Here is a 61,706-nt window from a genome sequence, read left to right as displayed (position 1 = left end):
AGGGGCGCGTCGCAGCCCCGGGGGCTCGGGAGCTGCGGCTTCGGCCGGCCCGGGGGGCGGGGGGGGGACACGGGGAGCCGGCCCCGGGCGGGCGGCCTCGCCCCTCGCCCCCCGGGGTCCCCGCGCCGCGCTCGCGTCCTTCAGGCGGGCGCTGCCCTCCGGCCGGGAGCCCCCCGGCTGGGGGCCCGGCAGGGTTCCGGGCAGCCCCGGGAGGCTGTGGGAGCGCCGCCCTGAGCGCCGGGTGCTGCACCCGCGGGGCCGCCTCCCCAGAGCTCCCTCGGGCTGCTCGGGCCCTGCCGCCCCCCGGTCTCGCCGCGTTTCAGCCCGCGGCTGCCGTGAACGCGCCAGCCCCCAGCCCCCGGGCGCGGGGGCCGTGACGGCGGGGGGAAGGCTCCGTGTGCCCGCCGGCCTCGCCGTTTCCTCAGCAGCTCTCCTCTCTCGTCCTCGCCCCAGGCCGTGGCACGTCCCCGCCAAGCAGCAGGCATTTCGGGACGGCCGTGCGGGGAGACGGAGCGGTGTGCGTGCGGTGCTCCGCGCGGTGCCTTGGGTCCTCCGAGCGCCGCTCTTCGAAGCCTCGGCTGGTGCTCAGCGCGCCCCGGGCCCGCAGGCCGGGGGCTGTTGGCTGGGTGGCTTCTCGTGGCCAGGGGGGAGCTTGCCCGGCCGCCAAGCCGCGTGTGAGCGGGGACAGCTGCACACGGGGACGGTGTCCCGCTGCTGCGGGGTGGCCGGGAGCGGCGGGTGGCCGCGTGCCCAGGGAGCCCAGGCGAGGTGAGTGCCATGGGTTCGGCCACCGACCCATGGGGGTGACCGTGGGTCCCAGACACCACGGCCTGTTGGTCCCAGCACGGGGCTCGGTGTCGCCGTGGGTTCGCAGGGCGGCCTTTCCTTGTGCCTCAGACTCCGAGCCTTCCGTAAGCTCGAGCAGAGCTGCGGTGGGAGGGCAGGGGACGGGTTCCTGCGATGCCCCACGGCTTCTGCGTGGCCTTTTCCCGAGGCCCGCTGCGCAGCCTGCTGGCTGGTGCCCGTGGGTGAAGCAGAGCGGGCCTGAGCTCTGAGAGCTGCGTTGTGGGAGTGTGTTGGGTGAGGCGTCCGGTCCTGCTGCCCTTTGTCTGTGTAAATATTACCCGGGCATGTGCCGGAGAGGCACGATTCAAATTATCACGGCTGTGTGTACTTCGGGACGGTAACCGGTTCAAAGCTGCGTCAGCTCCTGCTTGTGTCCAAGGCTCAAACAGCTCAAGGCAGGAGGCAAGACCCAATGCCGCTCCCTTCCCCAGGTGGGGTTTGAGGGCTGGAGAGGCCTTCGAAGGCCCCGGGTGACGTTCTGCGTTGGCTGAGCCGCGTTGCTTCGTCAGGAAAGAAGGGCAGCCTGCTGGAGCCTGATGGCTTAGCGTGCAAGGGAGCCCGCGGTGCGCGCCAGGCAGAATGTCTTTTGCGTTGGGATAAATATCGAAAACCAAAACTGCTAAAGTTGCACACACACACACACACAAAAAAAAGGTTGGGCGTCCTGCCCAGGCGTGGAGCTGCCTGGTGTTGGCTGGAGGATGGGGTGAGCCCGCGCTGGGTGCTGTGGGAGCCTGCAGGGTTTGCAGCGGTCGCACGGGAGAGCCAGGCAGTGCCTTGGGGTCGCTCGCTGCCCGGCAAGGTGCAGGTGGGAGAGATGTTTTCCTTCTGTCCTCCTGCTTCATCTGCAGCCCCCCTTTTTGTTCGTTTCTGAGTTGATGTCGGGCCTTTCTGTCATCCGTGGCCACCTGGGGAAGCGCACGCCGGAGCCTGGTGTCCTGCAGGAGGGCTTCCCGCGGCGGCTCGCTCCCCGTGAGCAGCTCTGGGAGGAAACCAGCACGGCGAGCGGGACTGCTGGGACCTGGGGCTCTCGGAACCGTCACGTGTCAGTGCAGCCTTGGGAAAGCTGGCTGTATGGGTGAGCTGGGGGCTTCCTGCTGTTTTTCCACTGTAATCCTGCTCTTCAGAGCGAGCTGTGCTGCCCACGTTCGGCTCGGTGCTGCTGGTCGCTGCTGGATCCATGCAGCCCTTCCCAGGCCATCGTTACTGAGCCTGGCGGGGAGGAGCAGGCTCCCCCTGAACTCCTCTTGCACTCTGGTTGCTATTTGGGGTGGTGCTGCTCGCCTGGTGTTTGGCGGTGGCAGCTGAGGAAGCCGAGGAAGGCAGGAGGGCTGTGGTCTGTGCTGGAGATCAGTTTAACTCTTGCCTTCACAGCTCCTGCGAGCCCTCTCTGCACGCCTCAGCTGGAAGCGAGGGTGTTGTTCCCGAAACTCGCTCGCATTCGGTTGCTTAAAAGATAAGGAGGGGTTTTGTGTGCCACTTCCTCTTGCTCTGGAAAAAATGCCGCTGCCCAGGTGCCTGGGCAGAAGAGGAAGTCCTAGAAGGAAATAAGATCCGAAGAAATGTGTCACAAACAGAAAGAACAATTGGTTTTCGGCGTTAACGTTGCGGAGCGAGGTCCTGTTCATCCAGCCGGCGTTTGACAGCCGAGATAACACGTTTACACTGATGCAATTAGCAGGACGTGGGGTTTGCTGAATGGCTCGGGGGCAGCACGCTTTTCAGGCTCAACTCCAGCAAATAGATCAGCGAGGATTGGAAGGCTGCCGTGGGCTGCTAGAATTGGCCCTTCGGGTTTCTGGAGGTTGAGTACGTAACCGCTGATATTTCCCATTGTGCTGTACCCTGCCTAGTTGAAAAGAAAATAACTTGAGGGAACACAGGGCTATTTTTGCCAGCTTGAGATGATCAAGTTTGACTTCTAAAAACTGAAGCCGAGCCTTTGGGCTCGTGCATTAAAAGCGGTATTGGAACCACATTTCTGTTCCCCTACAAACGCGTGCCTGCGCGCTTCGCCAGCAGTGCGGGCGCCAAGAAGTGTCCGGCAGGAGGAAATGGCTTTTCCTTCCCTGCCGCGCAGCCCCTCTGGTAGCAGCTCCGGGCGCCTGCTCAGCGCCCAGGGCCGGCGTTGGGGTCGGTGGTGGCGTTGTCCCCTCCGGTGGCATCTCCCCAGCACGTCTCTGATGTGCTTCCCCTGGGCCACCTTGTACCCGGCGCCAGCCTGGGTGATTCTGGGGCACCGAGGAGATGGCAGGCAGCTCCCCAGCCTCAGGCTGCGTTCCTCTGCCAGCGGATCGCTTTGCTCCCACAGCGTTTTGCAGAGGGGCTGAACCTTGGGCAGCTTTGCCAGGCCAGGCGGCGCCTCCCCAGCGGCTGCACGGGGCGGTGGAAGCGGGCACGGCAGTGCGCCGGGGGGACTTTGCTCTCCGGGGGTGCTGTGGCACCGCTGCGGGCAAGGTCCTGCTCCGCTGCTTGTCCCTGCCGGCGGGGAGCTCGGGCAGCCCGTGGGGTTGCGGCACGGCCAGCGGGTTTTACGGTAAGCCCTGCCGGTTAAGCGCTTTCTCTTCCCAGACGATGCGTATGCAAACACAGTTCCTGCAGGAAAAGTGACGCGGTGGCCCGCAGACCAACGTACGGATTTACAGGGTGCTCCGTCCTCTGCTGCTTATCCCGCTGCCTCCTCGGCTCCGTGAGACGTGAGCCGCCGCCGCAGACAGCTGCAGGGGCTCGCCGGCTCGAGCGCCCAGCGCCGCTGCGGGCCGGGAGATCCCTGTGCAGCCTGTGCCGTGCAGGCCCGCGGGCCGAAAGGCTCGGGGTGGCCTTTCCAACCTCGGCCTGTCCCTTAGGTACTTTTTCTGCTGGTTCTTGAGCGGCACCTCTTGCTCGCGGTGTTCTTTGTGAGCTGCTTTGTTGTTGTTTGCTGCGGGCCCAGGTGCTCGCCGCAGGTTGTCTGCTTCCCACTGCGCACGGAGAGAAAAGCTCCCCGTGAGAGCACCGTGCCCTGCCACGGCAGCGACCGCCCGCACCGGTGGCAGGCTGCGGGGAGGAGGCGAGGCGGTGGGCACAGCTCGGGGGTGCTCATGTTCTGGCCAGAAACCTTCCTTGTTTTTTTGCCTCCTCCCCAGTCTGAAAGGACTTCCCTCCTGTAGAAAGGAAAAGCGTGCCGTTGAGGCAGTCGTGGGCAAGGATTCCCGTTGCTCTGTCTTATAAAAGCCGGTCCTGAAGGAGACAGCACTTACACAGAGCGGGAATTCCGTTAAAACGGGTTGTTTTGAGAGCAGAGAACATGAAGGGACGAGGGGAAATGTCCTGGGTGTTCAAACGTCATCTGAAGGTACGGGGATGGGCACATCTGACAGAATCAGAGGAATTCCTCCTCCTGAATTTCCAGTAGCTGTAAGTGCTAATGATGTCCTGGCCGCGCACGGTAATTAACATCTCTTTTTGTGTTTGAACAGCCAGGCAGCGCGGCCCTCCAGACATCCTTCCGTTCGCATGCAGATCTCCGGGGGGATCCTGCCCCTTGCTAATTGGCGAGAACTGTCCACGATCCTTATCGTTAAGATCCTGCCGCGCTCGTGAGGCGCTCCGTTACCCGATACAGCCGAGCCTGGCACCGCAACGCTCGGCAGCGCCGTGGAGCAAGGCCAGCGGAGGGAGCGGGGCCGTGCAGTCGCAGCCTGAGGGGCTGAAAGCAGAGCGAAGAGCCCGAGCCGACCCAAAAGCACGCGACTCCCGTCTCCAGGTGGGACCGAGCGCCGGCCCGTCGCCAGCCCCATGCTGCAGGAAGCACCGAGCCCGCTGGGAGCTGTAGTTTGAGTGGACGCCGAGCGAGCGACCCAAAATGTGAGGTTGGTTGCGTTGTGCTGGTGCGATGCTGATCGGCCCGGAGTCTCGGCAGCCCTTTATCCTCACGTGCTTTTCCTCTCCGTTCACCAGCTCGGCGCAGCTGCCGCTCCTCCTGGCAGGCGCAGCGGTGCCGGCGGTTCTGTGCAGAGAACATCTAGCATGCTCCTCCGGCCGGGCCGCTCAGCTGGCGCCAGCAGCAGCCGTTCGATCCCAGGGACGCCGGGCTGACCTCGCACCAACCGGGCATCGCATCTGCAGAGCAGAAGCCGGGGCTGGTGAGAGGCTTTTCTGTCTGCAGCTGGCGCTGGGCTGGGCTGGGAGGGGCTGGAAGGGAAAAGAGCTGTGTTTTGTCAGCGTGGGTACCCCTGCTTCCTCTCCGCCGTGCTCTCGTCTCGTCTTTCTCTCGTTTTGGTTCCTTCTGAGTGTTCCCTTCTCCGTCTGTGTGAGGGCCGCACGCTCCTGCGGGTGGGGATGCTGCTGGCCCCTGCTTTTCTCATTGTGAAGAAGAAACTCTAGGAGTGGACAAGAAATCGAGGGCTCGTCCAGGACCTTGCAACCTTAAACTGTGGAGTCTGAGCATGCGTTTGAGGCAATGCATGGGCAGGAAAATAAATTAATCTCAGGATCTGTGCAATGCCCTGCCTGCAGTAACCACAGCGCCAGGCTGGGAACTGCCACGGCAGCGGGGCCGTGTTGTGCCTTACGCAGCCGGGCTGCTTTTAGCCTGCTGGTTCGTTCCCTCCCTGCAGAGACAGGGCAAGGTGGTGAGCAGGGCAGCTGCTCTGAGCTGCCGCCTTCAGGGCACGCTCGTGGTGTCTGCTGCAGGGCAGTGTCTGGTGGGGCTGGCCTTGCGTCCGAATGAGCCGAGCTGACGTGGCCTTAGCCCAGGCCAGGGCTTTGCATTAGTTAGGTGGATGCTGGCGTGCTCGCTGTCGGCCTTTCGGGTCTGCCTGGGTGCCTGTGGGCTAGCTGGGGTCTCTGTGACCTTGGTCTCCAGTCTGCAGGAGTCTTTTTACGGCTCGGGGTCGATGAAGCCCGGCAGACACGCTGTGGTCTCCGGGTGGTGGCTGTCACCAGGCAGGTGCCCGCTGAGAGCTGTGCCGGGGCTACTTCTCAGCAGTGTGAGGGCCGGAGCAGCGTCCCTGCTCTTGCAGCAGTTTAGATGCAGCCTTGGGGTTTCCTGTGAGTGATGCTGCGGGCGTGCAAAGCCCTTGTTCCTGTTCCCTGACCTGGCCGTGCCCGGTGCTTTAGCAAGCAGAGCTTGGCGGAGGGAAGGCTGGGGGTCTGCAGCACCCCAGGAGGCCGAGGTGCATCTCGCGAGGCATTTGGGTGACCCCCGTAACACACAGTCTCCTCTCCATCTGCCCGCTTGGGTTGAGGCAGCTCCAGGCAGCAGCTGGCTGGTGCGGGGGGAGAGGCGGGCTCCGTGGCGGTGCTGGAGGTGCGTTGGCTGGCCCGGCAGGGCCGGCTTTGCGGGAGCGAAGGCAGTTGCTTACTGAAAGCGTCTGCACTGGTTTGCAGCCCTCTCATCGACAGCGCGGTGTTTTCCTCGTGTCATCGTTCTATTTGTTCAAATAATTGCTCTCGTGGGCAAATATTGCTTAAGGCCGTGTGTAATTGAACGCATCCCCCCCACTTTCAACTGTACTGGTGTAGCTGAAGAGGAGCCGCCTGCCGGGCAACCAGTACAGCTGCTCCAGTGGGGAACGGGAGGCGGCGGGCACCGGCGTGCCTCTGTCGCTTCGGTTACCCCAGGGGTTATTCGGCCACATAAGCTCAATGGCAGCATCGTCTCCGAACAGAAATGACGGCGTGGCTCGGATGTCAGCGCGCAGCAGGATCCGTGTGTCTTTCAGGGCGGCCCAGGACAAGTGAAACCTGGATGCGGAGAGAGGGGTGAGCTGTAACGTGATGCTCCCCGTTAGGTCACAGCACCGAGCTGTGCCAGGAGAGAAACTACCTTTGTGGCCTCTGTTTCCCTCTCCCCGTCCCACCTGCCCACGTTCCCCCCGTTCCCTGTGCTGGCGGGGAAGGTGGCAGCCTCTCAGCGAGTCTCGTGCTTTTACCTCCTGGCTGTTTGTGACGGAAATGCCCAACGCCACCGGTGTCTGTCAGGCTGGTCCTACCTCTGCGCTTGCCCGAGGCACAGCCAAGAGACCTGGTGGTTTAAACACAGGCTGCTTGGTCGGTAATTGGGGAGCGATGCCCGGTTAAAGCCAAGGAAGTCCAAGTTATGTAAAAATGGTGGGAGGAGACACGCAGGTACTGCTGTCCTCGTGAAAGGAGGCTTTTTTGGTTCCGGACAGGGCAGCACAGTGAAGACTGGGATTTGTTTCTAGTAAGGAATGCAACTGGATGTGGCTTGGATGAATTGCGTATCTGTCTTCTGTCTAATCTCTGCTGAATTAAAGCTGTGGCTGGAGTATCTCGGGACAGTGTGCTCAGGGGACATCTCCTCCTCCGTCTTCCCCTGAGACTGTTTTTCAAGTCCGTGCCCTGGGTTTTCGCTGGCTGCGAGACTCCCCTTCTTGCTGCGCCTCTCTTCCCCGCTCTTCTTCAGCGGCCAGCTCTTCATCTGCTTATCTGTCAGCTTAGCATGATCTGAAGATACAATCCCTGCTGTCCTTCTGGGTATGACCTTGTGTTTGTGCTGTGCTTGGGCACCTCCGGCCCCCTGAACCCAGCTGGCAGCGGGCTGGGATCTGCCTTTCTCAGTGACCCGGAGGGACCGAGCCTAGTCCAGCACTGCTGACAAGTCATCTTGCGCAGGTCACGAACCCTGTTGGGAGCTACCTGTTGGAACTGTGTGCTTCTTCCCCAGCGCTGCTGGAGCAGCTGGTCCAGAGATCTCCCCTTTGAAAGGTTAGGAACTCTCCACCGACTTCCAGCGTGTGGTTTCCCAGGCTGGTTTCTTGTTCCTGTGCCATTGCAGTGTGTCATCTTGCAGATGAGGGATGACTTGCACATTTTTTTCCTTCCGTGCTTCGCTGTAACCTTTACAGCCTGCGCTAGCCATGGCTCTCCTACAGATCTGTCCTGAGAACTGTGAGCGCCGTTTAGTTGTCCCGTTGTTTCTTTTGGGCAGGTTGGCTTTGTTGGGCTTGTGTGTTTCCACGTTGTGCTTTTGAGCGTTCTGAGTGCCGGCGGAGTTCTGAGCTGCACAGCTCGGGGGTGGTGGTGGGTACGGAGGAGCCTTTTGCGTTCCTGTCGCTTCTGTCTGGGTTTCCTGTTTGTCCTTGCTACTTCTGCAATGTTGCCCCTCCAGAAACAGCCGAATCAAGGTGAAACTGATAAAGCAAATGTGTTGGAGAGCCAGTGCCTGGCGCTTACTCATGGCTCTTACTCATGTTTATCTCGAGCTGTGAATGTGCAATAACAACAGTTCTGTTCTGCACAGGCTGGCACAGCCTCAGACAGGAAGATCTGCTGTTTACCAATCAACACTCTGCTCTGAGTGAGAAGGGGAAAAAATTGTTTTATTGCTGCTGGGTAACCCAGAGACTGGGTAAACCTATCTGGAGAGGGAAAAAAAAGAGGAAACCGAGAGCACATGTGTTGCTCAAGATGCATTTTCCTGGCAAGAGGCCTGTGTGTGCGTTCTTCCTGCAAAGCATCCCTGCTTCTGCGACTTCCTGCGAAATCCCTAGCACGCTGCTGGCAGGCGAGTAAAAGCTTCCTGGGTTTTGTAATGCAGCTAGCCTCAGCGGGCGGCCTGGCGAGGCGATTTTTCAGCCTGACGTGTTTGGTAGCCGGGGCAGTCTGTGGGCTGAGGAGGATGACAGAGCTGTGCTGCAAGGATTAGAAATGCACGGAGGGAGAGATCTGGCAGTTAGGTCCGCTGGTGGAGCTTCCCAAGACTGGGTGCTGTGGCTTGTCTTGGTTCGTTTCTTCCTCTTGTCTTGCTTTCTGTGGTGTTCCTGAGATGCTGCTGATGAGACACCCCGTGCTGCCCCACGTGCTCGTTAGCTCCGCAGTTAGCCCGTAAACTGGAAGGTGCCAGTGGTCCTCTTGCACTTCACTGAAGTCATGTTAATTGACTGATGAGAGCACCAGGTTTTGAGATGCGTGTGTTTGTGGTTTTGTTTTATAGTCTGTGTGTGTTCAGACCATGCTTCAGCAGTGCCTTTGTTGCCATTTTCATGCTTATTCAGGTAAGGACCTTCCAGTTCCTCGGTGGAAAACGGAGATGGGTTTTGAAGTTAACCCTTATTTTGAAGAAACTTTCCTGACCCCCCTCCTCTCCCCATGGCCTGTGATTAAGGCGTTGATTTCCACTTTCAAACCTTCATAATCCCCACTCTCAAAGTGACCGTGATGGATTTCCAGAAACTCACTGGTGGTCTGTCACCGGTTCGCAGTGTGCTGTGCAGGGGAGCAGAATCAACTTTTTTCAGTTAGACGCTAATTGCTTTGTGGCTAAGCTGGCTCTGCAATAAATCTACTTTTCCAATCAATCTTTTGCTTCAGGCTTTGGACACCTCTTCCTCTGCCTGCATACTTAAGAAGAGTCAGTGCTGGGCCCTAAGTGCAGCTCAGCCCAACTCAGCTGATGTGTATGAATTTCTGCTGTGTTAAAGCTGGGCCAGAACCAGTTTCAAGGCAGCTGAACGAAGGTAAAGATCCTCAGGCTTGCCTCTGCATGTTAATGTCTGTGGCCAGAAAGATGTGCTGCTGTTCTGGACTTTGCTGCAGTGTAGCATGAAGTATGAGGTCCTGTCCTGCCCCGCTCTAGGACTCCAGGTTAAATTATCTTGTTACCTCATTAATAGCCCATCTGGAAATCTATTTCCAGGCAGCTAATTTCATCTCATGATATCTCTGCAAGTAGCACACCCGTCTCGTTTCTCGCTGTGATTTGGAAAACAGCTCATTCGCAGCTTCCAGTCCCTCAGATTGCAGAAACCCGGCTGGCCCCTCTTCTCCCAGCCCTGCTCGCCCCAGAATGAAGGTTTGGCTGGGTGTGTTCCACCCTCCTTTCCGCCTCCCTGCCCGTTCGTGCTGCTCGTGTAGTGCCTGGCGTCCTCGTGCCTCGCAATGGGGATGCTTCTCGTCCGTGGGAGGCACGGCAGCGCCCTGAGTCACGGGACTGTGCCCCGAGTCACCCGGGAAGCTCTGTGCCAGAGCTTGGAGGCTGGAACAGCCTGCCACGGCCCAGTCGAGCACGCCAACCGCTGGGCCGTCCTTCCTGTCACACCTCGGTCTGTCCCTGGAGGTGCCTCCCCACCTCTCCCTGCCAGCGACTTCGCAAGGAGCTGGAGCTTGCTGACACCTTAATTTCCTGCCAAGGCTGCAGCAAGGTGAGGGCAGGAAGGAGCAGCAGAACTTCGTTTCTTGTCACCGAGGCACCAGCTTTGTGCAAGGTGCTTCCCTGCTCAGCATGGGGCCTTCTGGTTTGCTCAGCTGCTCTGCCACGTGCGTCCTGCTGGCAGTCACGGGAGCTCTTGCTGCGTTTGAGCTCTGCAGCTCTTGTTGGGTTGGGGTTTAGCATCTTGGATTTCCGTCTGGCTTGCTTCTGGCTGATGGGGATGTCTTGTTGCTTGTCAGCTCTTTCCCTGCCTTGTGGGGGAAAAAAAAAAAGAAAAGCTTGTTCTCCCTTCCTCCCCTGGTGCCTCTTATCAGGGTCCTCTCAGCGCAGCGAATGCAAATGGTGCTCTGCAGATCGTGTACCTGGCTTTGCAAATCCTCGGGTTTTGTCACCCTGCCCTGCGAAGCGAGGAGCCTGGCTGCGCATCGCCCGCTGCGCACACAAACGCTTGAGCTGCTTCTGCGTGCTTGGCCGCCGTGACAGCCCGGCAGGCCTCCGTGCCGAGTCCTCCCTCAGTTACCCGTGCCCAACCTCCTCTGTGACCTTAGCTGGGGAGATCTCTTCCTCACGGGGTTGCAGTTGGCACGGGGCCGAGGGCCCGCCCCGGCTCTGTGGCGTGTGAAGTGGTCTCCTCCAGCTCGCTGCCCCAAGCCAAGCCCGGCTCCTGCAGCTGCATCTCCCACCGAACTCTCTTGTTTTTAGAGAAACGCAAACTGCGTCCTGCAGCGCCCAGAGAGCGGGCTGCTCCCGCCAGGGCTGTGTGTGGGGAATGGAAGCTCAAAGCTTGCGGGAACCCTTGGTTCTGCCCGCGAGGAGCACGTTGCGTGCAAGTGAGCAGAGAGCTCCAGCTTTGCTGTTGAGGGTGATACCAGGTCTGGCCCCTCCGAGGCAGCCCGCAGGCAAGGATGCTGACCCAGCTGAAGGAACAGAAGGGCTGGTACTTGCAGATGCAATCTTAGCCGCAGAGCAGGAGGCTTTCATCTTCCTCTGGGCACAGCTTTGAGGATGCTTTTCCCCCAGGTACACGTAGATCAGAATTAGGCACGATAGATTTCCAGCCTCTGATGGGCTGGCTGCTGGCCCGACCCTGTGGACCGGGGGTGTCAGACGTGCGCGGTGGCTGCGTTTCCATCCCCAGCTCCTACCCAGAGCAAGGCAGCAGCTCCCAGGTGGCTTTATAGGGTGGAGTTATTAACAAGGGGCAAAGTCTTGGCCCTGGGTCCGGGAGGCCGAGAACCTTGGTGTTGGAAGACTCAGGCAGGAGCTGAGCAGCTGGTTTGTGCTACATGAACAAATAAATAACAAAAGGAGTTGGGGGGGGGTATCCCATCACGGCGAGGGGGCTTCTTTGCGTGGGACTAACTGAGATGAGTCCCAGCCCTGGCTTTCTTCCTGGGCTGGGGCAGCCCCGGGCACCTATCTGCTCTTCCTGCTGCGTGCCAGAGGGAAGAGCTGGGGCTTGAGCCTGACAGAAGGACCGGGTCCCAAAGGTTCAGTCCTGCTGGCTGGTGCCGAGGTGTAGCAGGGTTTCCCTGGCGGCCAGGAGGCTGCTCTGCTCGGCCGGGAACGGGAGGAAGCTCCACGGGAAAGCTCTGCTGCCCTGACCTCGCTGTAAGCGCCTGCTGCTCGCGGTGGTGGTGTGGCAGCGTGACGGGGGGGGGGGGGGTCGGCCTCACATCCCTCGGATCAGGGTAAACGGGCACGAGCCACTCGGAGGCGGAAGGACCGAATCTATTTTTGTTTTGGAAGCAATATTTTGGGAGCAGTTAAACAGTGTCAGTTGAAACCTTATAATTATTGCAGCTGCAAGGGGCAAAAAACCGCAAAATCCCAACTCAGCATCTTGCTAAGGTGCTTAACTGCTAATTTCCATGAGTGAGATCCACCCTTCCCAAGACACTTCAATCTGTTTGCTTTGTTGTTTCCTGTTCTAATTAGATAGGTGGAAGCAGTGCTTTATTTATTAGGAGGAAAATCCTGTTCCTTGGTGACAAGGCTGGGGAGCTCTTGGCAGCTTGCTCCCCTTCTGGGCTGAAGCCTCCCGTGTCCAGCACAGGCTGCGCGCCTGCAGGGCACCTCCTGGGGCATCTCCCTGCCCGGTGGGAGAAGGTCCTTAAAAACAAGGCTCGGTGCTTCCAGAGAGGCTTTTTTAATTGTCCCCTTCCCTCGCAAGGGTGTAGTTTTCGTTCTCACCTTTACATCTCGCCAGCTCTTCATTTGCTTACTGTTGGCCAAAGGCGTTTTCTGGCTCAGCAGGTTCATGCTTTGCATCGGGCTACGGCGATGCCACTCCTGTTTTCCCGTGGGCTTGCCTTCTGTCCTCCTGCCAACGCTCCCCTCTGAATATTGTTCACCGGCCGCTCTCACCTGGTGCGAGGGGTGACCCTGCAGAGGAGGATTTACCGCTTTGCCCGCAGAAATCCGATTTCACGCGGCGCTCGCAGCCCGGCAGCCCACTTAGACCAGGCAGTCTTGGAGATCACCGCGACTTAGCTGGGTTATCCTGCACCTATTTATAGATCCCTGCCTCTGCCCAGCTCCTCCCCGCGGGGGGCTTTACCTCGCTGCTTTAAAGCAGGACCCCCGGCCCCTCGGCGGCGCGCTCAGCCCTGGCGGAGGAGGAAGGGCCAGGCCCCGAGCAGCGCGTTGGAAGGCAGCAGTGATGCAGGCAGCAGGCATGTCTCTCGCCTCTTGTGGTGAGCTAAAAGTGGCGTTTCCGCGTGTGGGAGGAGGAAGCAAAGGGCTCTGCTTTTCCAGCTTGGGAGGTGGCCGAGGAAGTGCTCTCGACCCAGCCTGCCGAGCTGCTGCGTTTGGCAGTGGAGCTCCGCACGGGGGGGAGAAAGCTGCGAGCTAGCTGAGCATCCTTCCTTCTGGTTAGCTCTGGGTTTCTACCCAACTTGCTTTTATTTCATATGCATATATTTCTTTTTATCGTGGTAGAACCCAAGTCACAGTTCTCATTGCAGGCCTCCCCGTTGCATCCCCCACGCCTTTGCTGCCGCGGCCCTGGTGGGGGCAGCGAGGGCTGCCGCAGGAGGTGCGGAGCCACCCTGGGTGGGGGGCAACAGGTACCACCAGCTCCAGTCTGACTGGAGGCGCTTGGAAATGCGCTTCCCCTCGTGTTAGGGCTTTCATTTAGCCAAACAATTGGGGTTGTTGAAAACTAACTGCTTACGTAGCAGGGAATGAGAGGGAAAGCACCGGGGGCCGTTCTGGCTGGACGTGCCGAAGTCAGGGAAACCCTGGTGCTGGGCAGGCGGCAGCAAGCCGAGCGGGGAGGTGGGTTGTCTCCAGGCTGAAGCACGGCAATTACGCAGACCAATTAACGGCAAGGTAATCAAGGCTGGGAAAACTCTGTTTGTGGGCTCTTTTTTTTTCCAGCTTCATTTTGTTAGTCCAGGCTTTGCAGGTTACCGAGAAGACACCATGACAAAGTAGTTAATGTTCTCCAGTTAATGGCCTAATGCGGGCACGTTCCAGTATTAAGCTTGTAGCAGAACTGCACCTGCTCCTTGAGCTGCTGCATTTGGGAGCCTGTTATCTATCAAGGCCTTTCTTGATCCCTCAGAACAACCCCGGGATTGAAAAGCTGTATTTTAGGAGTCTTTGTTTCAGCCTTTTCGCTGCACAAAGTAGATTCTCCTCTAAGGTCTTTCTGCAGTTCATTCAGCTCTATAAACCCTGGTGCGTAACTGAATAAGCTCAGCTGTGCTGATTTTTTTTTCTTCTTCCTCATTTCTTTTTTTTTTTTTTTCCTGGTAAATGTTCCCTTGATCTGTTCCTCCTGACACGCATCCAGATTGCCGTGCCTTTTTCCTTCAAGGAGAGCGATGTGTATGTTCAAACTTCTTTGAATACGAGAGGACAAGAAATGTTTCTGGGGTCTAATTGTGAGGATGCTCAAAGAACAAATTCTAAAAAAGTAGGAAAGAGGGTGAGGAGGCAGAACATTGAAAGCCCCAAGCCTGCTTCCGTGGGTAGGGGGACGCTCAGGATCTGCTAAAAATTGTCTTGAGCTGAAATAAAGTATTTCATTGCCCTGTGTGAAGTAGGCACAGGAACATACTGGTGCAGGCAGCCACTCAGACCGCTTTCAGCCTTCCTGTGGTGTTACTGGGGAACAGGAGAAGCAGGAGGTTTTCTTTTACATGCGAGAAAAATACAATCTCCTCACTGCAGACAAATCACGCTCCTGGTCGCTGAGGTAACTAACAACCCGGTGAGCCAGCTGGAGCCTGGAGCCTTCCGAAAACCCTTCTGGGTGCCAGGTTCCCAAGAGCTGCTGGTGGGGGCTCTGCCTGGGGCTCGCTTGTCCCCTCCTCTGCCGCTTTCCTGGCAGGGGCTGTGTGCTGGGCTCTGGCGTGCTTTCCTCCTGGCCGGGCCGCTTCCCCAGGCGCTCCTGGTGCTTAACTGGAGGGATCCTATCCTACAGGCAGCACAAGGCGGCTTCAGTGGCGTGGCCCCGCTCACAGCATGCATTAATAGGCTTCTAAAGCTGTGTTGCTTAAATCACACCTTATCTTTCTCTCTCCTTTCCTTTTTTTCCTCCCTTTCTCTCTGTCTGTTTGTTGTGTTGTGTTTGTTTTTTTCCAACTCCTGATCAGAACCGACCTTCCTTTCTCCAGTGTGTCGGGATCTTTGCAGCAGCCCATGCCGCAGCGCCTCGCCCGTTCCACCCGAGCTGCCCGCGCCGCTGGCTTGGACCTAACCTAGGCTAAACCTCCGCGTGGCCTGGGTAGGGGGCAGCCATGGGGAGCTCTGCCTCATCGCTGGCCGCAGAGACCGAGTCGGACCATGGCTTCACTAGCCCACCCTACCCGGGGCACCCAGCCGTGGGCTGGTATAGGAGTAGTCACAGTGGTCCTGTTTGGGAAAGCGCCCTTATAACGCGGCAGCATCAGCACTTACACCACCGGGTGCGAAGGTAAGGAGGAGGGGAAGGAGCCTGCTTACCCGCTTACCTCTCAGCTTGAGCCCAGGGTGTGTGCCTTGGACCCGATGGAGTGCTGGGCTCTTCCATCCGGAGGCTCAGTTCTAGCCCCGGTGAAACTTGGAGCCGAATTTGCCCTGATTTGGGTGACGCCGATCTGCATCCTGTTACGGGGCTGCCGATGTCTCCTGCAGGACCGCCTGCAGGGCTCATCGCAGCTCTTCCTCGCTCGCCTAATCTGTGGAGGCGGCTGCCTGGGAATGGGATCTCAGGTCCTTTAACAAGCTCGCCGTGTTCTTGTGGCTTCTCTTTTCCCCCCTGCCAACTGTAAGCGTCTCAGGGGGAGGACCATGTCCCCAGGTTGGGTGGGGATAAAGTAGTAAGAGTTTCTGAACCTAAAAGAGCAACAAGAGATGCTGTCTTGGTGAAAAAGAAGTGAAACGCTTTGAATGCCGGATCCTGGGGAACAAAACACACGGAAACAGAATGGCTGAAAAAGAAAGCTCGGGGTTTTGGGCCCTCAGTTTCTGTCCCTGGGTGAAATCAGCATCTCAGGACGTGTCCCCGAGCCCTTGCCTGTGCCCCTTCCCCGGCAGCCGCTTGGCAGGGAGGAGTTTTTTTTCATGCTGGAGGGCGGGTGGCCTCGTTCAGCCTCTGACAGGTTGAGAGGTATGTCGAAAGCAGCTGAAAATCCTCTGCCCGGGGGCTTGGCTGTAGAGGCTGCCGCGTTTTGTGCTCTCAGTGTTCGAGCCTTTGCCTGATGCCTGCTCTGCGTAGATTCCAGCCTGGTTGGGTGTTTGCACTTGCTTGAGTCTGTCTGGAGCCACGCGTTTTTTTAGGAATAGCTGCTTGCTTCTGAGCGTCCCCGAGCTGTTGTGGCTTTCCACTGGGAGCACTTGCTGTGATGGTCACGTCCTCTCCGTGCTGCCGTCCTCGTTTTCTTGCCTCAGTGCTGCTGCCAGTCCCGAGTTTGCTTCGTGGCGCCTGGTGCGCGGCTCGGGGAGACCCCAGGGCGAGCAGCGCCGCGCTTCGCTCCTTTGTAGCCCTGTCTTGGGTTTCCTCGTTGAGCTGTTAGCGGTGTGGAGGCTGTCACTTGTTGTCTTTGCTCTCACCATGGGCCCGAGTCCCTGGCGATGCCCGAGAGGCCTTTAACAGGGCCGTTTGGCGCGGCTCCCCTCCGCCTGGGCCCTGTGTGCCCACAGAAGGGGCGCTGGGTGCCGAGGGGGTGCCGGTCCTGCAGCCTGCCGTGTGCCAGCCGCGGCCGCTGCTCCTGGGTTGAAGCCTGCAGCCTGGGGGAGTTTGAGGAACGTGAAACCCTGACACGGGGACGTGAATTTCCCGCACAACCAACCCTCGTGGTGGAGCGGATGTTGGGGCAAGAGCAGGAACTGCTGGGCCGCGCGCAGATAAAGGCGGTGTCCTGGCAGCCCGGGGGTGATAGTGATGAATTTCCCCCGCTGCAGCAGCGAGCTCATCCCAGCCAAGTGCTGCGCGGCTCCTGGAGCCAGGAAAAGAGCTGGCCGTGCTTCGCCGAGCAGCGACCGCGTGGGAAGAGCGCGCTTCGGGCTCTGGTGGTGGAAGTGGCTCCGAAAGGGGTGCTGAGCTCAGGCCAAAGTGCCCCTGGCTCCCGTGGCGAGCCCGCTGGGACAACAAGGTGAAGCAGCGGCAGCTGGCTGGCTTCCAGGGAGGAGCAGATAAATATATTGCCCTTTAAAAATAAAAAAACAACAGCCCGAGGAGGTGGGTCTGCCTCTGAATGGCCTCGTCCCCGGAGTCCCGTAGCCAGGAAGGAAGTGGAGTACTGGGGAGTCAATCTGAGGCTGGGCTGCAGCCCGGGGATAGACTTTGCTTTTCCTGCTGGTTTCCTGTCTGTGCCTGCGGCCACCTTCGGAGCCGATAATGCTTTGGCTGCTGCGGGCCGGCACGGAGCCAAGCCCGCTCGGCTCTCGTCTCGCGCCTCGGGGACGGATGCAGCCTTTCCTCAGCAGGAAAACGGGGGCGCACGCACTTGGTGAGCGGCTCTGGTGCAGGCTCAGTGGGGAGCGGGGGAGGCTTCCCTCACGGAGGGGTGGCGGGAGGGGAGGAAAGCGGTGCTGCTCGGGGGCTGTGGGAGCTGGGAGGAGGCTGCGGTGTCCTGAGAGGTGGACCCAGGCGCCCGGCTGAGGCTGGTGCTCTGGGGAGCCCTGTGTGCTGCAGGCATGGGAGGAGAAAAAGGGCCTCGGTGGTAGGAGCTGTGGTCTGGCTCGTGACAGCCAGGTTGGAGTGCCTGTTCTCTTCAGGGCCAGGCTGCTCGGCCTCTTCGGGTGCGTTGGCATCGCGGCTTTTGGAGGAGCATCCCCCTTGCTGGTACCTCTCCCAGGGTACCAGCAAGGCTAAAGCTACAAATTCTGTTAGCACCCGGCCCGTGGGGCTGGGAGCGCTCCTGGCTCGCGGAGCCCTGCGGGTGCATCGTGGCAGGGCTCTGAGCACCGAGAATTGCTGGGCTTTGCTCCCCTCAGCAGAGGCTTTCCGAGGAAAGCGTCGCGAGATCTGTGCGGCCGGACCCGAGCGCCTCTGCCCACCGCTTGGTTTGGCCGAAGCTCTCCGAGCGCCTTCCTTCTCCAGAGAACGGGCATTTTCTGGAGGTTCCCGCGGCATTCTGCAAAGACTTGGGGCTTTCCTACAAAAGCCTCTTCAGAATGGAATACCTCTGGGCCTCAACAGCCGTGGCGGGAGGAGCAGATTTATTAATCAATTTATTTAAAACGCTATGGAGAAATAAATCTCCCTGCTGTTCGGGGGGAGCGAGGAGACCCGCTTTTGTTGCTGGCAGCGGGCGGGGGGGGGGGGGGCGCTTGCTGCACCCCTCCCAGCGGCGCCGCGCTGCTCCCCACGAGCACCCTTAATTCTGGGGAGACCCAGCACGAGCCTGCCGGGGCCTCGGCGCTTGGGAACCACACGGCTCAAATGTGTGGAAGGGGAGGAGGTCGGCGCTCCGGGGAACTCCACAGGATGCTGTCTCAGGGGCTCTGAGCCCGCCTGAGGCTGGGGCTGGGACTGTGGGTCGGGGCAGGCAGTTCCCTGCCTTTTATCAGCAGCCTGCTTGGCTTTGGGTGTGCTCGGAGCTGATTTTGCACCCTGCAGGAGCGAAAGCTGCCTGCGGTTTGCTCGGGAAGAGCTTTTTCTCATCCCCGAGATAGCGGTGTTTCAACCCATTAGAGGCTTCAGCTCTTACTTCCTCTCCGCCGCCTGCCCTCCGAGCCCTCTGCTTGGTCTCCGAGTCTTAGGAGCGGCTCAAAACCTCAGGCAAGGTCTCGCATCGAGAAGCTCGGTTGGGGATTTTAGGGATATTCTCCAAGCTCGTGGAATCGCTCCCACACACAGCAAACCAAGTCCCACCTCCACCACACAAGGACCCTGCAGGGACCGGTGAGCTGCTCCCGAGCCCCCGGGCAAGGAACGGAGGCTTGCGTGCTTGGGAGAAAGCTGGGGATAACCAAACTCTGCTCTGACTGTGTCCGCAAAGGGGCAAGGAGAGAAAAAGAGACCCCCTCTTCCGAGCTACGAGGGCGCTGTCATCTGCTGTGATGCCCAGGAGGTGGCTGTGGATCGCAGCGAGCAGGGCTCGCCTTCCCGGGCACCGCGGTGAGGCGGCTGTGTCCCTGCGTGGGTTGTGCTCCCCTGGGAGCCGTGGCGCTGAGTTCAGCTGGGATTTGGCAGGGTATCGATGCCGCGGGTCGTCCTGGATACCTGGATACCCGTGTGGCTGTTTTGCTCGCCGGTTCTCCCCGGACACGCTGCGGCTGGAACAGCGGCCGGCCCAGGGAGGCGTGCGGTGCCACGGGGCTGGCAGCACACCACGCTGCTTCAGCCGCCCGGTGCTGCCCATCCACTTTCCCTGCTGGCTGTTCCAGCTGTCCGCTCCCTCTCAAAGCCCCTTAATTGTTTAAATTGAGGCTGTTTATAGCCACGGAGCTGTAAAGAACTCAGAGCATGGCACTGAAGTGCTTCATATGAACCCCAATGGCCCCGGCAGTAAGAGGGCAATTTTCCCTTCCTCTCCCCTGCTCCCTCGTGCCCCCAGGCTGTGCCCGGATCCGTGGTCCTGGCCCCTTCGCCCCTTTGGGGAAGGGATCGGGGGGCTGCGGTCTCGCTGTGTGGGGGGCCGGCCCCTCGGGCCCTGTGCTGTGGCCACGCGTGCTGGGCAGCCCTGGGGGAGCAGACGTGGGGCAGCTGGGGAGGGGGGTCAGCAGGTGGTGAACTTCGTTGTTGGTGTTTGTCTTAAGAATAAAGGACGAATAGTAAGAGGAGCTAGAGCAGGGATTTTTTTTCCATAACAACCCCTCTGCATGCCCCCCCTGACTTTTTTTTTGCTGCAGAGGCAGAAGCCTGGCCCGGTGCTTCACGGCGAGTGCCTTGGCCCCTGGAGAGGTGTCACGCACGTAGCCCGGAGCCGTGCAGCAGCCCCGGTCCTTAGGAAGAGCTGATGGATGGGTGCGATGACAGCAGGGAGCTCAGGAGCCTGGCTGAGTGGCTGCAAGGAAGGAACCGATGTAGGAAATTGTGCGTGTTTCAAGGGGAGGTACTTGCTTTTCTCCCTGGGTCACATGAAAGACCCGGGGTGAAAGCCCCAGGCCCCTCCACGTGCTGTTGTGCAGCCTCTGTTGTGGAGGGAGATGTCCCCGCGTTAACTCCCCGCGTCTGTCGTGGCCTTGGGAGAGGGGCCGAGGGCCAGAGCAGCCTCCTGCTTCCTTCCCGTGGGGCGGGTGGGCAGCTCCCTTCCTCCTGAGCTGGTCGGTGCCGCCAAGTGCCCTCCATCTCCCGGGTTTGTTCTGGAGCTCGTTCCTTTCTCCCAGAAGTGTCAGGAGCTGGGAGCTGCTGGATCTCCCCCCCTCAGGAGCGTGACCCTGGTGGCTCTGAGCAGCGCGATTCAGGCCGTGCTGATCCCATCTGGGCTGGAGGTCGGTGCTGGTGCGTGGAGGGGACGGGGGAGCTGAGCAAACCCTCTGCAGGCCTTTGTTCCCTCGAGCGGAGCCATCCCGCCGGTGCAGGGCTGCCACAAACAGAGGGGTGTTTGTTCAGGGCACGGAGAGGAAGGAGGAGCTGAGGTCCGACGCTGTTTGAGCTCGGTGAGCTGGGGCTGCATGACGAGTGGCACATCTGGCTGCTCCGGCCCAGGGGTCTGCAGCCTGCCCTCGGAGCTGGGCTTTAGCAGGATCCCTCCTTCTCAACAAACTGCCCCGGGCTTTTATTAGACTTGGGATCCCTCCCGTGCTCCTGGCCCTGCAGTGCCCGCCCGCCTGGTGCTGCCAGGCGCCGGCAGAGCAGCTGCAAGCCGTGCCAGCTCCAGCGTCACACAGCGTCTGCCCGCTGGGTCCCTGCGAGGGGCAGCTGAGGAGCTGCGGAGAGCCGAGCCGAAGAAAACTGCTCCTGCCTCCCAGCTGGTGTTCGTGAGGCCACAGCAGGACGTTAAAACCAGAAGGAAACTTGAAGGGAACTGTGAACGCTGCCCTTCTGGGTGGCGGTGGGACCATCGGCAGGAGGATCGGGGCAGTGTGGGGTAGGGAGGAGAGGCTGGGCTGCAGGTGCTTGAAGCTGCCAAGCTGGCAGCTTGCTGGGAGCCACAGGGGCCTCGCCTGCCCTTGCCCGGAGCACTGCAGAGCTCAGCTTTGTCTCCAGACGCCTGGGTTCAAGCCCTGCTGCCTGGGGCGCTCAGTGCCCAGCAGCATCGCGTGCCCTCAGGGATGGAGAGGGCAGGGTGCCTGTCCGCTGCCACTCCACAGCGCTCCTCCACTGCAGGGTGGGGAGAAGGAGGTGCGGGTGGACAGAGCAGGATCCTTCATCTCCCTGAAAGCCTCGCTTTTAACCTGCATTCCTTGAAAAAGTGCAGCTATTTCTGTGTGGCTGTACCGTAGATGGCTTGTCCCACTGGTTCCTTGGGATGCCGAGGAGGAGACGCCTTTTCTTCTGAGCCCTGCTAAGGCTGCGCCCTGCGCGGTGCAACGAGACCTGTGCCACCAGCTGCAGCACGTGGATCCTCTTTGCCCTTCCCTGCCGAGGAGCAGCATCTGTTGTGCCTGTCTGTGGAGGAGGCCAAATCTGGAAACGCTCGGTGCTCCTGAACTGTGGAGGAGCCTTCGCAGGAGCCGCAAGGCTGCAGCCCACGGCGCCGATCTGGCTGAGCACCGCGGCTGTTGTCTCACCCAGCAGCCCCCATGGCCCTTGCAGCGACGCGTGGTGGGCACCTCGTTGCGTGCCACGTACCCCGGGCGATCTCCTAGCAAAGCTTGGCACCACGGCCGCTGTTCCTTGGGTCGTCTTTTTCTCCAGCAAGCACGTAGATGCCTTCTGCGTTCTGGGTGTGCTGCTGCTGCGGCCCCCGGCTCGCTGGGCTGCTCTCGGCGGTGGCGCGGTGGGGAGGGCGCAGCAGCGGCCGTGCCCCGTCCCCTTGGTGCCACGACAAGCCCGCTGCAGGCGGTGTCCGTGCCTTGTCTCCTCTCTGCCCTGCGTCCACGGACAGCGACATCCTTTGGGCTGTCCTTGGAGAGAAGGCGTGTGCGCCGCGGTCACCCGAGCGGTGCTGGGGAGAGCACGCGTGGCCCGAAGTGGTCTGGGAGCGTTTGGTAAGGACGGGAGCTGCTCCCCGGGGTGGGATCCTGCTGTGGGACAGGGCGCTGTGCTGGGGGGGAGGGGGGAGCTGGCTGCTGCGAGGCCTCTGCTGGGTCGCTCTGGGGTGGGCACGTGGGGGTTAAGCGCACGTGCACGAGCCGGGAGCATCCCCTGGATTCCAGCTGTCAAAGCGCTAACTTCAGCGTGCTTCATCCTTACGAGGCAGTGAACAGTGCGATGGGCTGAATCACCGAGTCCAGAGGCCTCCAGGGTGCTGTATACGTCGGAGGGACTTCCCTGGTAATTACTGTCTGACTGCTGGAGCCGGGCACGTTTCGGAGGTGTTGCTGCCTCAGCTGAGGCTGAGCAACAGCTTCCGAGCGTGGGGCGCGAGCAGAAAGAGAGGGCTGCAGGGCGGGAGTGCTGAGGCTCCGCGCCGTCCTGCTCGGCTCCCCCTGGCCCACCCAGCCCCCTGCTCCCAGCAGCAGGAGGAACCAAGGAGCTGCCGGTGGAAGCGGTTGCTATCGTTCCTTCCCAACTTCAGACCCATGAGAACAAGAAGTCAGTGACCTTTATCGACCGATGTGCGCGTTAGGAGATGCGTTCATTTTGAACTCTTGGTGCTGGGACTCAGCCCGTGCCCAGGGTCCCAACTTCTCCCATCGCCCCCGCGAGGAGCTGGGCTCGGGCTGGCCAAAGCGCCGCAGAAGGCACTTGCACAGCACGGTGTGGGAGCTCGCTGATGCCCAGGCGTTGTGAATCCTCGAGGGCCAGGCTCTTCTGTACGGAGCATGGTACAGTGCCGAAGTCTCCGTGGGTTTAATTCTGAATTCCTTCAGTGGTGTCAGAGTCGCGGTGCAGAGCAGCTGGCTCGGGGCACGGTGCGTTTCCTGGCATCGAGACACATCTGTCCTGTAACAGAACTCTTAAAGCTTGCTAAGGAGGTTTTGCTTTTGACTCTGCTGGTGACGTGGTAGCACCCAGTCCTGCAGGGCAGAATTAGGGTTTTGTGAGAGCGCCCAGGCACTCTGACCTCCCCGGGGCTCCTCAGAGGAGCAGCTGGGGGTGCTCTCGGCGGGGGAGCCGGGGGCTCTTTGCACCTGCGGGGATATCGATCCAGCACCCCTTCAGCCTTCTGGCCCTTTTGTAGGGGCAGGGGTTGAGCCCTGTGCAGTGCACCACTGAGAAGCGCGGGGAGCTGCCGTTACCTTTAGTTCTTTTCCTTCTGATAAGACCCAGGGTGGCTTTTAGAAGCTCAGATATCTCAAAAGTTGCTCAAGCCTTTTTCCTGCAGACCTAGTGTGCAAAGCCGACAGTCTCCTGGAGATGCAGGGCGTAATTCAGCTCATCTCTGACCGTGGCGTAGGAATGGCATCTGTATTTAACCAGCGCTGGAAGGAGAAGGTGGCAGGCAGGGGCTGGTGGTTGGGGCGTCCCTTCTCCTGCCCTCGGGAGCACACAAGCCCTGGGAGCAGCCTGCAGGTGCCCCGGACCTCTTGTGCCACGTATTGAGCCTGACTTTTCAGCTGCTGTGGAGACGGGCGGATTTCTACTTACTGGGCTTTGCGTGTGCTCCCCACCCCTCCCCAAAGTCAGTCCACGGATCAGCACTGCAGGAACTGGAGGCTGGAGCGCAGCGGTGGGAAATGCCAGCTGATTTATTCGGTGGAGATGGGAGTGATGGGAGCAGACAGCTTCGGAGCCGCGCTGCTTCTCCGGATCCGTTTCTCCTCCTTCCTTCCTTTCATTCTCCCTTTCTGTTCTCCCACTCCTCTTTCCATTTTATTTTAACAGCGCTGTGAGTTGCAGCGTAAATCTCGACTGAGCGGCACTGCAGGCTGGTGGCCACCGGTAAATCTCCTTCTCCATCTCCCCACGCAGCAGGGAGCTTACAGGAAGGAATCTGGGTGAATCCTGGGTGTGCCTGGCTCTTTCCAGCTCCGTCCCTTCGGCCGTCACACTATGGCAACAGGCAAATTCTTCTCCCAGCCTAGACTCCAGTGCTGAGACCTGGTCCGTTGGAAAGCGGAGCGTGTGACAGCCTCCAACAGGGGACAGGAGGGAGCTGCCGTCACGTGTGGGGCATCCGAAGTTGTTCCTTGTTCTGAAAAATGATTGAAGGTGGTCTTCATCCTGGCAAGTGGAGCTGTTCCTCGCAGCGTACGCAGGTGCTTTTGTTTTCTGGTGCCGATTACGCACGTTCTCTACAGGCTGCGCTGCACCGAGGCCAGGTGTTACGGGAGCAGAATAGAAGTACAGACCCTGCCTTCATCTGGGCCTCTTCTTTGCAGCCTTTGAAGCTTCAAAGGCATTTCCTTTGGTGCGTTCTTAAAACGCTGGACGCGTGTTGAAAGCTGCGAGGATAGGCATGCTTGAGGTCAGCGAGGCTTGCTTCTCGGTACCTGGAGGAAACCGAGGTGCAAAGGGGAAAGGCAAAAGCTGCGGAACTGTGCTGGAAAACCCTGAGATCCTGTGGGTCTGGGATGGCGGTGATTTTTGCAAAGGAGAAGCACGGGGCCAGCAGTCCCCGCAGTCCCTAGGGACTGCCGGGCTCTGACTCCGGACGGTTGCCTCGCCCTTGCCCTGCTGCGTTCTCCGGGGAGGGCAGGCTCCTTAGAGACAGACTGCAGACCCACGATTAAAAAGAAATTCCATAATTGGCTTAAAGACAGTTAAGAGAAATGGAAACAGTAAAGAGAGCTTCCTCTTCATCCAGATCTCTCTCCCCTGCAGGGGTTGCTTTCGGAGTGGTTGCTCCGATACCCCTCGAGTGCAGGTGGCTACGCAGGGGGAATCGTGTCCTCGGGTCCCAAGGGCCCACCCTCCTGCCTGAAGCTGTTCCAGCTCCTCAGAGAGCAGCTTAATGACTTCAGTTGCTTGCTGCTTTCCTTGCCTCCTCCCCGCCCTGCTGGGAGCAGGTAAATCTGCGCTGTGAATTGCAGCCGTGGGAACTGGCCCGTCTTTGCCTTTCCTTCCAGCGTCGGAGCACTGGAGGGCTCCTTCGCGGTCTCCAGGGCCCGTTTCAACGTGGAGCTGGAGAGAGGAGCTGTAGGAAGGACGGGGGGCCCAGCCTCTGAGCCCCCCCAGTGGTTCTGCAGCTTCCTGCCCCCCGGGTGGGCTGAAGGATGCGCCGGGAGCTGCTGGGATCCTCTCCGCACCAAGGAGAAGGGCTGCCCCTGCCGCCCCGTGCTGCAGGACAGCACTTCTCAGCTGGGCTAAGCCGGCTCACACGCAGAGCTGCTGTCAGCCTCGTGTTAATGGAAGGGGTGAAGGAGGCCCTTGTTATAACCCTGTTAAACCTCACCCTGAGAGTCTTCCTGTGCAGGGACACGCAGCTCGCTGCCTGCCTCCTTGCTCGCCGGCAGTCCCTGGCATGCTGAGAGTGTCCTTGGCCGGGGCTGTGCACGGCTGCTTGGTTTTATGTGTGTTTATTTATACAAATCAAGCACCTCTCACCGTCCTGATAAACACCCTCTGGAACCGCTCTGGTGGGGCAGGTCTCCTGGTTAGATCCCGTGTAACCTCATCTCTGGCTCTGGCCGTGTCCTAGAGGCTGGACCTTCACCCTGCTGGGGGCTGACCGCTGTTCTAGAGGGCAGGCGAGGTCCTGGTCGTCCTCTGGGCTGCTGTAAAGCTTGCCAGCACGGAAGGACCAAGTGTGATGTCGGTGAGGAGCTTGAAACTCGCTCACAGCCCTTGGTGTGGTCGCGGACAGGCTGCTCTCTGCTCCCCTGTGCCAGTCTTGGGGTGTGCACAGCTCCCGGTAGCTCCCCGAGTCCCGGGCTCAGAGGCCGTGCTTTGTTCTCTTAAGATTCTCCCTGCGTGCACGCATAAACCCCTTAATGGCTGTGAGAAACCATCTGCCCCCGTTCCTTCAATAAAATACATGAAGCTGGAGAAACCTCCCAGGAGCATCAAGGACTTCCCCACCTCTGGAGAACCGACAGCTGGGGGAGCTGCGCGTGGGGGAGCGGGGAGCAGAGCCCATGGAGACAGCGTCAGCGGAAAAAGAGGAGTGTGTGGACGCCTTTCATCTTCCTGTTGGCACTGCTCGGATGTGACTCCAGCTGCTTTCTATTCTGGGATGCCGACGAGCGTGCGCTCCCACAGGGGCTGGGGATGACACGCGAGGGCTGCGCCGCCAGAGGTGGCCTGCCCGGAGCATCGGTCGCTGCGGCACGCTCCTTTCTGCCTCCTCGCAGCTTGCTCGCCAAACCCTGCGACTTCTGGGCAGAGAGCAGCTCGGTGTCCTTGACCTGCCTGATTCCTGCGGTCAGCAAACAGCAGGACTGGACTGACCCAAGGGGTTGGAATCATTAAGCTAGGGAGTAGGAACGATGTAGAGGATGGTGAGTAGTCGCTGCTAGGACCTGAGAAATTCCTGTTTGGTTTCTGGGCTTGTAGCCTTCGTGGTTGGGCACAACCCGTGGTGTGTCAGTGCCTTGCTCGCCGTAGGGCAGGGGGGCGCAGCTCTTTCTGGTGCTGGTGGCGTTTCTTAGGCTGGAGTGGGAAAGTCATTCCCAGTTCTGCCTAGAACCTCCCCAGGTGCTTGGTGGAAAGGTAACCTGGCCGACAGGTATGCTGCAAGGCGAGAAGGACCCGGCACAGGCCGTGTGTTCACTGGGGACCAGAGACTGGAGACGCTTCAGGAGGGCTTCCGTGCTGCTCCCCGTGTTCTGGCTGACCCAGCCCCCTGCGTCCCAGCCCCTTCTTCTCATTACTGAGCCCCTACAAACTAAGAGCTTTTATTTCCTGACCTCCCGGACCGTGAACGCTCCACAGCCAGCTCGGTTGTCTCTGATGAGCTCGAGGTGCCTGTATGAGCATCCCCCTGTGCCGTGTTGCGGGATGCCCCTTGGCTCTGGCTCTCACCCCAGAGGCACCTGTGCCTGAAGGTTTGATCCCTCCCGAGGCTGAAGGCTCGCGATGTCACCCCCAGGGCTCGTGACATGACCCCTCTGGACAGAGGTACGTGCTGGGTCGTCCCGCTGTGTGTCCAAGCGCCGCGGCCAGCGCGCGCTGTGCTTGCTGCCCCCGGCACCCTGGTTCGGCAGGCAGGTCTTTTGCAGCCTGGTTCTTCCGAGTTGCTGCTCTCTCCCCCCGGTGAGCGATGCGTATATCATTTGACTGCCCGTACCCTCCCCTCGCCGCTCCAGCACGTAAGGCTCTGTGTGGTACACCGGCTTTGACAGAAAGGGCCAACCCTGCTGCGGGCTTTCACCGTTTGTCAGAATAAATTGCTTCTCCAGCCTCTTGCGTGGAGGAGATGCCGGTTCGTTCGCCCCGAGCCTGAGCGGCACCTACGGCAGCTTCTCCCCCCTTGTTCTTCCTCCCCCCGAGCCCGCGGGGGGAGCAGAGCCTGCTGGCTGCAGCGCGGCGCCGGGCTCCCCGAAGGAGCCTGATGCAGCAACCGATTTGGTGCCGCGCTGCATTCATCCGCCTGCCCTGAAATAACCTGGGAAGAGGAAGAGCTGGAGAAGGTGGATCCAGGAGGGAGAAAGGCCGGAGCCAGCTGTGAGGTCGGTGGGGTTTGCTGCTCTTTGAAGCCCTTTCTGTCCCTGCAGGGCCAGGCAGCCCCATGCACCCCGCCAGCCCTTGGCCGCGCTGCACCCCAGCGAGGCGGCGAAGGGGAGGGCCGTGGCTCCAGCGCAGCAGGCTGCTCCCTGTGCGCCTCCCCAGCGTCTGGCAGTGAACGTAAGTGCCCCTGAAAGTTGTGCCTGGAGCCAAGGGCTTGAGGGGAAGAGCGAGGGGGTGAGCGTGTGCGTGAGCTCCGATCCCCTGTTCGTTTGGGACGGTGCCCTAAGCTGCTGCTCGGTGCGCTGAGATCCCCCTCTGGGGTCAGTCATCTTCTGAGGGGCTGCAGGTGTTGTTGCTGAGGTAGCAGAGAGGGTGTTCGGCTCTGGGCTCTGCCTTCCGGCCTCTTTTTGCCGAAGGAGCAGAGCTGCTCGGGGACGTTGAGGTGGGCAGTGCTTGCTGGCTGGATGGCAAATGGCTCGGAAAGATCCCCCCTCCTCGCCGCTCCGCATGCTGCCAGGTGCCGTTTGTGGCTGTGGTGGCTGGATCACCGTGCCCTGACCTGACCGCGGGCTGAACCCCAGGGCTGGTGGCAGTAGCCAGAGTTCACCTCTTTTCCCCTGTCCCTTGGCGATCTTTCTTTCCTCCCGCAGATCAGTGCAAAGCTCGTTGGCTGGGTTATTAAGTCGGAGCTGCTTTCCTGAGGCACGGGGCTGGCTTAGCTTTTCATTAAGGCCCGTTAATCACCCTAAAGGGACTCTGACAGCCACTGGCAACTGACCACGATGCCTCGCTGCCTCTCGCTCTGCCAGGACGCTCGAGGTCCTGCCTGCAGTGCCCTGGGCACGGCTGGGAGCTGCGTGGGACGTGGGATGCTGCCACCGCTGAGCTCGGTGGTCTCGGGGCCCCGAGGAGCTTCCCCCTTTGCAGGAAGAGCGGCCGGCAGCGGTTCTGCGAGGGAGCCGGGATGACGGCCAGGTTACAGCCACGGGTCAGGACCTGGAGGCTCGGGGCCCTGCTTCCTCCCTCCGCCAGCACCTCGCTGTGCTGCTGCGGGCTGCAGCTGGGCGCTCGTTAGTCCCAGGGCTCAGGGGAACAGGAGCCTTTCTCTGCCCACCTCTGCCCTTACCCCGATTCACCTCCATCCGCGCTACCGGGGAGGCTGACTGCCGGGACTGCCCCTTCTCAGACCCTCAGGACGTTTTCTGAGCAAGGATTTACAGCCAGGCAACAAATGATTCGATCAGGCGTTAGAGCCCCCGCCCTTCCTTTGAACTGTTCCTTCCTAACTAGGGGGGATCTTCTCAGAGTCCAGAGTCTTTCATTTACCTTCCTTTCTGCAGAAGCACTCAGCCTTCTCCACGTGTGACTAATTCCAGATTCCCTCCTGCTGGGGCCGTTGAAGTGAGCGTTCGGGAGCGACAGCGCACGTTTGTGCCGAATTTGTTCTCAGCATCAGGGGGCAGGCAGGGCTCAGGGGCACCCCCCGGCACGTGCGCGCGGCGAGCGTCTCGCTTGTCCTGCAGAAAGGGCTCTGAAGGGCCAACAGCTGAGTTACGGTGGCTCTCCTAACATCTTGTCGAGGCTTTTTATAAAAGCCATCTTGCTGGCAGGCAATTAGTTTATTTCGTAGCGTATCTGTAAGATGCATCGTCTGCGTTTGTGGGATTTACTTCAAAGAGTCTTCACCTTCCCCTGTTTCAGTCACTCGTAAATTTTGCTGGGCAACTCTAAGCGGGAAACTTTCTGGAATACTCTCCAGACCAAAGATGCAGTATAACAATTAAAAAGGCAAAACAAAAAAGCAAGGTAGCGAAACCAAATGTTATCAGGCTTTCTTCTAAAGGCCAAAACTCGTGTTCCCCACGGGCATCCTTGCTCTGTGCGTTGAGGACGGTGCAGCCGCAGCACCCAGCGTGACTTGGCTCCGTCGCTCTGCTGGAGGTCGGAGCTTTCTGCTCTGCTGGCTCCAGCATTTGCAAGGACGCGGAGGGCGGTGCAGCACCAGGGCTCTTGTGCATTGCTCTGCTGATCCTTATTGATCTGTTGGAAAAGATTCATTATTATTTATTTTTTTTTAACCATTAAAAAGTTCTTGAATTCTTGTGTTGCGGTTGCTGGAGGATCTGGGTCCTTTTTGCTCTGGAAGAGCAGCTTTCGTGGGGCTGCCCGCACGCTGAGGCACTCCCCAACGTTTTAGCACTCCCAGGGTATCCGTGGGGATCCCTCCTACACCCAAACCACGCCAATTCCATGAAGCTGGGACAAAAAAACTGTAAAACCGGTGTACCTCCTTCTGTGTATCCGCCCTTAAGCGGATTCAAATATCCGCCGTGTGTGGATTTTAGTCCAAGGCAGTGAGGAAATGCACTGACATAAGGCAAGGTAGGGGTTGAGGTCGTTAATTCCGCACCACCTCCAGCAAAATCAATCTATTAAGCCGTTGTCAAACCTGTTTAAGCCATAGCGAGATGCCGGGCTGAGTTAATGGCACATAAATCTTCCTCGGGGTATAGGACTTGGATCTTAATACTGTTTGCTCTCCATCTCCTCAGATCCCCCCCCCAAAATAGGAAAATTAGGTACAGGAAAACTAAATGAAGCGGCTGAGCTGAGGAGCGGCGGCAGCACCAGCAGGTACGGTGAGGGAACGTCCCCGGTCCCTCTTCCGAAGGGAGGGAGCCCAGAGCTTGCAAAAGCTCACAAGGTCTGATCAAAGCGAGGGCTTGGACTTTGCCAGCCTCCTTGAAATACTCCTTCTGCCTCTTTCTTTCATATCCCCGGGGGTTCTTCTTGTTGTTCGGGCAGAAATTTGGGTAACCTTTTCTACAAAGGAGCCTCTGCCAATGGCCCTGTCCCTGCAGGGCGCTGTGCTGGGCAAACCTGTTTCCTTCCAGAGATAGCATCTTGTGACACCGAGGCAATTAAGGGGTACTAAAGGCTAACGATGCACGCCCTGTGTTTCTCACGAGGCAAGCCTTCCAGATTCGGATTCTCCTTTGAAGGTTTTGCATGGAGAATGATAAATGTCTCCAGCGCATCGGGTCAGGATAACGCTGCCTGCCTGGCTGCACCCTTAGGGGAGGCGTGCTCCTTCCAGCCGGGCTGCTTTGAGTTCCTGCAGCAGCAGCAGGCCAGGAGCCCCAGTGCCCACGTATTCAGATGGGCTGAAGCCTTCCAAGACTCTGCTCCTCTTCTTTTCCCAGGCCAACCCCAGCCAGGATTTCAGCCGTGAAAAGGACTCCAAGCGGAGGAGGTCTCCTCAGCTCCCATCCTTCACCCAGGCCAGGTTTTGGTGCACGTGACGGGAGCTTTCGGGGTGCTCCTGTCCCTGCTGGGCTTCTGCCACTGCCCGTTTCCCACCCAGCTCCGAGCAGCTTTCCTGGGGCCTCTGGCACCGCCAGCGGAGGGTCGGGGAGCGCCTTCTCTGTTCCACTCGCCTCCTTTGCCAGCAGTTGCACTCGCAGGCGTTGCCTTGGAAATCGTTTCTTCCCCGTCCTGTGGCAAGCTGCCCCCTCTCACCCCTAACATCTGTCTTTTTTGGAGGCAGGCGAGCCCTGTTTTCTGGGAGGGGGCCGCAAAGCAAGCGGCAGGGAAAGCCGCAGTTGGAGAGCAGTTTCTGTGGTTTTGTTGGCTGCTACAAAAATATACTGCTGAATAAATTCCCTTTAGCTGGGGCCTGGGTTTCTGTCAGGCTTCTCATTAGTGGAGCTCTGTTTTCCCCTGGGAACCTTCTTGTTAAAACTCGTAGCCTCTTCTCTCCCTGGCCAGTGAAGCACATCTGAGCTGTCTGAGCGCTTTGCCAGCTGTGTCCAGCGTGGGAAAAGTGTAGGATACGTGGAAACGGCAAGAACCCACAGGAGATCTGGTGCAACGGGACCAAGAAATTCCCACAAACTGTGTGTCCGCAGCGTGGAAAACCCGTGGCGTCTGTCTGAGCCTCTCGGCGCTCGCTGGGAGGGGCTGCGTGCTGTCACGGGTCTCTGATGGCCCCGTTCACCTTCAGGTGCTCACCCTTCGTGGTCTTCTGCTGTAAAATTAGATTATTTTTTTTTCTCCCTTCTGCTCTGATGAGTAAATCCGCCTGTGCCACCGCTGCTTTCTTACACAGAACGAGTACAGTTGTCTCGCATCGGTGCGGGCCGTTACCAGGGGAAGATGCTGGCTTCCACGGTGTGATTGCCCTGTCCCAGCAATTGCCAGGAGCCCCGGCACTGCATCGGGGTGGGAGGCGGTGACCTCCCGAGGGACGGGGAGTCCTGCCTGGAGCAGGGTGTGACAGGTGGGACGGGCTGGTCCCTCAGCTGGCTTTTGTCCCCCCCATCCAAGCTGGCTTCCCGCAAACCGGCTGAGTTTGTCCTGGAGTAACTCTGTAGTGAGAGCAGGTCCAAATCTATAATAAAACTCCAGAGTCCTCAAAGATTTACCGCGGAAGGCTCAGGAAGTTTTTATTTCATCAACTGCTTCAGCAAAAGGATGAATTTCTGCGGCTGTAGCCACCGTGGCTCCCTTCCAGCAGCCCTCAGGAGCAAGGAGAACGGTGCCACCGGAGGGTACGAGGAGCAGTCCTTGTGCTCTCCCGGAGAGGTCTCCGTGCTCGCGGGTCTTTGAGACTGGACCGTGGACACCCCCGTCCCGGCACGGGTTTCTACGAGACCCAGCTCGGAGCCAGGAAGTTGGTCTGGAAACCTCCAGCAGCCCCTTCTGGACCCGAGTTACCCAAAACCAACCGAGTGCCCGCTCCTGAAGCGGGCTGCTGCTTTTGCTCACGGGCAGGGGGTGCCAGCAAGGGCCCCCGCTCTGTGGGCACGTTGGTGACGTTGCAGCGGCCTTCTGGGTGCGCTGCTTCCCTCCCTTGCTTTGACGTGAGCCTCCAAGGAAGCGCGGGTGAGCGTGGGGAAGGTTTTCGTGGCGGTCTCTCCTCTTGCTCAGCTGAAGGACAGCGATGGTGGAACGCAGGAGGTGGGCGCAGAGGGACGGCTCCCTTCTGGCGCTGTAATTCCGGCTGCACCTCTGTGTTCGGGTGAAGGCTGCTGGTATTTAAGCCCTCTTTATTCTCTTGGCTCACTTTGGAGTTGGAGAGACAGGATTTGGAAATACTGAAGCAACCTGCCCTGATTGTGTAGTGTGTGCACTCACTTCTGTACCCTCGGAGGTTTCGAAGCGTGAATCAGGGGCTGTTTCTCTCCCCTGATGCTCCTCTAGAAATTGGGAAGTCCCTGCTGAGCTGTCCTGCGTTGCTGTGCCAGCCCACCTGCTGAAACCTCCCCCTGGCCCTTGCCTGGCTCTGCGAGAGGCTCCTCCGGCAGCACCTCCTGGCCCAGGCTTCGTGCCGGGGGGGTGGGAGCCAGCGATCCCCCCTCGCCGGCCCTTCCACGCCGCAGCCGCAGGAGCACGGCCGCGTGGTGCCGACCCCCTGCACCCCCGTCTGCGCCGGCTGGCACCAGAGGGTGGCAGGTCAACCTCTGGAGCTTTTTCTTGTATTTAGCAAGCCAGAGGGTTTTGCTACGGGATGTTGTGTATCCCAGAACTTAGGGCTGCTGCTGCCCAGAACAAGCGATCTTTATTTATTTCATTATTGCTGGAGAGAACTGGAGCAGTAAGCTCTAAGGCTTTGGCTTCTCTGGAGTTGTATTTAGAGGAGCAGCCTGATTCTGTTGCAGCGTGTGACTGTGCGGAGGACTGGGACCTGTCCCTCCAGTACCTGGCTCACCTCGAGCCATCCGTTCTGGCAGCCCAAGGCGCTTCTGGCCGGGGCTGGGTGCCTCCCCTTGTCCTGCAGGTGCCCGGCATGTGGGGCTGGCCCAGCACCAGCTCCCTGCCCCCAGGAAGGAGGCAAACCGCAGCTCTGGGGCGCTTCCCGGTCTCGTGCCCTGCCCTGTTCCTTCCTGTCCTGTCCTGCCCTGCTCCGGTGAGGCTCCAGAAATGCCTTTGGTCCCAGCTGACACCCGAAGGTGGTAGAGGCCTGTGGCTTGTCTGAAGGCTGCGTGCCCTCTGCGTCCTGCCCTCCTCCTCAAGGAAAAGCCCCTCTGTGGGCGGGGGGGGCTCTGCTGGTGGCTGTGGAGCGGCTGTTTTGGGGAGAAACCCGTCTCCCGCACGGGCGCTCGGGGAGGTGGCAGGCGATGTTTATCTCAGTTGCGTTTTCTGGGGCTGGAGAGCGCGTGTTGTCGTACAGCAGATGGGCTCGGGGAGCTGGTGGCGGGGACGGCTGGGTTTTCTCACGCAGGCTCCTTGCCTGCCAGGAGAGGAGCCAGCCAGGCTTTACAGGAGAAGTGCGGAGCTCAGACTGGCTGCGGGGGGGCTTCTCCTCCTGCCAGCCCCTTTGCGAGAGGTAAGGGGAGCCGTGGGGCAGGGGCTGCTGCCACCAAGCGCAGGAGCAGGCTGGGGTCGTGCCCTGCCAGCCATCCAGGCTGGGGACCGGGGGCTCGCTCGGGATCTCCCAAGGTGCCTGCCCACGACCTCTCCCGTTCCTGTGTGTCTCCCACCAGCTTGCATGGGAAGCTGCGTGGCTGTGGGACGCCCCGGCAAGGTGTGACAGCCTCCCTGGGGACCAGGGGGCAGGGAAGTCCCTGCCAGAGTTTGCCACCCTGCTGGCCCTGCCAGGGGACTTCCAGACCCACGGGGGAGCAGCAAACACAAGAGCCAAAGGCAAACTTTTCTGGGAGGCTTTGGTTATTCTGAGAGCTGCCAGCGGAGAAAGCCAAGCGGCTGGAAGTCCGGCAGCGGGCGGGTGGCACGGCAGGGCCGAGGGGACCCGGCCGGGGACAGCAGGGCCGGGGAGAGGCAGCAGCTCCCCATGGCCGGGGGTAGAGCTCGGGGCAGAGCGCAGGCAGCGCAGCAGCAGGGCAGAGCGCTGCAGCGTCCTGCTGCCACCTCCCTTCTGCTGCCCGGATCTCCCTCCCAGCCAAGGGAAGCTGTGCAGCCTTCCCGAGCCCGCAGCTCCCTGCTGGGTGCGCGTCAGGCACACCCGGCGATGCCGCCTGTCCCGGCGTGCCCGCCGGCGGGACCCGTCTTGCCTCGGCCATCCTGGGCTTCTCTCTGCTGACACGGGAAGGGGCACGGTGATTTTTCCCGGTCCCGTGGCTGCGTGCCCAGAAGCCTTCGCCGGCACGGTTCGTGCGGCAGGAGGAGCGGTGGTTGGAGGGTGCCGAGCTGCGGTGAGCGGCGCAGATGTGCTCTTAGGGGTTGCTTTTGGGGCAGCGGGCAGCGCGGGGGGCTGCGGGACGGCTGCGGGTGGTGCAGGCTGCTGACAGCCCTCGCTGGCTTTTTGCTGATGTCTGAGGTTGGATGAGGCTCAGCCGGGGGAGGTGAATGGATGTGAGCGGATCACGGAGCCCTTCCTGGCCCCGTTGGTTTCCCTGCCCCTGCTGGAGCTGGGCACACGGCTCCTTCCCTGCTTGAAGGCTGATTTTCCTCTCAGACGTTTCTGGGCACGGGGCTGCCCCGGGGAGAGGGCTGCGCAGGGGCTGACAGCAGCAGGACTTGAGGCAGAAAAATCAATGTTTGTAATTCTTTTAGCTGGGAAAGATTCTTGAAAGAACTCCAGTAAATAAATACCTTGTAAAGTTCAACCCGTGAAGGCACGGTGTATGAATTTTCAAGCTCTCCCTTGAAATAAAATGGATTTCTTGGGTTCAGGCTTTATCTAGAGAAACATCTGATTTAAGGAGGGATTTGAAGGTTGCATCTGATCTCCTCATGAGGCAGGGACGGTCTCCTGGAGGCGGCAGAGCCCGCCTTGGGGATGTGCTCAGATTGCTGCTGGAGTACTCCTGGGGGGTGTCCCGTGTCCCCAGCCCCGGAGGGGACCTTCCTCCCCCCAGGGTGGCTCCTGCTGCAGCCGCTGTCCCCGCAAGGCCCCGCTGCTGCAATGCAGTCAGCTCGCTGCCTCGGGGACGTGCAGGTGCTGCTGCCCAGGATGCTGGAGGCCAGCCAGGACCAGGTTCCCTCCGTGGACTGCGTGGGCATCTCACAGCTTTCCGTTCCTGCCCTCTGCGGCACAGAACGGTTTCTTTCCCTTCTTTGTTCCTGTTTGTGTCGTGCCGAACCTGATCCTCGAAGGGATGCAAGGAAGGGACCTGGTGGTGAGCCCCCGTGGTTTAAGCCGCGCGTTCCTTGCTCTGGGACAGCCTGAGGTTGCTGTTCCCGGGGGGAGCTGAGGGCTCGGAGCCTCCTCCTGCGGGGTCAGCCCTGCCAGGGGGTCTCTGGCACACAGGGAGGGGAGCAGGGCGAGGCGCAGCTCCCTGCTTGTCCGGGGCTTTAGGCTTGGCTCTCGTGCTGTGCCTTTACGTGGGGGAGAGCTGTCCGGTCCTCGTGCGAAGGAGGAGGAAGCAGGAAACTCTGTTTCAGCCCCACCTTCACTGGAAGTCGCAGGAAATCACCCAGAGCAGAGGACAAACAGCAAGGCTGGGTTTCCTTCTGCCATTCCTTGCCCGCATGCGAGCGGGGCATCGCCTCCCTGGAGGCACCTGGGGGGGAGCTGCTCTCCCTGCGCCCAGAGGGTCCCCTCAGGAGCTGGTGCCACCGCTGCCCTTCGCTTTCTGAAAATTAAACTCCCACAGCTCCCTGAGCTCGGCGCTGCCTCTGCCCACGGCTGCCTTTTCTCCCGGCAGTGGCCGGAGGTCGCCTGTCTCACACAGGTGCTGCCTCGGCGAGGGCGTTACAGACGAGCCCAAGGGGGACAAACCAGCCGCGGGTAGCGGCCGGGTGCAGCAGTGTTGGGGTTCATCCCCACGGACAGCAGAGGGCTCAGCGGGGCTGCGGGGCTGATTTCGGTGCCCTTTCCAAAGCGTTCTGGGTGGAAGCTGGCACGCTGCCGTGCGCTTGTGGAAATGCATTGTCAGTGCCAGAGAAACGAGTGCCTGGAGAGCAATGACTGCGTTGCTTTTTGTTCCCTTCCTGGAAGCAAAATCCCACCTGTGCCAGCCTGGGAGAAACGCGTACCTGGTGGCCCGTTCCTCATGCTGTCTTCTGCTCTCTTCCAGCAACTCCCACTCTCCCGGCTCCATGGCTGCTGTGCGCGAGTGGTCCTGCACCCGCTGCACCTTCCTGAACCCCGTCGGCCAGCGGCAGTGTTCCATATGCGAAGCCCCTCGTCAGAAGCCGGACCTCAACCACATCCTGCGGCTGAGCGTGGAGGAGCAGAAATGGGCCTGTGCCCGCTGCACCTTCAGGAACTTTCTGGGCAAAGAAACCTGCGAGGTATGCGGCTTCACGCCGGAGCCGGGGCCCAGCGGCTCCCCCTTGCCTGTCATCAATGGCATCTTGCCCAAGCCCACCGTGCTTGCGGAGCCCAAGGGCACGTCCCGGGAGGAGGCCGCCAAGGTGGAAAGCAGCAGCGAGGATTCGGAGGGGAAGAGCCCTGATGAAGCCGAGCTGGAGAGCGGTTGGGCTTGCCAGCGCTGCACGCTGCACAACACGCCGGTGGCCAACTCCTGCTCGGCCTGTGGTGGGCCACGCAAGCTCTCCCTGCCCAAGATCCCACCAGAGGCGCTGGTCGTCCCTGAAGTCATCACCCCTGCGGGCTTTCACATGGCCCCCTCCACCCCGCAGCCTTTGGTCCCTGCAGAGGTCTCTGATGGTGACGCCGTGGCCGCCCAGGGCCCCGTGGCTATGGAACAAGAGGCCCAGAAGATGCCAGCCTTCAGTCCCTTCTCCCCGGGGCTCCAGAACAACCCCGTGCCCCGAAGCCGCCGCGAGGTGCCCCCGCAGCTGCAGATGCCGGGGCCCGAAGCGCCGCAGCCCGGGGCTCAGAGCGCGGCGGGGCAGAAGGGCTCCCCGCAGGGTCAGGCCCGGGCCGCCCCGGCTGCCCGCTTCCAGGAGCTGCTGTCCAACAAGCGGCTGAGCGTGCTGGAGGAGGAGATGGAGGTCAGCCCGTCCCACTGGAAGTGCAGCACCTGCTCCCTGCTCAACTCCTCCGGCGCCAGCAAATGCGAGGCCTGCAGCACGCAGAAAGGCAGCGACACCATCAATGTGGTGGGCGACTTGGTGAGGTTCACCCCCTGCAGCCCCTCCAGCCCCGACTTCACCACCTGGTCCTGTTCCAAGTGCACCCTCAAGAACCCCACCGTGGCCCAGAAGTGCAAAGCCTGCGGCTCCTCCAAGCTGCACGGCTTCCAGGAGCACGGCACGCAGGGCGAGCCGTCCCCCCGCTGCCCCGACTGCGGGGCGTGCGACAAGGCCGGCTGCTCCTCCTGCGGCACCAAGGCCCCCTCCGCCCGCAAGGTCGCCCGCCTCTTCCCGTCCCCGCTGCCCGGAGGAGCCCAGGACAGGCCGGGCCAGTGGGCTTGTCCCGCCTGCACCCTGCTCAACGAGCTGAAGGCCAAGCACTGCGCCGCCTGCCACACCCCGCAGCAGTACGTGGCCCAGCGCAAGGGCCTCAAGGCCCTCAAGCGGAGGGAGAGCATGCACGTGGAGAAGAGGAGGCAGACGGACGAAGGAGAGGCCAAGGCCCTGTGGGAAAACATCGTCACCTTCTGCAGGGAGGTGAGTGCGAGCCGAGCGGGGCTCGCTGCCCATCTCGCTCGGAGAAGGGCCCAGGACGGCGCTCCAGGCAGGCCGCCATTGTGTCTTCGGGCCTGGGGGTTGCGGAGGAGGTGCCCGCCTGCAGCGGCCGGGGGCTGGCTGCTAACCCTGACATGGGGCATCTGAAATCCAGGGGAGGTGGCCTGTAGGGTGAAGGGGCCTTCCAGGGCGACCCCCATCCGGTTCCCCGCCTGCCCGAGGGTGAGGAGGTCTGAGTATTAACTGGCTCCTTGCAAGGTTGTAAATCGGAGGGAGAGGGGAACGTTAGGGGGTGATCAGCCCAGTTCCTCCCCATCCGAGGGTGAGGAGGGCTGGGAAGGAGGGTGTGCGGGTGGCACCAGTGCTGGTGGGCAGCACCTGCCGTGCGGTGGGTGCAGGAAATCAGAGGGTGCTGCGGGTGGAGGCGCAGAGCACCGCGTGTGCAGGCGAAGGATGCTGCCGCTGCGTCTGTGCCTGGGATTTTCAAGGCTTACCAAGTCTGCCTTTGTTTATCTGCCTTGAGGCTTCTCAGCCGGCTGGATTTGGTGTTTGTGAGTGCACAGCTGCACCTGCAAACGGCTCACCCCCGTTCGGGGAAGGACAGCTGAGGTTTAGCTGTGTCCTGGCTTCAGGTGGGGGTCTCAGGAGCGCGTGCTGGCGCCCCTCCCTCCCACTGCCAAATATCTGGCTCGGTCTGCTGGGCTTCAGTCGCCAGCAGCGCTCTGATGGCCCCGTTTTTGCCCTGAGTGGCACACGATACTCCTGCGAATGCCGCTCTTTCTCTGCCCTCCTTCTGGGGCAAGCCTCGGGCTCTTCAGGACCAGATGGGAAGGGAGCTGCAGTCCGGCCCGGCCGCAGCGACGAGGCTCTTCCTGCTCGGGCCGAGGAGCGCTCCCACGGCCGGGTCTGTGCTGCGCAGCGCGGTGCCCGTGGAGGTGTTGGGTTGGGAAAGGAGCTGCTGAGTGACCCTGCTTTGGGACTGGTTTTTTGTCCTGATTGCTGCGTGTCTATGGCTAACAGAGCTGGGTGTCTTTATGTCGGAGTGACCCTGGTTCTGCTTAGCCCCCTCGTTTAAGCAAGGGGACAGCCTCTTCTGTAGGCTGGGAGCATCTGTTCTATGCGGTGGAGTCAGGCCTGGAGGATGAGTTAGGAGAGATGGCCAAGCTGAATGAGCGGCTTGCCACTGCCAGGAGGGGAAGGAGTCTTCCTTGCCCCATCCCGCCCAGCTCTCCGTCAGAGCCTTGGCAGAGCCCGCCCAGCTCTCTTACTGGGCAGTGTCCGGCTGTTAGATCAGCGGGGGCTGTCTCCCAGAGCTCCCGCTAAACCTAAATCTGTTTTCTGACGCCGTTTACGGTAAGTCAAAGCCTCTGCGGGTGTGAGGGAAGAGCTGGCAGCGGCGGTGGGACGGTGCCGCCGCCTGGCTCCTCTCCCTGCGTGCCCGCCACCTCCCGCAGCAGCCGGGGAGCTGCTGCCCAGCCACCTGCTGCTGTTCAGGCTGGCACGTGGGGGGCAGCCCCAAAGCTTGCTTCTGGCTGCCCTGTTTGATGGGAGCAGCGCCGCTGGGCCTTCCCCTGGAGGAGAGCGTCGGGCTGGCCAAATCTTCTGCCTTTTGTCTCTCTGCATCGCGGGAAGCAGCTCGGCTCGCAGCAGTGCTGCCTGCAGGGATTGCTGCCTCCTCTGCTGTCCTGGCAGTGCCCTTCCCAGTGCTTCTCAGTGCCTGGCCCCCAGTTTTAGCTTCATCCTTTCTCGTCTGCCTGGGAGGAGGGCAGGGCTGGCCTCTTCCCCTTGGCGCAGGGCTGCTGCATCCTGTCTTGTGCTCGTCCCCGTCGCGTGATTTTTCTCTCGTCTGATCCAACGTCCTTCCCCTTTTCTGCATAGCAGCGCGTGGCAGCAGGTGCGGCGTGCTCTGCAGAGCCACCAACACAGCGCAGCACTCTTGCTGTCTGTGCCTTCTGCCCGCAGAGCCGTCCTGTCTGCGGATTTATCCCCTTGCAGGAGAAATGAGCAGGGCTCCTTGTCTGGCACCGCGTGCGCGCAGCCTCACTGCCACCCTGGCGACCGTGCAGGTGCCTGGCAAAGCGTCTGCTGAGTGTCCTGGCCAGCCGGTGCTCCCAGGTCGGGCAGGGTGGCGTTTGGAAGCGTGCACTCTGACATCCGCAGTGCCCGCTGCACCCGTGGGCGAGCGTGGGGCAGGCGCTCCCCTGGGGAAAGGCAGCGAGGCCTCGGGACGTGCCCTCTTTGGCCTGCGTTGGGATTTGAATGGTGACAATTAGCTGAGAAACACGCTCCTGCAGAACAGGAGCTGGAAGCGCCAACTGAGGCACTGTGGAGAAAACGTTTGCATCAGTGAGTGGGGATTGCAGCAGAAGAGGGAGAGCGACTGCTGGCGTGGTGCGCACCAAAGCTGATTGAAATCAGAGGGCTTTTGCTGAAAGAAGTTAATTCCATGTAATTAAGAGTAACGAAATCCCAGTGCTTACTTCACCCTGTGTTAACCTGCCCGAAGAAGCCATCCTTCTCCCCTTGGGGAAGCTTTGTGCTCCCACACTATGTCCAGGGCTAACATCTGGGGGTGTTTGTGGGGTTATTTGCTGTTCAGTCCATCTGACTTTATTCAGCGCTCGCTAGCAGGTGGGATCGGGCTCGGGAGCGAGGGCTCCGCAGCTGCTAGGTTGGGTTTGGGTGAATCTGGTTGTGGAAGGCGCTGCTGGCGTCGTGCAGAGCGGTGCCACGGTGCTGGGCTGTGCCAGGGCTGTGCCAGCAGGGCCTGGGGCCGCCCCAGGGTCTCATCCCGTAGCACGGGCTTGGACTGAGGAGCGTTTGGTTGCCAGACGCTTCCTCAGAGGCTTGCTGCTCGTGTGCTTTGCCACTTGTAGAGGCGGCCAAGGTCCCCCACGGTCCAAGTTTTAGCACCAGTGGGAGGTGTGAGATGTTCCCTGCCCGGGGACGTTCCCATAAAGCACAAAAAGGCAGATTGGAGATGCATTCGGGAGCCCTGAGGGGTCGAACCGACTCGTGGCTTTCCAAGCCAGCCCCGTTCCCGGGGAGCTGCGTGCCACACAGCTGCACACTGATGCCGTCCCTTGCCTTTTGCTCTCGCAGAACAAAGTCAATTTTGTAGATGACAGTTTCCACCCTGGGCCCAAGTCTGTGGGATTCCCGGAAGGTGACAGCGTGCAGCAGCGGGTGAAGCAGTGGCTGCGACCCCACGAAATCAACTGCAGCATCTTCAAAGACCGATTGTTGAAGTGGTCGGTGTTCCGGACGCCCAGGTCCTCAGATATCCTCCAGGGACTGCTGGGAAACTGCTGGTAAGGAGGCGAGAGCTGGGGTGCCACCCTCCTGCCCCTCTCCCCCATCACCCGGACCGTGCCCCCCGGCCTTACCCAGCCCCATTCCTACACCCCGGGCACGTGCCCACCCTCTGCCTGGCCCCTTCCCCCTGCGCTGGGCGGCCGGGCAGGGGCTTTGCTGCCCACCCACACCCCGCTGAGCCCATCCGCGTCCCCCTGCAGGTTCCTGAGCGCCCTGGCCGTGCTGGCCGAGCGGCCGGAGCTGGTGGAGAGGGTGATGATCACGCGGACGCTGTGCCCCGAGGGCGCCTACCAGGTGCGGCTGTGCAAGGACGGCACGTGGACCACGGTGCTGGTGGACGACATGCTGCCCTGCGACGAGTGCGGCTACCTCCTCTTCTCACAGGTCAGCGGCCCCGGGGGGGGGGTACAGGGGGGCCTGGAGGGGTTGGGCAGCGCTCCAGGACAAGGGGGGCTCGTCCCCAGCTAGTCCAGGAGAAGGCAGCGGGGTGGGAAGAGACACAGCTGTGGTCCACGCGGGGCGCCTGCTGTCGTGGGCTGCGTGGAGAAGGGCCGATGGGTGCGTTTTGCTGCGCGCTGAGGCCAGCTGGGCTCTTTGAGGCCATCCCATAAACCTGTTTCAGGCCCCTTGTGGCGTTTTCCAGGCTGCAGCGGAGAAGTTTCTTTTGCATTTTTTTCCCATCGCTTCTCTCTGCATTGCAGGCCAGCTCGCTGGCAGGGGGAGACATCTTTATTCTGCACACAAAAGGGAGCTACTTCACCTCTGCGGCTTCGCACCGAGAGGGGCTGAGCGAAAGCTGTTTCTCTCCTCTGCAGGAAGCTCTGGCAGCTTGGCCATGCCAGGGAGGGGCCGCGGGGAGGGAGGGGACGCACAACAAAGCAGCCTGTTTTGAGCCAGTGCCCGGTGGCTCTGAGCACACTCGGGTGGCATCTGCTAGGATTCAAGAAGCTCCCTGAGCCCCTCAGGGACGTCACTGCGCATTCTGCCCGGCCTGCCAGGCCCAGGGGCGCTTGCTGGGATCATTTCCATGAAGGAGACTGAGAACGTCTCTATCGAAACTCAGGCTGCACAAATCTGCCAGACAAACCGAAGGGCTGCCGTCAGGAGGAGAGAGAGGGCCAGGGACGGCAGGGTTTGACTTTGTGCTGCAATTCCACATCCTGGTTCAAAGCGCACACAGCCCCGAGCCGAGCTGCGGAGGCGGAAGGCAGGGAGGACAGGACTTTGGGGAGACAGGGCAATGAGCGCTGGGGGAGCCTTAATGCTGGTGCAGCTCGCAGAGCCCTGCTCTGAGCGCGCCTCCCTGCAGTGGGCAGGTGGCCCAGCCCTGGGGCAGTGGCGTGGGGCAGCAGAGCCTCGGCTCGGTCCTGAGCCCTGCTTAGCCTGGCTCTGTCCACGCAGGAGCTCCCAGCTGTGCAGACACGGCTACGGCACGGCAGGTACGCTGCTAGAGGGACTCCGGAGAGGGGAAGGAAACAGAGTCCGTGTCTGCAGTTTGCCCTGTGGTGGACAAGGTGCAGTCAGATGCAGTCCTTTATTTTCAGCGTAGAATTTGCCTTTCTCGTCTCTTTTTTCTTTCCCGTCCACCTTCCCTCTCTTACCAGTTCTAAGCCGCAGGTATTTTTTGGAACTTGAAGGCTTTCTCGTGGGCTGGGCTTGCCTCGCCTTTGTTTCCAGATGCATCGGAATCATCGTGAGGTTTTCCTGTGGAGCGTTTAGGTGTGCGAGCTGAATGCGGGGCGAAAAGAGGACAAACAGAGATAAAATGAAGGGAAATCAGGCTCTTGGAGCTCGGTGACTGCATCTCGGGCAGAAGTTAGCAACAAGAATTTTTGTTGAGTGGGGGATTCAAGAACAAACCCGAGAAAGGCACTTCCAAGCTTCCTTTATCCATCCGAAAGCCGCCTCGCTGCCTTCCTTTCCTCTCCCAACTCTTGGCTGCCACCTGTGAGTCACACACGGTCACACACGCACCGCTGCCTTTCCCCTGCTGCCCTCCGAGCGCAGCTGCACTGGATTTTTGGAGACACGGAGGCCACCAAATGTCCCCTCCCCTTCCATGCTCGTACGTTTGCAGCTTCCACGTCCCCTCTTCGCTCCCTCATCCTCAGGAGGTGTCTCCTCCAGGGACAAGCGGTGAAGCATCGCTGGTGACTGCGCCCTGCAGCACGCTGAGGACCCACAGTGGTGGCTGGCACAGAGCTGGGAAGGCTGCACGCTGAGCCGAGCCCGGCCACGGGGCTGGTGCAGGCTCCGCAGACCTCGGGGTGCAGTAATGCAGCCCCTGCACTTCGTCCGTCCTCGGTTCGGCAGTGCCGAGATCCATGGCCTGGCGTGGGAGCAAAGGGACTGCAGGGAGAGATTCCCCCTGCAAAAACACATCTTGCCGCTGTCCCTGGGGTGGAACCGGGGCAGTTTTCATGTCTGCCCAGGGGGTTTTGGAGCTTGTCCTTGAAACGGCCTCCTAGTTCCACGCGTGAAATGGGATGGGTCCCACAGCCGCGTGTGCGCTAGGCAGCCTCTTCGGCCGAAGGTGTGGTGGTTTTTATTCGCAGTGATGTGCGTGGGAGGGACGTGCTCAGTGCCCTTTTCCATACCGAACTGTTTACAGTCCAGATGGATGGGAAGGAAAGGGCCTGGTACTACCAGGCAGAAACCCACCTCTGCCCCCCTGGGCGCCCTAAGGCTGTGTCGGCACCCAGGCGCTTCCTTTACTCGTCAGCCCCAGGAGGTTTTCCCAGGAGGGAGTTAAACCACTTGGACAAGATGCTGAACGGGCAGTGCAGGGGGTCGCCCGCAGCCTCCAGCGAGCAAGCTCCCGCTGGCTTGGCCTTGCTGCTCCTGTCCCTCCATCTCCCGGGGGCCAGAAGGGTGGGCGAGCAGGGCTTTGCCGGCGTGCTCCCCTTGCCTTTCCATCTCCTGCCCAGGTGGTTCCTGACGTGTTCCCGTCTCTTTCCGCAGGCCCAGAGGAAGCAGCTGTGGGTCGCCCTCATTGAGAAGGCTCTGGCCAAGCTTCATGGTTCGTACTTTGCCCTCCAGGCGGGGCGTGCTATCGAAGGCCTGGCTACACTAACGGGTGCCCCCTGCGAGAGCCTGATGCTGCAGGTCAGCTCCACTAACCCCCGCGAGGAGCCCATTGACACTGACCTCATCTGGGCCAAAATGCTGAGTTCTAAGGAGGCTGGGTAAGACCAGGCAGGAGGGCGCCGCGGCAGGAGCAGGGACGCTCGGAGAGGGGGGCGAGGGGGGCCGCGCTCATCTGCAGAGGCTCGGAGGAGAGGGGCTGATGCGTTAACTGGGGGGCATCCATCACACCTGGCGTTTGTCTGAAGCATCGGCAGAGCCCCCCCTCCGAGCTCGGAGAAGTGGGGTCCCCTTTGATTAATTTTGATACGTAATTAAACCCCTGGCGAACTTCCCTGTGCTCGCTTACTGCTATCTCACGGCAGTTTGGAAGTGGCTGGCATGGAGCCCGCTTGCTTTGCTTCGAGTCTTGTGGATTGTGAAGTCCTGGACCCTGCACGTCTCCCACCCGTACCTGGTGTCTTTGCTGGCCGTACCCGGGCATTTGTTCGGGCTGTTGGAGACAAAGCAAAAGCAAAATCCTCCTGCTCATCGCCCCAGCAGGAAGGGCGGGCAGGCGGTTCTGGGCTCTGCACCGTGGAAGTCCCTGGAATTTTCTGGGGGATGGCTGAAGGCAGGGCTGCTCCTGTCAGTGTGCGGCGTGGGGTCACAACTGGGGCTGTGCCACGGGGGAGGCTGATGCGTCCCGGCACGTGCTGTCCCCCGGAGCCCGGCCAGTCCAAACCTCCCGCCCCAAATGGCCTGTCCTCGCCGCTGCGGAACGGGCCCACCGTGTGCAGCACGGCAGCTGTATCGTCTGCCTCTCCGCATGCCTGAGCCCTGCCAGCCAGCAGCAACGCCCACGGCAGGACCCCAGGGCCCGGCACAAAATGGGTAGGGTTGGGGCAAAGACCCGCTGCGCACGGACGGGGCTCCCAGCCCTGCAGGTGGGAAGGGATGGGGCATTCAGCGTGGTGAGGGCAGCCCTGCACTGTCTGTCTGGTGTCACTGGGGAGCCAGCCAAGTGCCCTGCTGCTCAGAGCAGCTCACCGTGGAGCCTGGGCTCAGCAGAAACCCAAGGGGATGGAGGAGGCTCGCTGCTGCCTAGGCTGGGCTATGGCCAGCAGGGTCGGAGCCCTGCTCCGGAGAGGTTTGCGGTGTGGTTGCAGAGGGAATACGCAGGAGCCCGCTGCGGGGAGCCCATCCCGTGCCTCAAGCAGTGGGGATGAGCTCCCCCCGTGCCTTGCAGGACACCGAGCGTTTTGCTGTCCCCTGTGCAGGTTCCTCATGGGCGCGTCCTGCGGCGGGGGCAACATGAAAGTGGACGACGTGGCCTATGAGAGCATGGGTCTCCGGCCGCGGCATGCCTACTCCATCCTGGACCTGCGGGATGTCCAAGGCTTCAGGTGAGCACAGCGTGGAGGCTGGCAGCGCAGCAGATGTCGTGCCAGCAGCCTGAGAAGAAAGCCTCCTTACTCCTGGGGCTCTGACGCCGTTGTTCCCTGTCCCCCAGACTACTGCGGCTCCGAAACCCCTGGGGCCGCTTCTCCTGGAACGGCAGCTGGTCCGACGAGTGGCCCCACTGGCCTGCTCCCCTCCGACATGACCTGATGCCCCACGACAACAGCGAGGGGGTCTTCTGGATGGAGTACAGCGATTTCATTAAGTACAGTAACACCCGGCAGGTGGAGGCTGTGGGGTGGGAGCGGACAGCGTGGCCGGGGGGGGGGGGCTGTGGGGTGAAACTGCCTCACGGGCTGCTTCGTTTAGGGTCATGGGGACCCCTTTGCTCAGGGGAGGCAAAGCCCCAAAAGCACAGGGTGGTGGGCATCAGTGGGTCCCTGGAGCTGTGACTCCTCTCCCAGTCCCTTTGCCGGAGGGATGAGAAGGCAAATGGGACGTGGGGACAAGCTGGGGCAGGCAGGGGGAGGCGGGTGGCATTCCGGTGCCCGCAGCTCCTGGCCGCGTGAGCTGCAGCCTGCTGGGGCACGAGGCAGAGGACCCCACTGGTGCTGAGCCCAGCTTCCCCACAGGTATTTTGACTCCGTGGATATCTGCAAGCTCCATTCAGACTGGCACGAGGTGCGTGTGCAGGGCATGTTCCCCAACAAGGCCAACGGGCCAGTGACGGTGACATCGCTGACGGTGTTGGAGCGTGCCACCCTGGAGTTTGCCCTCTTCCAGGAGGGCAGCAGGTGAGCGAGGCAACACGAGGGCTGCAGGCGGCAACCCAGCCCTGGGAGAAACGCCCGGGGTTGTCCCCATCACTCTTCACCCCACGCCATCCCGTAGGGTTGCAGAACTCAGGGACGAGCCCCCACGGACTGGCATTTCTGTGATTCTGTGGCTTACGTTTCAGCCAAAACCCAAACCCTGGGACCCTGGGGCAGCCCCCAGGGCAGGGGGAGGACTCTGGGTCTGCCGTTCTGTCCGTGCCCCCAACCCCACGCCCTGTGGGGCAGCACCCACCTGATGTCTGCACCTTTCTCCCCCTCCCGGCGCAGGCGGTCGGACACGGTGGACAGCCACTTGCTGGATCTGTGCATCATGGTTTTCCGGGCCACCTTCACCAGTGGCAACAAGCTGAGCCTGGGCCGGCTGATGGCTCACAGCAAGCGGGCCGTCAAGAAGTTCGTCAACTGCGACGTCATGCTGGAGCCGGGCGAGTACGCCGTCGTGTGCTGTGCCTTCAACCACTGGAGCACCATGCTGGCCGGCCCCGCCGCCGCCCAGGGTAAGGAGCTGGGTACCCTTCCCGTGGGGATGCTGGGGGAGGCACTGCGGGAGGCAGAGGTGCTAAAGCCCACGACCTTCAGCGTGGGAAGATCCTGCTGGGGGTGGAGGTTGCCCACGTGCACAGCAACCCGCAAATCCCCGCTCTTGAGGGCTGGGTGCTTGGGAATGGTCTCAGCGATCTCCTCCTCTGTGTGTTGTCCTCTCCACAGCATCCAGTCCCACCAGCAGCCGGCCGGCCACCGATTACTCCAGCTATATCCTGGCCATCTACAGCTCGCGCCAGGTGATGGTGGAGCAGATGGAGGCGCAGCCCACCACGCTGGCAGACGCCATCATCCTGCTGACCGAGAACAAGGGCGAGCGCCACGAGGTGGGTGCAGTGGCACAGGGCAGGGGCTGAGCTGCCCGTGCCTGCAGCAGGGAAGGGGACGAGGGAGCCAGAGGGAGCCTGGACCCTGCCTCTGCCACGTCCTCAGTGGGCAGGGCTCAGCTGGAGGGGGAAGATGCTGGCCCAGGGGTTAAGATTCAGAGACAGGGCTGCCCGGAGGATTCGTACTCCTGACCCTGCCGTTTGCCCCAGGGCCGCGAGGGGATGACGTGCTACTACTTGACGCACGGCTGGGCAGGGCTCATCGTGGTGGTGGAGAACCGGCACCCCAAATCCTACCTGCACGTCCAGTGCGACTGCACCGACAGCTTCAACGTCGTCTCTACACGCGGCAGCCTCAAAACGCAGGACAGCGTCCCTCCCCTGCACAGGTCCGGGGTAGGCAAGGGTGGGAGGAGAGGGTCAGCATGGGGCGGGTGCGTGATGGCACCGAGGGGTGCTGGTGGAGGGCCTGGGGCGAGGCAGAGCCCAGGGAGGGGGTGGGAGATGGGGGCAGAGGGTTTGCAGCGTGTGGCCAAACGCTGAGCCCGACTCTCTCTGTAGGCAGGTACTGGTGATCCTCTCCCAGCTGGAGGGTAACGCCGGCTTCTCCATCACCCACCGCCTGGCGCACCGCAAAGCCACCCAGGCCTTCCTCAACGACTGGATGTCGACGAAAGGCACCCACAACCCGCTGCTCACACCCGAGGTCGCTGGGCTCCACGGGCCCCGGCCCCTATGACGAAGCGCTGCCCCCTCCCTGCTCCTCTCCCCTGTGATTTTCACCCAGCCTCTGGCCTGGGGCTGCCCCCGAGCTGTCGGCGCTGAGCCGCGGGGCAGAGCCTGAGCATCACACCGAGCACTTTGCCCTGCGCCGCGGGGCTGGGGCGAGCTCTCAGGGCCAGGACCAGCTCTGCCGGCCGTCCCCACGGCACTTTACGAGGAGCAGCTGGGGGCACGGGGCCATCTCAGGATCCCACCTGCCCCACACCCCGCTGGGGCCGGTGCCCTCGGCCAGCCCTGGGCACGCAGCGTGGCGGTGGGGGGCTGCAGGAGAGGGGGGGGGCTGGAGGTTGCTGTCATTGCCCTTCCCAGGCACCACGCTCAGGACTCTGCCCCCTCCTGCGGTGCCAGGGCCCTGGCGCTGCAAAAACAAACAAAAAGAAAATACCTCTGATGTCTGTCCGTCTGTGTGCCCCTCCGTCTGTCCCTGGGCCCTCCCCACCCTCTTGTCCCCCCCGTTGTCTGCTGCCAGGACTGAGTGGGCACCGAGGTACCGCAGCTGGGCCGCGGGTGGTGACCCCCACCCCGTGCTGGGAAGGGCCCTGGGTTGTCACAGAAAGCTGTTGCTGTCGCTTTCCACCACACCTCGGGATGAAATGAAGACATGCGCTTCCCCACCTCTGCTCCGGGGTGGCGAGCAGGGCTGGGGGCGATGCTCCGTCCCCCCCACCTCATCGCAGTGTTACTATGCAAAGGCGGCCGCTGGACGCAGCGCCTGGAGAGAAGCCATGTGGCCCCAGCGGGGCTCGGCCCCGCGCTGCCCTGGGGATCTGCCCCTGCGGAGGTGCGGGGCGAGGGGCAGCGGCGGTGCCACGGGGGGGCAGGGACAGAGCCAGGGTCCAGAGAGCAGCACCCAGGGGGTGGCTCTGCCACAGGGCCCTGCCCCAGGGAGACAGGGAGTGATTTTGGGGGGGAGGAAGCAGCGGGCCCCAGCCTTCGGAGGGGTGGCAGGCGGCACAAGGCGAAGGTCTGTAAGAACCTTGGGTGCTGCTGCGTCCCTGCGGGGGCTTTGTGGCAAGGCTGACCTCGTGTCCGTGGGGCTTGGCGTGGGTGTGTGTCTGTGTGTACGTCTGCTGGGGTCCACCAGTGCTGCCTGCCCGCCCCAGGCCCCACTGGGGGCAGGGGGAGCTGCTGGGGGGCACCGTGCTGGGGGCAGCCTGCGGCAGCAGGGGCTGTGTGGGTCTGTCTGGCCTGTCCGCCTGTCCCCCCCCTGCCCTGAGGTGCTGGGGAAGGGGCTGGGGGATGCTGAGCCAAGCTCTGGCCGTGGTTATTTTTGTTCATTGCTCTGTTTTCTCTCTTCCCCGCGCCTTCCTCCTCGGGATGATTTGTCCTTCACTTTTTCTCTCTGTCTTTGTGAGCTGTGAATATTTTTAACCCTGTAAATACTGTCCAGCTCTTAAGAAACATAGGATATTTTATCAATTGTAAATCAGATCAGTACTCCCTGTATGATAATGAATTATCCATGGGTGGTTTTCAAACTCAGGTTCTGACGGACCAAATAAAGTTTTGTTTTTTACTGAAGCTGCCTGGTTCTCTGGGGCCGCCGGGGCGCTGCCGGCCGCCCCCCGGGGCTGAGATCTTGGGGGCCCAGCGAGCCTCGGAGCCGCTTTGGGGTTGGTGCCGGAGCAGTCGCGGCCTCCGCGGGGATGGGGTGAGCGAAGCCGGGGCAGGCAGCGGCCGGGAGGGGGCAGCCGCTGCCCGCGGAGGCTCCGCTCGGGCCTGGGGCCGGGGAGCGGGCCCCGTGCCCCGGCCCTGCCGCCTCCGCCCGGCTCCTCGGAGCCCACCGAGCCGCTGCCGGGCCGCTCGAAGGCCGCCGGGTCCTGCCCCCGACCCTCGGGGTCCCCCTCAGGCCCGTGGCCGGTGCCTTCCCGGTGCCTCCCCAGCGCCGGGCTCGGGGGCGGCCTCCCCGGGCTGCCCCTCGCCGCCTCCCGGCTGCCGGGGCCCGGGGCGAGGCAGGCGGCGGCCGCGGCGTTCCGGCTGAGCGGGGGCGGCCGGCTGCGCGCCAGGCCCCTCTCGCCTGGGGTGGGCACCTTGAGAGACCAGTAGGGAGAGACAGAAGGAGAGGGTTTCTGCCTTTCTTAGAGCAACTTGTAATAGATTTTTTTATTTTTTTTTCCGGGCGAAACATCTTTGCATTCAGGAGGCCCTGTCACAAGCCATCAGCCTCAGCCGGGGAGAAACAGATGGAGAGTTAATTTTGGTGGGGAGGGCACTGCCTCTCTGCCTTGCTCTGCTCTCAGTCTGTTCAGGGAAGGGAAACGTGACGGAGGCAGGGTTTAACCCTCGCGTCCCTCACAGCCCTCCTGGCCTTCCCCAGCCCCATCCCGCTGAGCCCCCGTGAGCTCGGGACAAATCCTGCCCCGGGAGAGGGGGGCAGCTGCACAGAGGGGACAGCCCCAGGCCTCGGCGGTGGCACGTGGTGGCCCAGGAGCCTTGTCCCTGCCAGGGGGTGTGGGTGGCTCCCCCTGCCCCAGTAACAGCCTCTGGCAGCGAGCTGCAGGGAGAACCAAAGCAGCAGGGGCATGGGGATGTGGGGCGGGCATGGGCAAAGGTGCAGGCATGGATGTGGTGTGGGTGTAGGGATAGGTATGGGTATGGGTATAGGCATGGTATGGGTGTGGATGTGGCGCTTCTCCCAGGAGCAGCTGACAGCAGTGATGCTGCCAGAGGTCCCAGCCACCAGGACACACGCAGGGTGGCCGAGAGGTGCGGGATGGAGGCCAACAGCCGTGGCAGGGTGGGAGGCAACACTTGCAATAGGCAGAATGAACCGTTTCATAATTGCGTGCCAAAAAAGATATCATTCATTACATATCAAGATATCAATTATTGTGTATAGCTGCATGTGAAAAAGGTATTGTTATATTTGAATTACCGTTTTTGTAGCAGCGGGTTGCTTAATCAACAAGCGCTGTCATGCCTTACATCAGCCGTGTCTTCAGCCTGAGGTGCGGCGGGGAGATGGGCACTGGGCAGGGAGAGCAGGCTGCTGAGAAGGGAAGGGCGGACGGAAGGGCAGGCCGCAGGAGAGGAGAGGAAGACCCGTGGTAGAGCCACGGGTGTGCTGGAGCGCACGCGTGACGATGCAGGCAGCAAGCAGAAGGGGCTGTCCCACCGGGCTGTGCCGTGGCACGGCTGTGGGACCCTGACCGAGGGGCCGGGGCTACGAAGCGTTGAGTGACGGGGACACCAGGTTGTGCTTAGTGGGACAGAGAGCACCAGGGAAGCTGCAAAGGGCACACTGTCCCCCCCACGCTGCCGGCCACCAGTGCTACCCATCGCCCCAATGTCAGCCCCGTCCTCTCCATGCTCACGGCAGCCCCAGGCCTTGCGCTGCTCTGGCATTTGCCATCCCATCGGTGCGGTCACCCTCGGCAAGGGCGGCCGAGCCCATCCTCCTGCCACCTGCTGAGGCCGGGGGGGTCTTCCAGGTGGAAGCGAGGGTCCTTCTGCATCCCCACGTGCACCAGCGAGGTCCTGGCCGCTTGTCAGGACCTGGCACCGCCACCACCGCAGCTCCTGCGGCCGTGCTGGGGCTCACAGGGTCTGTGCGGGGAGGGGGCACACCGGGGAGCGCGGGCTCGAGCGCTCTCCGTGATTCACTCTGACTATAATGGGAGCTGCTGGTGAATATTTTATGGCTCCCACAGGGCAGATAGAACATATTGTGCATTTTACGCCACAAATCTCCGCCTAGAGACAAGAGGGAGGCTTAAAAAGAACATCACCAGCGCTGCGCTGGGATGGAGGGGGCAGAGCTGCAGCGGCTGTGTGGGAGCAGGGCTTGTGCCGCTGCAAGGGCGTCGCTGGGCATCCGCTCGGGGCCCGCAGCTGCCCGTCCCCGTGCTGGGCAAGGCAGGCACTCTGCCTCCGCAGGATCGCCTTGCTGCTGATGCGCTCTGCGGTCGCTGCGGCTCTGCCTGCCCCGGGCTGGCCGGGCTGCTCTGCGGCTCTGCGGCGCAGGCAAAGTGCTTTGCCCGCGGCTGCGTGCTGCAGGAGGGGCCGCTGCCCACGCTGCCTGCACCGCGGCCTGCCTTCCCCTTCGTCAATAATGCAGTCCCTGCCCCGGACCGCCCGCCGGCACTGCCCGCAATAATGGATCGGGGACCTGAGAGATCGCCCCAGCTCAGCCCAGCACCCCCGGCCCCCTCCTCATCCTCAGCTGAGGCCGGTGCTCTGCCGAGAGCATCACTCCGGGCTCTGAGCCACCACAGCGGGGTCTGGGGGGAGTGTGTGCTGCTGGGACCACAGCTCTGGTCTGGTCCAAGCAGCAAACACCGCACGTCTGAGCTAGTAGGGTCATGGACTGGGGGCGGCATGGGAACCAGGTCTTCTGAGTGCCGGTAGCAGGGTACCAGGAGAAATCCCACACCTTTGTTTCCTCTGAAGTCCCCCAGGTGGGCAGCAAACTCCTCCCAAATTAAATACGAAGCCTGCTGCAGGGCAGCTCAGCCCCAGCGCTGGAGCTGGGAGGGGGTTTTGGGGGCTGAGCCCCAGCAGGGCTGGTGGGAGGGGATGGGGACGCATGGCCCTGCTGGCACCGCAGGGGCTCCGTGCTCTAGGCCAGCCTCTCAGGCCAGCGCTCCCACCCTCGCTGCCTGCAGCCACTTATCTGTGGGGTGAGCACTGTGCTGGGCGCCCAGCCCTGCTGCCCTCAAGCCCACAGGCTGTCCAGCAGGCAGGAGCTGTTAAGAGACATCGCTGGCAGCTGCCCGCACCGATGTGGTCTCAGCAGGATGCAGGAGGCATCTCGGAGCATGGCAGCAGGGAGGAAGAGGATTGTGAGGACCTGCAGGTGCTGAACACCCCTGTGACCCCTGGCTCCCCGTGCAGCCGTAATCTGGCACGGTGAGGACCTGATGCTGGGGGCAGTCAGACCCTCAGATGGGGGGACCTGGGTGCTCTTTGCCCGGCTTTGCCTGCCCTGGGCACCCCCAGCTGCCCTGGGGGTAGCCCCCAGCCCCGCAGCACAGCCTGTGCCCTGTCCCCAACCCTGCTTTGTCCCCATCACCGATGGCAGCGGGAAGCCCACCAGCATCTCCCTCTGACCCCTGCTTACAGCAGAGCAGCACCCTGAGCGTGCTGGCAGTGGCACAAGGCTGGGTGGCTTCCCAGCATGGCCACAGTGGCATCCTGGGGGCTGTGCTCTCCTTGTCATCGTCCCAGTTGGGTTTCGGGACCACGAGCAATGCCCAGGCAAGCACGGCAGCATGGCCAGGCCGGGGGAAGTTTGCCAGGTTGGGAAGGAAAAGCCCCAGCCCGGCGGGGCAGCCGGGCAGCTCCTCACCACCTCCTGCCCCGCTCGGCGTGGGGACGTGCTGGGACGGGGCTGGCTGGCACAGCTGCGGCTGCGGCCGCCGCATCGCCGGGGCTGTCACGGGCTGGGCTATCGAATCTGAAAGCAATTAAAGCCATCATCAGTGCTAGCTCGGGGCTGGCTCCAGGCTGCAGGGAAGCTGCCACAACAGATCATGCGCTCGATGCTGCTGGCCCGAGGACCCGGCTCAGCCCGCGCCTGCTCCCACCCGCGCCCGTGCCGTGGGGCAGCACCCCACGAAGTGCCAGCATCGGCCACCACGGTGAGCACCCAGCGGGCGTCTGGCCCTGGGATGGAGCTGCTCCGGTCCCCGCCAACGTCCCAACCCGCTGGGGACATCGCACTGCCCTGCCCTGCCAACGCCACCCAGCTCCTGCCACCAGCCCCGGCACGGGGGCTTCTCCGCCAGGTTCAGCCACGCTCTCGCTGCAGGGCTCGGTGTGCCGGGGGGGACGGCAGCAGGGTGGGTGCCCCAGGGGTGATGGGGTGGGCTCGGCTCCCCCCAGTCTTTCCCCAGGACCCCCAGCTGCTGGGGAACACCCCCCAGGTCGTGGGACAAGAGGGGAGGTGGGGGCAGCCCTGGGGAGCTGGGGGAGGCTCCCCAAGGGCAGGGCTGGGACGGAGCCCCCCCAGCCGGTCCCTGGCACCCCCAGCGCAGGGCTGCCACGGGTTCCCCCCCCCCACGCTGAACAGTTAAGCAGAAGTTTGCTGGTACGGAAGTTGAACATTGTCTTGAGGCACATTTTCTGTTTTTTCACTTGTGAAATATTTCTGTCAGAACCAGTTAATGTACAAATTAGCAGCGGTGGTCTCTCTTACGTCTTCTGACTCACTAATTTGACAGGGGGTGTTGCGGTGCCGAAGCTCGCTCTTGACAGGCAAATGGGAGGTCAGGGCTGGCGGCTGCCGGGAAGGGACCCGCGGGTCGGGGAGGCACCGAGCAGCCTCCCTGCTCCCCTCCTCCTGCCCACCGCCCCCTGCTATTCAGCCCCAGATGGAGGAGTTTTGTCCCCAGAAAAACCTATTTTTTTCCCCCACAGAAGGCTCCTGCGCTAGGTGAGGGATTGGGGAGGGAGCCCTGGGTGGGGGCTATCCTTTTGGGGTCCTGCAGGCAAAGCCCAGCTGCTGCCGTGCACAGAGCCAGCCCGAGGTGGGGACACGGGCACAGCCTCCTCCCTCGTCCCTCCTGAGCCAGGCTGTCCCTGGGGACCCGGCTCTGCGTTTACAGGATGACCCCCACGGCAGCCCCCTTGCTCCTCCTGCTTTTCGGGGAGAAATGAATTCATCTGGGCGCACGTCACCTCCGCGCAGAGTTACGGGTGGGTCGTGCCGGCCCTTTTATCTCCACGCCTGAATACGGGGTTTGTTAGGGGGCAGGATCCCGCCGAGCCCCACACCGAGCTGAGCTCAGGACCGTGCCTTGCAGCCTGTCCCCGGGCGAGAGGCTGACACGACAGACGGGCTCTGCGCCATGCCCAGGAGGTCGGCGGCAGCTCTGAGGTCCAGGGAGGGGAAGGGTGCTGCCACCCTCTGCCCATGGCCCCATGGCTGGTACCAGTGTGGGCTGGAGTGAGCTGGACCATGCTGGCCACGGGCACCTGGACCAGTGCAGCTCCAACCCCATCCTCAGAGCCTTGTGTGCGGCTTGGCTCCGAGAGGTCAGCACCAGCCCTCCTGGCTGCGAGCCCAGCCTGCCCCAGGAGGGACACGTCCCTGGAGGAGGAGAAGGAGCTCGGTGGCTGCTTTGTGACCTTGGAGGTCCAGCCCCCACATCAGCCCTGCTGGCTCAGTTCCACCACCCCGAGCCACATCGCCCATGGCTGAAGGCTGCTTCATCCCTGCCCTAACCCCAGCCGTGGGGCTGTGCACCGAGGGGTCCTGGCTGGCAGGGGCTGGAGACGAGCCCAGGAAGGTGACGGCCACCATGGTTTGTGCAGCTCCAGGGCACGCTGGTGCAGCCCAGGGTTTCCCCATTTTCCCTCTTTCTGCTGATGTTTCCCGAGGGCATGGCTGGCGGCTGAGCTCTCCCAGCTCACCCAGTTTACTCCTAAAGACGTCAAACCCCCCTGGTGCTGGTGTTGCACCCTGTTTGTCTGCATCCACCCGCGTGTACCTGTGAAATCCCCCCTTTTGGGGTCAGATGGGTACCTGGCTGTTGTTTTGGAGCATGAGGACAGCAGCCTGAGGAGTTTTGAATGGCTGCGTCCTTCAAAGGCCTCAAACCAGCCAAGCTGTGTGGTCCTTGCGTCTCCAGAAATCCCACTCCAGTTTCAGACATATTGCCCTTATCCCAAAAACTTGATGCAACAGTTGAGGCCACCAGTTTCACTTCATGCTGCATGGAAGCAGCAGCTCAGCCCAGCCTCTCCCAAGAGCCTTTTGGCAGCACCAAAGAATCTGGAAAGGAAAAGGGAAGTCCCCAATTCTATTTAAAAAAATGGGATTTTGCTTCCCAGGGATGACTCCACGTCCAGCTGGCGGACACAACCAGTTCCTGGCTGTGCTAGTGAGGGGCCCCGGGTGCCTGCTCACGCAGCTCTGCATCGACACGCAGCACCTCCTGGGACCCACAGCCTTCGAAGAAGCTCAGCTGCAGCACCCACCGCCTTGTTTTCCTGACATGGTCTCCAGCATGGCCACTTTCCTCAATGCCCTAACCCTTGCTGGCTGGTTCACAGAGGTATCGTGCATCACCCAGCTCCTGCAAAGTCCCCTCTGGAAATGAGCTGGCACAGCTGATGGGAAAAGCACCCTGCTTCAAAGAAGCCAAGTTGCTTGCTCCGTCTGCCACTTCGTAGCTTGCTGTTAGCAGGAGTATTTGGGCTGGGCAGATGAATGGGAGGAAGCACAGGCTTAAGGCAGCAGCTTTGCTTCTCAGCCAGATCCAGGCCTCTCTGAGATGCTGCACCATGGCAGGGTGGGAGTGATGGCGAGCCCATGACGACTTGCTGTCCCCAGCACAGTGCAAAGGCTCAGCGGGGCTCTGGGTAGGTTTTGCAGTGGCTTTTAGGGGCCCAGCAGGGCTCAGAACCCTGAAGATGTGGAGCAAGCTGACCTCCAGGAGGGCCTGGTATGGTTGAAAGGCAGTTCTCCCCAACCCCAACCCTTCCGCATGGATGCCTGTGAGGTGTCCCGAGGTCCTGGGCACCCCAAGGTGCACTTTCAAGGCTGTGGCTGTGAATGCACCCCTCACACCACCCGGGTCCCGGCACTGCCCGGTGGCCTCTCCCCCCGGCACAAACACCAGGCATAGTCCAGCCCTGTGCCCACCACCTCTGCATGCAGCCCTGGGGCTCCTGGGGCTCGCAGCAGGGACAGGAGCAGGAATGGAGCTGGTGGCACCGGGTGCCAGGAGCAGGACCGGGGCTGGTGGCACCGGGTCCCCGCTGGCCACCCCGGCGCGGGGCCGCAGGAGCAGCGAGCGCCGAGCACCAGCCTCGCCGCTGCCTGGGAGGGAGCCACCGCAGTCAGAAGCGGCCGGGGCGAAGCAGCTCAGGCAGCACAAATCGACTGTGACAGCCCCAGAAAGGCTGAGCCCGGGGGTGCGGAAAAATACAAGTTAGTTTCCTTTTCCTTACCATATGCTCCCCTTCAGCTGTGGGCGGCACGGTAATTACTGCCATCCACCATGCCGGTCTGCCTTGTCACACAGCCTGCCGGCTGCTCCGCACGCAGCCAGCGCTCGGCGTGGCTCTGCGTCCCCGTGCAGAGCCCGCCCTGGCCCTGCTCACGCTGGGGAGTGGGATTTGGGTGCTCGGACCCAATTTTGGTCATTCCCGGCACGTGGGGGGCATCAGCCTGGAGGCAGAAGGGCTGGCAGCAAGCTGCAGACCCCGCTTCCCCCAGTGGCATATCCCAAGGGCCACGTACCACCCTGCTGCTCACTTTGGTGCTGCTTCTTTGTCTCCAGCTGGCTGGCAACACCTCTGCCCCCTCAGCCCAGGAATCAGAGAATCGCAGGGTTTGGTCAGAGGGGACCTTGGTGCCCACCTGGTTCTGACCCCTGCTGTGGGCACGACCCCTGCCCCCAGCCCCGTCCAGCCTTGGGCACTGCCAGGTTTGGGGCACCCACAGCTCTGCCAGGAGGCAGCTGGTGCGGCTGCAGGAGCACCGAGGGACCTGCAGTCTCCCCGCATGCACCGCTCTGCCTGTGCTGCCCGAGCAGCCAGCCCCTGCCTCAGTTTCCCCAGCATATCCAGTCGCTCCCATGGGCTCAGTGGCATGTGATAGGGTTTAGTGGAGGACTTGGTAGTGTTAGGTCAGAGGTTGGACTAGGAGGTCCTGGAGGTCTCTTCCAACCTAAATGATTCTGTGGTTCTGTGATCCCACTGGCCTGGGGACGTGCAGTGCGGAGGGGACAGCTGCAGCTGACCTGCTGGAAGAAGCAGCAGCTGAGGAATTATCCAGATTTCGGTGACTTTCCTGGGATGCCCTCAGAGGCTGGGATGTGGAGGGGCAGGTGGAACATCCTTCCCTGGCCCTGCCGCATGGCACACCCACGGCAAAGCCAAACGTAGGAGATCTGCAGCCCCTCAGGAGCCACAGCCTGAGGAAGGAGAACATCCCGCACACCGAGCAAGGTCCTCGCCTTCCCTTCAGCATCTCCGAAGGGAAAACATCCCTCACCCGCGCCTCCTCCTCCTCCACCCCGCGCCTGGGGGTGCCAGCACCCGGCGGTGACCGCAGGGCTGCGGCTCTGCCCAGCCACCCCAGTGAATCACCGGCTCCTCGAAGCCCTTGTGCAGCGGCAGGGCCTTCACCGAGCCGCGGTGCGGGGCCGACGCTGATGCGATGTGACAGCCGCCCCACGCACCTCCCCAGCCATGGCCGCTCGGGGCCGGGCCCAGCGCCTCCCCGGTGCCACCGAGCGCGTGGGGGGCACCCACCCGTGGGGACGGGGGGTTGGGGAATCCTCCGCCAGCACCCGAGTGACCCCTGACGTCAGGGGAAGGCGGTTTCATGGCCGTCGATCGGACGGAAAATCGCGTGTTTGGCCCCAGAGCCCTCCTCTTCCTCCCCCCCGGCCGCCTGTCCTATTTTGAAGGGCTCATTTTCTCGGCGCTAATGAAAGCGACAGCCGTGCAGGGCTGGTATTTGGGGTTATCAGTGAGAATATTAATGGCTGGCACTCGGAGTTAACTCTTTGAGTCCAGCCAGAGGCCACAGCAGGGCTGCACCACTCAGCCGTGATGGAGCTGGGTCTCCCCAGCACCATGCCAGGGGCAGGGAGGGTGGCCGCATCTCCGGGAGGTTTAATTGCCAATTTTCCACCTGGAGGGAGGCTGCTGACCCAGCTGCCTCCTGCTGAGGAGGCCAGGAAGCAGGGAGATGGAGGCTGCAGGGTGAGTGGCAGCTGCAGCAGCGAGGCAAGGGCTGGGGCAGTGGGGGAGGACGGGACCCCCCCAGGTGGCACCTCCCCAGAGACAGCAGCCAGGAAGCCTGAGCATGTCCATGGAGTCCGTGGTTGACTGGGACACTGAGATCCCCATGACGGCTTTGGGAACGTCTGTGTGCTGCTGTGGGACAGCCTCAGAGTCCCTCCTGTGACACCCGTTTCTGTCCCTCCTTGGCTCCACCGTTGCCATCTCATCTGGTGTCACGTAGCTTGGGACACTTGGATGCACTGAGAGCAGCGTGGGCAGCAGGGCGGGGAGGGGATTGTCCCCTCTGCACTGCTCTCGTGAGACCCCACCTGGAGCCTGGGGGCCAGATCTGGGCCCCTACACAAGACGGACACGGACCTGTTAGAGCAAGTTCAAGGAGGCCACGGAGATGATCTGAGGGCTGGAGGCCCTCTCCTGTGGAGCCAGGCTGAGGGAGCTGGGGGTGTTCAGCCTGGAGATGAGAAGGCCCCAGGGAGACCTCCCAGCGGCCTGGGAGTGCCTGCAGGGGGCTGCAGGAAAGCTGGGGAGGGACTCTTTGTCAGGGGGTGCAGTGACAGGACTAGGGGAAATGGATTTAAGCTAAAAGAGGGTGGGTTTATATTAGATATGAGGAAGAAATTCTTTCCTATGAGCATGGTGAGGCACTGGCACAGGCTGCCCAGAGAGGCTGTGCATGTCCCATCCCTGGCAGTGCTCAAGGCCAGGCTGGATGGGGCTTTGAGCGACCTGGGCTGGGGAACATGTCCTTGCCCATGGCAGGGGGTTGGAATTAAATGACTTTTAAGGTCCCTTTCAACCCAAACCACTCTGTGATTCTCCAGTTCTATGACAATGCCAGTAGAGCAGCCCATGTGCAGTCAGTCAGCCACCAGTGCCAAGGGGGACATCAGTGTCCTTTCTGGTCACTGGTCCCATTGGGAACAGGCTTGTCACAGTGGTGAGAGGGGGATTGTGGTGGTCTCCCCGCAGCACCCAGCCTGCAGAGGATACCCACTCAGGATGCCCCTTGGCAACAGCACGTCTCCCCAGCCACATCTCTGCAAAAGGAGAGGGGAAGGGCGGGTGGGCTGCACCCAGAGACACCCGGCAGCACTTACAGCAGCTCCTCTGGAGGCCTGGGACCGGTGTAAACAGGCTGGAGAAGACACAGGCCATGGTTTGGTATAGGCACCTGCCCAAGCTCTGTGTGTGCGAGCACTCACGTGCTGGATTCTTGGTTCTGCCACCACTTGTGCTGGTGCAGGGCAGTGACACCGCAGAACGCAGCACAGCATCGTGCTGAAGGGAGGATCGTGTTCACCAGAGGAACAACAAGTCACCAGCAGTCTTCAGCTAGGACATGAGGTTTTTTGGCAGGGGCCCCGCGTGTTCGGGAGCTGACTGTCCGTCTCTAAAGCCCCTTCTAATTGGATGCATTTAAAGATGCCTCCCGAGCTGTCTTTGTCTCCTTGCGGCCAGCAGGACACACGTCCCTAAAATGACACCAGCTAATTAAGGCCGTGGAAGCCCAAGAACTCTTCTGTGCCTTGTTTGTTATCTGAGAGCCTGAGGCAACACTGAGGCCAACAGGACCCTGACAGGCAGCTGGGGAAACCTGGTAATGACAGGGCCACCAAACCAGTCAGGGAGAAAGAGGCAGAAGAATACAGAAATCAGCACCGACAATAACAACCAGCCACTCTAATGGTGCCGAGGCTCCTACTGCGCCTTGGAGAGATGGGATCAATGAACCAGAGAGCTTCATCCCTGCTCCTCACCTTTTTCCAGGCACCTCCAGGCTAAAAAGTGATGGAGGGTGGGGGTGGGAATGGGAGGACGCTGGGGATGGAGCCTGCAGGATGGAGGCCAGGAGATGAGTCCCTTACCGGCCTGTTTCATGCTTGCTAGGAAAACACAGCAGCACCTTTCTGGTTTGGCTGGGGACCTGTCCCATCACCAGCTGCCTGGCCTGGGAGGCTGTTCTGCCTTCAGAAGCCACAGCCCAGGGCAGAAGGTGTGTGCTTAGTACGTACATATGCAAGACTAGGCCTGGGAGAACTGTTCAGGAGAGGACACCTTCCCCTCCCTGGAACATCTCACCCCTGCCATTACGCAGCCTCTGTGATTGCCTTCTGAGAAGATCCTCCTCCTGAAGCATCCCTGGGCCCAGGCCCCATCTGCCCCGGCCTGCACTGTCTGCCCAGCCCCAGGAGCTGCCTTTGCACCCCTCAGTGCGGTGGAGCACGCAGGTAGACACGGGTTGGCATCAGCTGCTCTTTGCAGAGCCCACACTGCTGGGTGTCCTGTGTCCACGGACAAGGAAGAAGACATCTGAAACCAAGGGGACCAAAAGCCATGCCCTAGCTCCTGGCCTGCTGATCCCCGGCACCTGGTGTGCCCACCCTGCTGGCCCTCGTTAACACACTCTCTCCAACCCCAGCATGATGTGTTTGGGCTTTCTGAGGTTTCTCCAGTGGCATCTCACAGTGAAGAGGTGGTTCTCTTGGATCTGTCCCTGGATGGTCCTGCAGAGACATCCAGGATGATGAGGGCAGGAGTGTGTCATCCCTGCTCTGATCACCTAAACTGAGCACTTCGGGTCTCATTTGAGCAGAGGTTGGATGTGGCAGAAGATGAGGTGGTGCCTGTTGCTTTCACGGGTGCTATCTGCCTGGAACAAAAGTCCCTGGTGAGCTCCTTGGGTGACAAGACAGCTCGGTGCCCAGAGGTGGGAAGGAGGGACTTTGCTGCCAGCCTTGCCTGTTGCAGCAGGGGCTGAGCTCGTGTGCCAGCATTTCCCCTGTTTTCAGCCAGCGTGAGGAGCATCCTGGCACTCAGGGCTGCTGCCAAGAACTGTTTCCAGCGATAGCTTTCTGGCCTGAATTGTCATTTGAACCCATGGCGGGTTGGAGGGGAGCGGCCGTTAGATTCAGTGCTGGCCAGGTCAAGGTGCTCGAAATGCCCAGCTCATGGGCACTCTGCAGCCGGATCAGTCCCACGGGGGTGTCGCACGGTGCTGGGCTGCTCCGAGCAGTCACGGCAGGCAGTGCTGCAGGGCACCAGGAGCTGCAGAGACCTGTTCTGCCATAGATCAGTCCATTGATTTATAATTAATAAAAAATAAAAATCAATGTTGGTTTTTAATCCTTTCTTTCTTTCCTTCCTTCTTTCTTTCTTTTTCTTTCTTTCTTTCTTTCTTTCTTTCTTTCTTTCTTTCTTTCTTT

General features: G+C 61.3%; 1 protein-coding gene across 7 annotated transcripts; it reads left to right on the top strand.

Annotated features, from left to right (window-relative positions):
• Positions 1-4,520: 4,520 nt before the first annotated feature.
• On the top strand, positions 4,521-48,187 carry CAPN15 (calpain 15). Of its 7 annotated transcripts, none has more exons than XM_035339318.1 (15): positions 4,521-4,692; positions 4,786-4,970; positions 9,163-9,308; positions 14,605-14,924; positions 36,017-37,517; positions 40,638-40,846; positions 41,051-41,234; positions 43,812-44,035; positions 45,194-45,319; positions 45,427-45,579; positions 45,947-46,108; positions 46,418-46,647; positions 46,859-47,019; positions 47,230-47,408; positions 47,581-48,187. In XM_035339318.1, the coding sequence occupies exons 4-15, from the start codon at positions 14,749-14,751 to the stop codon at positions 47,756-47,758; spliced, it is 3,483 nt and encodes a 1,160-aa protein (XP_035195209.1). In that variant the 5' UTR covers positions 4,521-4,692; positions 4,786-4,970; positions 9,163-9,308; positions 14,605-14,748; the 3' UTR covers positions 47,759-48,187. The 7 variants fall into 7 exon arrangements, with proteins under 7 accessions (XP_035195209.1, XP_035195210.1, XP_035195207.1 ...); XM_035339319.1 differs by having other exon boundaries at positions 4,521-4,697; positions 45,427-45,561; XM_035339316.1 differs by having other exon boundaries at positions 4,521-4,697.
• The last annotated feature ends 13,519 nt before the right edge of the window (positions 48,188-61,706 follow it).

This window comes from Oxyura jamaicensis, chromosome 14 (genome assembly GCF_011077185.1).
Source record: "Oxyura jamaicensis isolate SHBP4307 breed ruddy duck chromosome 14, BPBGC_Ojam_1.0, whole genome shotgun sequence".
Taxonomy (NCBI): Eukaryota; Metazoa; Chordata; class Aves; order Anseriformes; family Anatidae; genus Oxyura; species Oxyura jamaicensis.
The sequence above is the reverse complement of the archived record's forward strand: the minus strand, read 5'-3'. Positions and strand labels throughout refer to the sequence as shown.

Coding starts and splice junctions, on each gene's coding strand:
- CAPN15 (XM_035339318.1), top strand. CDS start 14,749: ATGGGGAGCTCTGCCTCATCGCTGGCCGCAGAGACCGAGTCGGACCAT. Junction 14,925..36,016: donor TTACACCACCGGGTGCGAAG/GTAAGGAGGAGG, acceptor GCTCTCTTCCAG/CAACTCCCACTCTCCCGGCT. Junction 44,036..45,193: donor CTGAGTTCTAAGGAGGCTGG/GTAAGACCAGGC, acceptor TCCCCTGTGCAG/GTTCCTCATGGGCGCGTCCT.